This window comes from Loxodonta africana, chromosome 11 (assembly GCF_030014295.1).
Source record: "Loxodonta africana isolate mLoxAfr1 chromosome 11, mLoxAfr1.hap2, whole genome shotgun sequence".
NCBI classification, from domain to species: domain Eukaryota; kingdom Metazoa; phylum Chordata; class Mammalia; order Proboscidea; family Elephantidae; genus Loxodonta; species Loxodonta africana.
In genome coordinates, this window is record NC_087352.1 from 4,652,091 (window position 1) to 4,724,179 (window position 72,089).

General features: G+C 43.2%; 1 protein-coding gene, 1 long non-coding RNA gene and 1 pseudogene across 3 annotated transcripts; 2 read left to right on the forward strand and 1 right to left on the reverse strand.

Moving 5' to 3' along the window:
* Nucleotides 1-5,931: 5,931 nt before the first annotated feature.
* LOC111748053 (uncharacterized) lies at nucleotides 5,932-18,860 on the forward strand. Its single transcript, XR_002783984.2, has 3 exons — nucleotides 5,932-6,135; nucleotides 8,410-8,599; nucleotides 12,053-18,860. It is a non-coding gene; the product is annotated as an uncharacterized LOC111748053 (long non-coding RNA).
* Nucleotides 18,861-22,394: 3,534 nt separating this feature from the next.
* LOC100672089 (galectin-10-like) lies at nucleotides 22,395-23,619 on the reverse strand (annotated as a pseudogene).
* Nucleotides 23,620-34,753: 11,134 nt separating this feature from the next.
* On the forward strand, nucleotides 34,754-42,069 carry LOC100672377 (galectin-10-like). 2 transcript variants are annotated; one of them, XM_023539817.2, is made up of 4 exons: nucleotides 34,754-35,347; nucleotides 37,382-37,458; nucleotides 37,960-38,170; nucleotides 41,804-42,069. In XM_023539817.2, the coding sequence occupies exons 1-4, from the start codon at nucleotides 35,333-35,335 to the stop codon at nucleotides 41,915-41,917; spliced, it is 417 nt and encodes a 138-aa protein (XP_023395585.1). In that variant the 5' UTR covers nucleotides 34,754-35,332; the 3' UTR covers nucleotides 41,918-42,069. The 2 variants fall into 2 exon arrangements, with proteins under 2 accessions (XP_023395585.1, XP_064149713.1); XM_064293643.1 differs by lacking the exon at nucleotides 37,382-37,458 and having other exon boundaries at nucleotides 35,287-35,347.
* Nucleotides 42,070-72,089: the final 30,020 nt, after the last annotated feature.

Below are 72,089 nucleotides of genomic sequence, written 5' to 3' on the forward strand. Positions count from 1 at the left end.
TGACAGGGATCACAATAAAAGATCCTGGACAGACTGGGAGAAAAATGTAGAACAAAATTTAAATTCACACACAAAAAAGACCAGACTTACTGGTCTGACAGAGACTGGAGGTATCCCTGAGGCTATGGCCCCGGACACCCTGCTAACTCAGAACTGAAGCCACTCCCGAAGCCCACCTTTCAGCCAAAGATTAGACAGCCTATAAAACAATAACACACATGAGGAATGTGCTTCTTAGGTCAATCAAGTATATGAGACAAAATGGACAGCACCTGCCCAAAGGCAAAGGTGAGAAAGCAGGAGGGGACAGGAAAACTGGATGAATGGACATGGAGAGCCCAGGAGGAGAAGTGAAAGGGGGAGAGTGCTGACACATTGTGGGGATTGTAAACAATGTCACAAAACAATTGGTGTATAAGTTTTTAAATGAAAAACTAATTTGTGCTGTAAACATTCACCTAAAACACAATGAAATTAAAAAAAAGAAGTTCAAATCACAGTTGTAGAAATCAGTGTTGTAGAAATTTGAAGACGGGATTTCATAAAAACATTTGTGGTACTAGGATTTTTTTCACAGAATATTATTTAAATTGAGTGGGTGGCTCACTGGCTTAAAACTGGTTTTACAAAAAATTTCCCTTATAAGGGTACATATATACTGCTGGGTTTGAAGGTGAAAGCTGCCATGTATGGGAGGGTTGTGTGGCTATGACCTGAGGGTGGTCTCCAGGAGCTAAGAGTTTGAGTCCTGGCCAACATCCAACAACTAAATGGGGATCTCAGTCCTACAACTGCAAGAACTGAATTCTGCCAACAATTTGAGTGAACTTGGAAACCTCAAATGAGATTGCAGCCCTGGCTGACATCTTAATTTCAGCATGGGAAGATCTTGAGCAGAGACAAGGTAACCCCTGTCTCGGTTCTTGACCCACAGAAACTGAGATAATAGATTTGTGTGGTTTTAAGCTGCCAAGTTTATGATAATTTGTTACATAGCAATTTTGACTAAAGATATTTGGCTATGATATTATATCTAATTAATCGTCACTGTAAAAATAATAACGGCTAACATTTTGAAAGGCTTACAACATGCCGTTACAAAATTTTACATGGGTTAGTTCAGATGTTCCCAAACTTTTTGGTCTTTTTTCTTAATACTTTTTGAAAATTATTGGGAACCACGAAGTACTTTTGTTTATGTGGGCTCTACTGATTCATATTTACTGTATTAGAAACCGACAACTTAAAAAATTTCTATTTGTAAACATTCTGCATCCCACTTTGAAGAGTGGCGTCTGGAGTCTTAAACGCTAGCAAGCAGCCATCTAAGATGCATCAATTGGTCTCAACCCACCTGGATCAAAGGAGAATGAAGAACACCAAGGACACAAGGCGATTACGAGCCCAAGAGACAGAAAGGGCCACATGAACCAGAGACTACATCATCCTGAGACCAGAAGAACTAGATGGTGCCCAGCTACAACCGATGACTGCCCTGATAGGGAACAAAACAGAGAAGACCTGAGGGAGCAGGAGAGCAGTGGGATGCAGACCCCAAATTCTCATAAGACCAGACTTATGGTCTGACTGAGACTAGAAGGACCCCAGTGGTCATGACCCCCAGACCCTCTGTTGGCCCAGGACAGGAACCATTTCTGAAGCCAACTTTTCAGACATGGATTGGACTGGACAATGGGTTGGAGAGGGATGCTGGTGAGGAGTGAGCTTCTTGGATCAGGTGGACACTTGAGACTATGTTGGCATCTCCTGCCTGGAGGGGAGATGAGAGAGTGGAGGGGGTTAGAAGCTGGCGAATAGGACACAAAAGAGAGAGTGGAGGGAGAGAGCGGGCTGCCTTATTAGGGGGAGAGTAATTGGGAGTGTTTAGCAAGGTGTATATGGGTTTTTGTGTGAGAGACCGACTTGATTTGTAAACTTTCACTTAAAGCACAGTAAAAATTATAAAAAAAAAATTTCTATTTGTTAATTGATTTAAACAATTTGTTTCCTCAAAGAGAAGAGCCTTCCCAGAAGGCCTAGCAGATTTGCCCTTAAACATCTGATTGGCCGTACCTGGATCACATGCCTATCTCCAGGCCAATCAATCTTTAGCAAATGGGGACAGGATTGCCAAGTTTAGAGCAGTGGTTCTCAAACTGCTTGGTTTCCAGACCCTTCACACTTTTAAAAATTATTGTTGACCCCACACAGTTTTGATTCTTGTGAATTGTATCTACTGCTATTCACATTTTAGGAATTAAAACAGATAAAGTTAATTAAAAAAGCATTCACTTAAAAAGAACAACATTAAGATGTTAACATAAATAACACTTCTATAAAAATAACCATTTCCCAAAACAAAAAATAATGTAGTGAGAGAAGTGGCATTATTTTACAGTTTTGCAAATCTCTTCAATGTTTAGCTCAATGGAAGGCAGCTAGGTTCTCTTATCTGTGTCTCACCCACTGTGTTGTGGTGTTATTTGTCATGCAGGCTCTGGAAAATCCCACAGTATACTCACGAAAGAATGAAAGTAACAAGGTAAATAATCTTAGCATTATTATGAAAGTAGTAATAATAGGTCTTGGGGACCCCTTGGTTTCCCCACACTGCACTCAGAGAATTGCTGGGTTAGACGAAACTTGGTTCATCCCCTGGGCTGGCTATAATGACACCCAAACCTGACTAGTTCTAGAAACTAAGAAAGTGCAGAAAAATAAGAAGTATCTGTCCTCAGCTGACCTATTCTTTTGATCTCCATGGTGTTTTAAATCTTTTTGAATTAGTTGCCAAAATTTGAAAATCAGGAGTTTTCACACAAAATATCAAAATCCCTTGAAAAAACAGAAGCCATAGGAGCACTGAAATCATATTTCCATATGACATAATTGACTCAAGTTGAGTAGCAGTTGATTCCTTTGCAGTAACAGTTTGTCAGAGTCTCTACCTCTCCCTCTTGTCCCACATCCAAGTGCACTTAACTCCTGTAGAAATTTGAGTTGGCGACCACTGATTATGAGGGTCACTTTTCAGTACCCTACCCATTTCCTTCTCAGAATGGAAGCCACTGCATACATCTCCCCTCTCCATATAATCAATATCTTAAAAACCAAAAGCCAAACCCATTGCCGTTGAGTTGATTCCAACCCATAGTGACCCTATAGGATACAGTAGAACCGCCCCATAGGGCTCCCAGGGCTGTAATCTTTACAGAAGCAGACTTCCACATCTTTCTCCCATGGAGAAGCTGGTGGGTTCACACCTGAAAGGGAAACAGGCTTTGCAAAGCCAAACACCAGCATCCTCATGTGGTCCACTAGTTCACTACAGTTTGCTAAGTCATCCTTACTTAAGTCCCTGGCATGTAGCCACTATTGTCTACCACCCCTATAAAACCTCTAACCTCCCACTGCAGGGTGTGGAGATCTGCTTTGGTCCTGTGGCCACCCAGGATTTAGCCTTGTATGTAAGTCTTCCTAATAGACATCTTCGCTGCCACACCAGAATTGTCTGCCTCTTTCTTCGGTCTCTTGGCACCCTCCGTTTTTTGGAGGCAAGTTTCACATTACTCGTCCATGCCTGGACAATTGGTGAGCCAACCAGGAGACCAAAGAAATGGCAAGTGGGAACGAGGCATCTATCGGTGAACTCCTGGGTTGGCCAGCGACCTTCATGTGGGAAGGTCTGGCCTATATGCTTGATCCATGTGGACCACTGTGTGAATATGGGGATGCCCCGAATATGCCAAGTGGCATAACCCAGTTATGGGCAGACACACGCCTTCATAAGTGTGAAAAAGAAGCTAGGAGAGCAGTAGCGGCCGTGGGATGGCTGCTGCTGTAGACTGTTTCGCTGGCCATTGAAGCCCAGCTAGCTGCTAAGCGTGCAAAAGAGCTTTGCAGAAACAGTTACAGTTGGAAAGAGGTGTGCAGCAGTCATGTGTGCCACGACTGATGTATTGAGCAGCTGCATCTGTGAACAGGATGAGCAACTAGAAATGCTCGCCTGCAGGTTTGTAAAGATGGGGGATTCAGGGGTGTCGTGGGTTGAATTGCGTCCCTCCAAAATATCTGTCAACGCAGCTGGGGCATGATTCTCAGTATTGTGTGATTGTCCACCATTTTATGTGATTTTCCTATATGTTGTCAATCCTATCACTATGATGTCATACGATAGATTAGCAGCAATTATACTAATGAGATCTATAAGATTAGGTAGTGTCTTAAGCCAATCTCTTTTGAGATATGAAAGAGAGAAGCGAGCAGAGAGACATGGGGACCTCATACCACCAAGAAAGCAGCTCTGGGAGCAGAGCACGTCTTTTGGACCTGAGGTTCCTGCGCTGAGATGCTCCAAGACCAAGGGAAGACTGATGAGAAGGACCTTTCTCCAGAGCTGACAGAAAGAGAAAGGCTTCCCCTGGAGCCAGCACCCTGATTTCAGACTTCTAGCCTACTGGACTGTGAGAGAATAAACTTCTCTTTGTTAAAACCATCCCCTTGTGGTATTTCTGTTATAGCAGCACTAAATGACTACAACAAGGAGTTAGGGGAACAACCCCTAGCCATTGCTCAAACCCCTTTAAAAATGGGACCAGAGATAGTTGGAGGGGCTAGGCAGGTCCCTAGAGCTGAGAAAATCCTGTAACACCCAGCAAAAGCAAGAGTTAAAACAGCAAAGAAAAAAAAAAAAAAAGGAGTAGAAAGTCCTTCAAGACAGCTTGTGCTGAGCAGCCTTGAAGAGACCTTGGAGGTCCCCTCTGGAATTCTAATAACTGCCCCCGCCAAGATAAGCAAGCAGCAACATAGCTGCAGCTGTAATAGTAAGGGGAAAACTAAAGTAGGAGGGAGCCGCATCCATGTTACCAGGCAGCTTGCATTTGGTGTGGTGGAGGCGTGGTCTCACAAATGTCTGAGGGCCCTGACAACTTTGCCCAGACCTTCTGACTTTCAGAAATAATTAAGTCTGAGGATTAAGCCCAGGTCATTCTGTCACCAGGGAGAGCCAAAGGCCTTACGTTACAATGAAAGTTCAACGAGGAAATGAAAAGAATGGTATGCCTTGGGTTTCTTAGACCATTGCACAGGTGACCGTGTTCCCTGTAACACCTGGCACCAAAATGAGGAAACTTTTTGTGTCTGAGGTCACCATCATCGAGAACCTTGTCCAAGCCTGACAATGGATAAGTTCCTTCAGAGCCCCTACAAATCCCTATTATATGTATTGATGGTGTTGATGTATTAATGTACACCTTTGTAACCTTTTGCCTCCAAGTCCTGATGGGAGTTGCTGCGGTTAGGGTCAAGTCATCTCCCCGCGTTGTTCCAGCTGATCTGTCAACAAGGAGGACACCTCGTGGACCAAATGAATGTGTAACCTGGTGTACTGAGGAAATCATGTGGTAAATGAATATGGCCGATTCCACCACTCGTGGAAAACATCTTTTGAGGTATGAAAACTCCCCATGGAGAGTGCTCCAATTTTAGAAGTAAATTCCTCTCTGTGTGTTAGAAATGTAAATAAAGGGCACTGAACTGGATGGGTTGACCCTGAGAACAGTAATTTTAAGACTGAGTTTGAAGTTACTCTGGACAAGGAGAACTTGCAGACTGTGACAAGGAGTTCATCGGGTGGAGCCTGAGAACCTTTCCTCAGGTGCTGAAGAGAAGTGGGCGTGGCTGGGAAGCGCCCATGGGTGTGGTCCGTGACCAGACAAAAGGCTGGGGGCCGGTGCTGGCACGTGGGCACAGGTTTCCCCCGCTACACACCTGCATCCCTGCCTGCTACCAGAGAGGGCGCTAGGGCGCCAGGCCGTGCAGGAAGAAGGACGCCCTTCCCGGAAGTGGGCGGGGCCATCTCAGCCCCGTGGCTCTGACTGGCTGGTGCACCGCAGGGGCGGGTCCTGTGGGGCGCCCGGCCCCGCCCCCCGAGGCGGCGGTTGGAGCTGTCGCCGTTATTTGCAAACCGGGGCGTTGGTGGCGGCTGCAGCTTTTCAGACATGTCGACTGTGGTGAGCGGCCTGCCCGGCTGTTTTTGTGCAGATAGCCGCGTTAGGAGGAACAGACGCTTCTCGGAACTTCTGATCCTTTCATCCAGTGTCGGCGCCCCGCGTCTCCCGGGGAGCAGGGTGTGGGGTGCGTCCGGGGTGGGCCCTGAGGGGACCCCAGGGATGAGCCGGGGGTCAGGAGCGCAGGGATGGAGGGCGGTGGAGTGACCCCTGGAGCCCCAGGGACGCGACGTGTTTGGAGTTCTTTGACTTGAGACTTTGACAAAAACCAAGTGAAAATAGGGCGACTGTTGAGAAGTTCATTGGTTCAGTATTCAAATTATAAGACGTGCAGCCTTGGGTGATATTAGTGATTGATACGTTTAAAAAAAAACCCAAAATCAAAACCAAAAAACCCAAACCCGTTGCCGGCCAGTCGATTCTGACTCACAGCGACCCTATAGGACGGGGTGGAACTGCCCCATGGAGTTTCCAAGGAGCCGCTGGTGGATTTGAACTGCCGACCTTTGGGTTAGCAGCTGAGCTCTTAAGCACTATGCCACCAGGCCTCTGATGGTGTAAGTGGTCAGGAATGGTTTTGTGATCGCATTTGTGTGTGAAAGTTTTGGCTAGTTTGAAAGATTGAAACAAACCATACATGTAGTTGTTTAAAAGAGCATTGAAAATGGAAAGTCCCTGTTTTTTGAGCTTGGCTTCTACTCACCACACTCCTTCCTACTGTCCTGTTTTCGTTTTAGCCATGGAGTCAAGTAGGACTGGAGATCCTAAAGCACTGAGCCCTCGTTGTGCGTGTTTTGGACAACCACGTGGAGTCTGGAGTCTGAAATGACCCCTGAGGAGGCCCAGGGATGCCAGCTCTGTGTCATTTCCCCTCCCCAGACCCCCTGGCTTACTAGGGAGGTGGCTGTGGTGCTGGTTCAACATGAAAACCCGATCTAACTTTTTTCTCCTCCAGAACAGCCTGTGACTTTGTCCTTTCCTCTGTCCCATTCCTGCCACCATAATCACTCCAAGTCTTTCCTGGGTCTGGTTTTATGCTCACAGCTTCTTATCCCAGCACCAGTCTTCTAGCTTCTTCCTGTCTAATCCACGCAGTGTGCACTGCCAGAATTATCATCATCCTGCACTCTGCTTTCATCACATTATTTTCTGTTTAAATACTTGTTACTATTTTCCAAATCCATCAACTCCTTTAGCCCAGATGGATTTTACCTGTGTCTGCCCTTGTAGTACACGGTACAGAGTTACCGTGAATATTATGTCTCGATGACAAGGACAGTTGCTTGTGTCTCTCGAATTTGTCACGACACGTAGTTGGTTTTGTGGAAACACTGTGGTGAGCAGGGACAGTTCTGAGACAGCAGAGTGCTCATGTCTGGGAAAAATGCTTCAAAAATGAAAACCGTCATGGATTGAATTGTGTCCCCAAAATATGTATCATCTTGGCTAGGCCATGATCCCCAGTATTGTGTGGCTGTCCCCCATTTTGTGATCTGATGTAATTGTCCTATGTGTTGTAAATCCTAATGTCTCCCTGTGGTTAATGAGGCAAGAGTAGGTTATGTTAAAGAGGATTAGGGTGGGATGCCACATCCTAACTCAGGTCACAGCCCTGATCTGTAAGGGGTGTTTCCTTAGGGTGTGGCTTACATCACTTTTTATCTTACAAGAGAGGAGAGAGGATCAAGAAGAGGAATAGGGACCTCATACCACCAAGAAAGAGCATGTCCTTTGGACTTGGGTTCCGTATACTGAGAAACTCCTAGACCAGTGGAAGATAGAGGATAAGAACCTTCCGCCAGAGTGGACAGAGAGAGAAAGCCTTCCCCTGCAGCTGGTACCCTGAGTTTGGACTTCTAGCCTCTTAGACTGTGAGGGAATGAATTTCTGTTTGTTAAAGCCATCCACTTGTGGTATTTCTGTTATAGCAGCAGTAAATAACTAAGACACTAACCTTGGCAGGCAGGGGAAAAACCCAAACTGGTAACTTTGTTTTGTTCAGCTTCAATTCTACTAGGGAACTTAACTTCATCATTATTTATCTTTAAAAGGAGTGGAGGGATTTGAGTAAATTATCTTTAAGTTCCCACTGAGCCCTAAAATTCCAATTTTTTGTTCTCTCTTCCCTTGATCTTTCTCCTGAAATTAAAACTGAGATGTTTCTGGATCCTGAATCAGGAATATATTTAATTCTTCTAATTTTTTCCCTGATGTATTATGATTTTTTTTTTCTGGGTATGACTGCTTTTAGAGAAAAATTGGATTACGACTTTGGCTACTTTTTAGAAGAGTAGAGTAGATGTCATACCATTCTGTTTTCCCTACTTGCAGCTTTTCATTTGTGAAGGTGATGCTTTCATTTTGGTGTAGTCCTAACATAATTCCTGCTCTTCTTTTGCAGACCTGACAAGGCCGTGGGCACAACAGAGCAAGTTTCAGCCTGTGTTTGGGCAAGCAGTGAAAAATGACCAGTGTTACGATGACACCTGAGTTTGTCATGTGGCCGGCCATAATTCCTTTTGCGCTGTCAGTCATGCATAAGCAGAAAAGGGAGTATCAGAGGAGTGTTCCTTGTGCTTTCTTTGCATAAGGTAAGTAATTGGACCCTCCATTCTGTTAGAAACCATCTCGCAATCTCCATATTATTGCCATGATAGATTGACTCTGGAGATTGATTGCTCACTAAGAATAGCATAATTTCTTGGGACCATTAAAAAAAACCTATCACGTCGAGTCAATTCAGACTCATTACAACCCTATAGGACAGGGCAGAACTGCCCCAAGGGGCTTCCAAGGAGCAGCTGGTGCATTTGAACTGCCGACATTTTGGTTAGCAGCCGAACTCTTAACCACTCTACCACCAGGGCTCCACTGGGACCATCGTTGTTGTTGTTAGGTGCCCTCATGTTGATTTTGACTCATAGTGACCCCATGTACAACAGAACAAAACGCTGCCCGGTCATGTGCAGTCCTCCCAATCATGGCTATGCTTGAGGCCATTGTTGCAGCCACTGCGTCAGTCCATCTCACTGCGAGTCTTCCTCTCCTTCGCTGACCCTCTACCCTGCCAAGCATGATGTCCAGTAGACTCTGGTAACTGAGGTTGAGTTCTCCAAGCCTTGCTAACCACATCAGATTTTCTCTAACAGAGGCTCAGCCAACAGAATGATGACCTCTGCATGGAATGCCTTCTGTGGATGAAAAAGATAACTCCAAGGATGCTGTGAGCGTGGGCAGGCAATGAATTTTACGATTTGGTTAGCGATCATTGGTTTTCGCAAAGGCTTTTCTTTTAGAGCACAGTTATTAAAACAACCATTTTCAAGTTGGGTAGAAATTTGTAAGAAAATGTTTCTGTGAGGTCATGAGGACTGAAAATTATTGGTTCTTTGAAAAGGTGCATGGTAACAGGAGCTCAGGAAAAAGCCCTAGAAGCATACAAGTGGAAACTTTGGGCAATAGTAAGTTTGAGCAGAGGATTTAAATAGTGAATTGTTGTTGCTGTTGGGTGCCGTCATAGCGACCACATATGACAGTAGAACTGCCCCACAGGGTGTTCTTGGCCATCACCTCTTAGGAAGCAGATCCCCCGCAGGTTTTCCTCTGCGGGGCCACTGGGTGGGTTAGAACCTCCAACCTTTTGGTTAGCAGCCGAGTGCTTAACCACTGCCCCACCAGGGCTCCTTAAACAGTAAATGAATGATAGAAATAAAGGCTCTTTGCTGAAAATGGGTCTGCATGTACTTGAATTTGAGTGGGCTTCCAAGCCCTCCTTTCTCCTGACTTGGAGAGCCCCCTCCAAGGTGGGAGATAAGTTAGAAGTTTGTTCATTTGCTGACTGTTCTTGCATAATGCAAATAACGATCTGTACTCCATCAGGAAATCCCAGAATTGCAGATAATGGGGGTGGTTGAAAGACTGCGAAGACAGATTGGAAATAGTTGTTGAACATAATAGTTTTTAGGGGGAAGATGAGTTTGCCGAATCTTCTTGCGGTCCAACGCGAAGGGCTCAGAGCTAAGGATGCAGATGTTGAGTTACAGTACAGCTGTTTCCACTCTGCTAGAAGCCGTGGGGAAAGTGCAGCCCCTGCTGTGTCTGAGCCATGCGTACTGGAGGTATAGTGGTCACGATAACCGGAAGTTTTCCCAAGTACTGCTTTCAGTTAAATTTGATTTCCCCCCCTTGGGAAGTCTTCCAGTTCTCTTGTATTTTCTCTCACAGGTGCTCATAGTAACGTTTTTTTCCCCTAATATCTGATTTTTATTTTAGTTGTTGGATTGATGTAATATTACACAATAGAACCATCTCACTAAAGACATGGGGAGATGGAGGTTTTCAGGGAATAAATTTGATATTTATGTTCCAATGCACCTTTTTATCGGCAGAGTTGTTGAAAAACTCCTAAGCAGTATCTTTCTATTATATTGCAAATTAATTTTCTTCTCGGATTCTTAAATATTACTGCTGAGATAATTGCTTTTGAGTGGCAAATAAGTAAATGACGATAGGTTTCCTGAATGATAATTCTGGAGTGGGGGTTTGACCTTAACGACAGCGGCACTCTATCACTTTGTAGTTCATTCCTTCACCAAGAGCAAGGAGAATTTAGAAACCTGACTTTTTAGTGGTGGGTTTCGTGGGGGGCAGCTGAGAAGACAACTACAGCTTGTCATTAAAGATGGAACACAAGTACACCATGATCTTCTTTGGATTTAAATGTTTTTATTCTCCCTTTTGCAGATAAATTTAAGGCATTTTTTTCTTTCAAGAAATGGAGCTAGGTAGTTCTGAAACCCCAAATAGGCTTTTGAGTGGCTCATCTTTCTGTGAGGTCAGACAGTTCACTTCAACCCTCCTATCCACAAAAGATTCTGGGAGTCCCTCTTTGATGTAACAAATCTTGGGGAATCTTTGAGTCCATTTATGCCATTAGAGAGACTCATATGCAGTTTCTAAGCTAGCTGGATCTTATGATTTGGTTTTTACTTGCATTAAGTGGGTAACACATAATGTATTTTACTGTTTTGCTCTTAGCCTTATGGAAATTAGGATAGAATAACTTGCTTTAAAAATCATCATGATTGGATGAAGCCTAACTTTTTGGAGATGGCTTGAGGGTCTTTCCAGGCTGAAATACTATTTGTGTGGTTCTGCTCATTTAATAAGAGTTCGTTTTGGAGGAGGTGGCATTGGGGTAAACTAAGCCCAGTGACAGCCATTGGAAATAAGGTCAATATTTGGGGTCATTATCTTTTATAATTGACAGTTGAACATGTCCTTTGTGAGATATTCTTGTATTAAATTTAAAGGGTGTGTATGAAATGATGGAAACCCTGGGGGCATAGCAGTTAAGTGCTACGGCTGCTAACCAAAAGATCAGCAGTTCAAATCTACCAGGCGCCCCTTGGAAACTCTATGGGGCAGTTCTACTCTGTCCTATAGGGTCGGTGTGAGTCGGAATTGACTCGACGGCAATGGGTTTGGTTTGTATGAAATGATCTTTCACAAAAGCTGAAGTGTTTAGCCTTAAAGTCAATATGGTATAGTGGAAAGCAGTCAGGTCAGAGATTTGGGGAGTCGAGTTTAGTCCTGACTTGACCCCTAAGTTGTACTAGGACTTGGATATGTCCTGCTGTCCCTCTGCTTCTCTGATTCTCTACCTGTAGCATGAAGGATTGTATATCATGCTGATTTTCTGCCTTGATATTATAGATGACCTCAGCAGTGCCTCTAATTTCCCATGGTTCTCTGTTATAATGTGATTCCTAATGAAGCTAGTTTGGTACTGAAATTTCAGCAAAAAAAGCTCATTATTTTTCCACCCACACCCTTTATTAGTGCCAAAGCATAACTGGAAAGTAAAAGCTTTTTACTTGTGGCTGCTTTTCAACTCAGGTGAAGGCTGATCCTAGCAAAGGTGAGTGGTCATGCATCCCTTCTAGAGAGCTCTGCGCCTGGGGAGCTCTCAGAAGGATCCTCTGTGATGGCAGGGCTGATCCTCCATGCAGGCCACTCCAGCCTCCTCAATCTTCTCTTTCAAGGTCATGATAAAGTCATTGGAGCTGATGGATTAAGGCTTGCTCTGGCTGCGGGAATGCTTCCAGAAGAGCTGGATCCTAGGAGGGAGGGTTTCCAGCACCCGGATGCCCGCATGAAGAAGATGCCCTTATCTGCCGTGTCTGCTGGCTGCTGAGCAGTTACCACTTCCCACCTGGCTCCTGCAAGGAGAGACGCTGTCGCCCACTGAAGCCACATGTCCTCCAGGTCTCCATGTTCAGCTTCCAAATGGGACTGTAGGGGTTCACTGAGAGTGCCCAGGTTCCTCCTTGATCTGTTTTACTGTCAACTGGATGTCTCTTGCTGGCTGAAAGGAAGGCAGGGCAGGCGAGGGTCTCTGCGTGGTCATGGCCATCTGTTTTCTCCAAGCCTCCCCATTCTGGTGATTGGCCATGTAATTTACCGCCTTACAGAGACACTTTCAAAAGTAAAAGGCGGTGCTATCTGTAATTATGTGAGAAACAGCTATGAATAGGGCTGTCCAAGGCAAAGTGGGACATTTGGTTGACCAAGGCTTATAGAACCCTTGGGTCATCCTCTGTCTTCCAGTTCACCCCTATCACAGCAACAATGGGCAGCAGTTCTCCAAATGACCACTCCTCCTCTTGGGAAATATTCAGAGTCCTCATCTGTCTCATGGGGATAATATTAGTACTTACTACATAGGTACATGGTTCAGCTCTTGTGAGGCTGATTTCACCTATGCCAGACACTGGTAACCGTGCACAAAGGGATATATTTAAGTATATCCATTGTAATAGCCAAAGCCCGAAAGATCCTAAAAATTTGTCAATAGGACACTGGTTCTTTCCTGCTCGGATTATGATGCAGCTGTTAGAAACAGTGATTAGATTGAGAATGACTGCCTGTCATGGGAGGGCAGGGTTGTGTCCATGGGGTGACCCCAAAGTCAGAAGCAGGAGGGGAGGTCAAGCCTGCAGACACAGTGGTTGAGTGGGTAAGACAGTGCAGAAACAGCGATTGGGAGGCCAGGTTTGGCTTCTGCATGAGATGATATTGAAAGCTTTCAGGGACAATCTTCACAAAATATTCCATGTGAATGGCACCCTATGAAGTTATTCACATGGCCACTCTACCACCCTCCTCTCCAAATTATGGCAGCCATTGGACAGCTTAGCCTTAGGGCCGAAGCCCTCACCACCCCTAGGGCCTTCTATGGAATGGGCATCCCTTCCACGTGGAAGTGTTCTTCAGATACTCTTCACTTGCCTAAACTCATTTTTATAATGTATCCTCTTCCATGTACTTGTATCCTACCTAGAACCTTGGTATTCTTGGTTGCGTTGCTTTCCCTGAAGTGCCAAAATGAAAGTTAGGGAAGCAGCAGTGCACATGGGAATGTATTTGCTGATAGAGAGAGGGGCACTAGGTCCCTGGTTGGAACTGGGAGCTTTGAGGAGGAGACTGGAGAATCTACTGTCGTGGGTGTATGTGACTGCATTCAGCAGGTGCTGGGAGCAGCGGGGAGGACAGAAGCAGCATCTGCTGTAGCCGTGACTAAGGTCCTGGGGTGCAAAGGGCCTCCTTCCTCCCTCTTCAGAGGAGCTCACAGTGGGCTTGAACATGAAGGGGGAAGGAACTGAGCAGCAGCTGGAGAAGTGGGTCAGTCAGGAGTTGGGCCCCTCATCTCCCATCCACACCTGGTGTGAGGGAGGGATCAGAAAGGACAGTATACCTATCAGACGTTTCAGCCATGTCCATGCCTGACAGAGGGAGGAAGGAGGGGACAGCAAGGTGAAAGGGGCTGTGACAGTAAGCATGAAGGGTGCCTGGAAGGTACGCTGTCAGTGAGGAGAGGAGGGAAGCTGTCAGTGAGGAGAGGAGTGGGTCTGGTGAGCTGGGCTTATCCAATAAGAAGGTTCTATAGGGATGGCCACTCCAGCAGGTTCTGGGACACCCTGGGCCCAGGGAATCTCACTTCTTCCTGTGTCTCAGCTGTGCATTAATGCTGGGACCAGAGATGTAGCTTTAGGAGAAGTCCCTGCCACAGGCAGGGGGAAGGATCAAATATTTGTGAGTCCTCATGCCCTTTCCCCAGGCACACTGGGGACACCTACCCCACGAATTCACCCCAACTGAGCACTGCATTATGGAAACCCTGGTGGCGTAGTGGTTAAGTGCCGTGGCTGCTAACCGAAGGGTCGGCAGTTCGAATCCGCAAGGTGCTCCTTGGAAAGTCTATGGGGCAGTTCTACTCTGTCCTATAGGGTTGCTATGGGTCGGAATCGACTGGACGGCACTGGGTTTGGTTTTTTGGTTTGGAGCACTGTGTTGAATTTTCTTCAGCTTTTTGTGTGTGCATGTGTGTGTGTGTTTAAATTTTACATACACACAAAAAATCTATAGAACCTTAGCTTGAGAAACAGTGTCATGAGGTGACCAAGCCCTTGACAGGGCTCCCCAGAAGCTGAGGGCCCCGAGGGCTTGGACAACTCCCAGTCAGGCTGGAATCCTACAGGGTTCCCTACTTGATGGCAGGGGTGTCCACGCGCCCACAGGGAGGCAGAGCAGAGCCAGGTGAGCTATGTTGCTTGCATCTGACATGCCTCTGGATCTCCTACCCCCTTTCCTACGTGTCTGGAGCAGAGGCGATCAGGGTGCTACGCTGGGTCTCACCACCGGCAGTGCTTAACTGGGTGCCCCCCTTAGGACCCTAAGGGGGTTGGAAGGCCAAGGTTGGCTTCTGTATGAGGTGATGTTGAAAGCTTTCAGGGACAATCTTCACAAAATATTCCATTTGAATGGCACCCCTTGAAGTTATTGACATAGCCACTCTGCCACCCTCCTCTCCAAATTACGCCAGCCATTGGACAGCTTAGCCTTCAGGCCGAAGCCCTCACCACCCCTAGGGCCTTCTATGGAATGGGGCATCCCTTCCACATGGAACTGTTCTTCAGATACTCTTCACTTACCTAAACTCATTTTTATAATGTCTCCTCTTCCATATACTTGCATACAACCTAGAACCTTGGTATTCTTGGTTGCGTTGCTTTCCCTGAAGTGCCAAAATGAAAGTTAGGGAAGCAGCAGTGCACATGAGAACCTATTTGCCTTCCGCTCCTCATCCTACCACCTCCACACTTACATTTCCTCTTCCTCTCCTTTCATATTTCTATTGGAATGAGGAGGAACAGGGTTTCTGCCCCCACACTCCTTGTGGGACGCTCCTGACGGCTGGAGGAAAGAGAACAGTTGTGCATGTCCAGGGCCACTAAGCACAGTACAGCACCTGTGTGGGGGTGCCCAGGCCAGAACCCCACTTCACAGTGCCCCCTCCGCAGGGTATATCCCAGCGCTTCTGACTCCCAGCCCAGCTCCCTGCCTGGGCCATCAAGGGTCATCTAGCGTGATTCAGTGGTGCAGGCTGGGGTTCAGAAACCAGGGCAATGCTAAGAAAGTGGGTATGGAGGGCTGGAGAGAGATTTTATAGGCACTGAAGATCCAAGGACCTCCATTGCCTAAATGAGATCAGCTACAAAGGAGAGCTTATGAATAAGAGACAGAGGCAGACAGAGCGGGAGCGAGAATAAAAATCAAACAGAAAGAGAAAATAAAAGACATGCAGATTGCTAGTCTCTTCTTCAGAATCTCTGAAGTAGTTCTTTGGGTGGATCACAGAAATGATGACAATGGTTTGGCCTTAGGGCAGCCTGTCTTCTCCCAAAGCCCATAGTTGTGCTGGGTAATATACAGCTGCAAAGCCAGAAGTAATGGCTTCACCAGAGACGAAAACAGCTGAGGTGCCAACAAGGCCAGCTGTGTGCTGACATGGGTGCCCAAGTTGGAAGTTGTGGGCAATGAATCCTCAAAAGCTGAGTGTGCTGGCCAAGGCTGGCCTGCCTGGAGTGGATCTTGGGGCTGGGCTGGGCTGCTAGGATTCCCAACCGGAGTGAGTTGTTAGAGGTCCGGTTCTGTGCTGCTGCCCATCCGGGGCCCTGATTGTGGGCTGGGTTGTACTCCAGGGTAAATGGAAAGGTTCAAAGTTAGGTTGGGACCACAGAACTTCAGTACAGGTGGGCTGGTTGTTTCTGGGTCTGATGCCGTACTGTCATGGGGGGCAGTATCTGAAGGGGCTGGTCAAATGGGAAGAAGCTCCCACTGTAGCTAGTGGGATGCCCCAAGAGAAGTGGCTGGGAAATTGGGGTGAAGTCTGTGGGGATGACTCCAAAGTCAGAAGCAGACTGGGAAACCAAGCTTGCAGACACAGTGGTTGAGAGGCTAGGACTGAATACAGAAGCAGCCATTGGCAGGCCAATGGAGAGAGGGTCACTAGATTCCTGGTTGAAACTGGGAACTGTGAGGTGGCGACTAGAGAATCTACACTCATGGGTGTATGTGACTGCTTTCAGCAGGTGCTGGGAGCAACAGGGAGGGCAGAACCAGCATCTGCTGCAGCCGTGACTGAGGTCCTGAGATGCAAAGGGCCTCCTTCCTTCCCCTTCAGAGGAGCTCACAGTAGGCTTGAACATGAAGGGGGAAGGAACTGAGCAGCAGCTGGAGGAGCGAGTCAGTCAGGAGTTGGGCCCCTCATCTCCCATCCACACCTGGTGTGAGGAAGGGATCAGGAAGGACAGGAGACCTATCAGAATGGCTGACAGAGGGAGGAAGGAGGGGACAGCAAGGTGAAAGGGGCTATGACAGTGAGGAAGGAGCAGGCTTGTTGGGCCGGACTTCTCACTACACAAAGGCTCTATGGGTGGATACTCCAGCAGGTTCCAGGCCTAGGGGGTCCTGATTCGTGCATCTCTTCAACCATAGATTAATGCTGGGGCTGGAGGGGCAGCTGGTGGAGGAGCAGTCCCTGCAGCAGGCAGTGGGGAGGACCGGGTGGTTCTGAGTCCTCATGCCCTTTCCCCTGGCCCATTGTGGAGACCTGCCCAGATCCTGCTGGGGTGGGGGCTGGGAGAGACATAGTTACCATGTGACCCAGCACTCCCACCCCTAGGTACTGAGCCAAGAGAAATGAATACTTTGGTTCACACAGAAACCTGCACGTGAATATGTGTGTGTGTATTGTTACATTTGCAGTTGTACCTGCTTTATGCATCTCCTAGATGAGAGACTATTGAGATTACCCAATTTTTCTTGAGTGGCTTTGGAACTGTCTTTAGTGATTGCTCTGGGGATAACAAATATATATACCGAACATTTCACAGTCTAATTAGAGTTCATATCTTACCAATTCTGGTAAATTGTAGAAGCCTTACACTCATATAAATTTCTGATACCCCCAGTCTTTTTATTACACTTGTCAGATGTATTAACACGTACATGAACTGAACCCCACGTATATGACTGAGACTGTAACGAACGAGAAAAAAGCTAATATAATAAACGTGCTTTTGTTGTTGGGTGCCACTGAGTCGATTCCGATTCGTAGTGACCCCATGTGACAGAGCCGAACTGCCCCACAGGACTTTCTTGGCTGTAATCTTTACGGGAGCAGATGGTCAGGTCTTTCTCCTGAGGAACCACTGGGTGGGATGGAACTACCAGGTTAAGCCAAGCACTTAACTGTTTTGCCACCAGAGCTCCTTAATAAAATCAGGAGCTGTAGCTAAAGCCATATGCCCATGAGAATAGAGAAATGTAAAATACATTGAAAATTCATTACTATAACAGTAAATGACCCAAATATAAATTTGGAAAAACAGAGAAAACCCATGATTGAAATCAACAACAAGAAATTTAAATTTAATAATTTTAAGAATAAAATATAAATTAAAATAAAGTAGGAGCCCTCCCTGGTGGCGCAGTGGTTAAGCGTTTGGTTGCTAACCAAAAGGTTTGCAGGTTGAATGCACCAGCGGCTCCTTGGAAACCCTATGGGGCAATTCTACTCTGTCTTATAGGGTCACTATGAGTCATGATCGACTTGATGTAATAAAAGTCACAACAGATAAACACTAGGACAGCTGCGGCTTCTTGGAGACAAGGCTGAAGCCTTCAGGTCCAAGCCTTCACTGGTCTCGAGACCAGAATATGTGACACAGACACAGGGGCCGGAATCACTGGGGAGGCATTGAGAGGGGCAGAGGAGGGGCGTGCTGGGTGGACTGCGAGACTCAGAAGGCCTTGGGACTCAGAAGGCCTTGGGACTCAGAAGGCCTTGGGACTCAGAAGGCCTTGGGACTCAGAAGGCCTTGGGACTCAGAAAGCCTTGGGACTCAGAAGGCCTTGGGACTCAGAAAGCCTTGGGACTCAGAAGGTCTTGGATTCCTTATTTTCAGGGGTCAGGAGAGTAGGGAACTGAGGCCTCTTTGCTGCATTCTGTTGACCGCAGAGGTGTCTATAACTGTTCCCCAAAATGTTTTCACCTGGGAGCTTGGCAGGGCAGACTTCAGTGAACATACTACAGCAGAAAGGGAAGGAGTCTGGGATCTAGGATAAGGAGGCAGAGCCCACCCACCTGGGGCATTTGGGTGGTCTGATGGAACAGGTGTGGAAGTGATGATCACACCCGCTCTGCCCTGACATCAATATAATTCAGTCTGGGGTTCTTCACATTACGCCCGGACAACTTTTTGGAGCTCTTCCCTTTCCCCCTAATGGTTATTTTTCTTTCTGACGCCACCACCACCAAACCTTGCCTATGCCTTTCAATTAATAAAAGCATTATGCTGTGGTAACGAAAACAACGTTTATGGATTTAGTGTAGTCCCGTGTGAAAAGGTTACAGAAGATACTGCTTTTTAATATGTACTAAAACCAGTTCTATTATTTACAAAATTGAAAAATAAAAGGGTCGTAAATAGGTACCTTGTAATCCTACCCCCTTAACTCATCCCGTGTGAGCACTGCTTGGACTTTTCTTCAGATTTTTGTGCTTTGCTTGAATTTATACAAAAACGTGCAGAAAATCTAAAGAATCTCAGTATGATAAATGGTGCCATGAGGTGACCCACATCCTTAACAGGGGTCCTCAGAAGCCAAGGGCCTCGAGCGCTTGGACAACTCTCAGTTGGGCTGGGATCCTACAGTGTCCCCTACTTAATGGCAGGGATGACCACACACTCACAGGGAGGCAGAGCGGAGCCAGGTGAGCTATGTATGTTGCTTGTACCTGACATGTCTCTGGATCGCCCACCCTTTTCCCAGATGCCTGGAGCCGAGGAGATCAGGGCGCCACACAGGGTCTCACCACCCTCAGTGGTTAACTGAGTGCTCCTGTGGACTCTAAGGGGGTTGGGAGGGCAGGGTTGTCTTCTGCATAGATGATGTTGAAAGGTTTCAGAGAGAGTCTTCGTAAATAATTCATTGTGAATGGCACTCCCTGCATTATGCACATTGTTATGGATTGAATTGTGTCCTCCAAAAATGTGCTTCAACTTGGCTAAGCCATGATTCCCAGTATTGTGTGACTGTTCACCATTTTGTAGTCTGATGTGATTAGCCTATGTGTTGTAAATCCTAACCTCTATGATGTTAATGAGGCAGGATTAGAGGCAGTTATGTTAATGAAGCAGGACTCAAATCTGCAGGGTTAGGTTGTATCTTGAGTATCTCTTGTATCTTGTATCTCTTTTGAGATATAAAGGAGAGAATTGAGGAGAGAGGAGGGGGACCTCATGACCACCCACCAAGAAAAGCCAGGAAGAGAGTGCGTCCTTTGGACCTGGGGTCCCTGCACTGAGAAGCTCATAGATTGGGGAAGACTGATGACAAGGACAGTCCCCAGAGCTGACAAAGAGAGAAAGCCTTCCCCTGGTGCTGGCACCCTGAATTCAGAGTTCTAGCTTCCTAAACTGTAAGAGAATAAATTTGTTAAAGTCATCAACTTGTGGCATTTCTGTTATAGCAGCACCAGATAACTAAGACACACATGGACAAAGTATAACCCTCTTCTCCAAAATACCCCAGTCATCGAACAGCTTAGCCTAGGGCCTAAGCCCTAAAATCTTCGGGCCTTGCTTAGAATGGGCATCCGTTCCCTGAGGACAGATGTTCTCAGGGCACTCTTCACTTACCTAAACTTACTTTTATAATGTTGTCTCCTCTTCCATATATTTATGCACCTCCCAGTGGTCTTGGTTGTGTTGCTTTCCCTAAAGTGCCTGGTTGGAGTGGTGGGTTCAGAGGGGAGCAGTGACCCCCAGCTCTGCTGCCCAGAGGCTCTGTCCTGGGCTTGGTCAGTTATTGTTTTTCGGTAATGCTTTGCTTATCCAGGGTCTCTTTCCCTTCCATATGAAGTTGGTGATTTGTTTCCCCATCTCATTAAAGAATGCCATTGGAATTTGGATCAGAACTGCGTTGTATCTATAGATGGCTTTTGGTAGAATAGAGATTTTTACAATGTTAAGTCTTCCGCTTAGTAAGTCTATTTTGGTTTCTTGCAGTAGTGTCTTGTAGCTTTCTTTGTATAAGTCTTTTACATGTCTGGTAAGATTTATTCCTAAGTATTTTATCTTCCTGGGGGCTACTGTAAATAGTGTTGATTTGGTGATTTCCTCTTCGATGTTCTTTTTGTTGGTGTAGAGGAATCCAACTGATTTTTGTATGTTTATCTTGTATCCTGATACTCTGCTGAACTCTTCTATTAGTTTCAGTAGTTTTCTTAAGGATTCTTTAGGGTTTTCAGTGTATAAGATCATGTCATTTACAAATAGAAATACTTTTACTTCTTCCTTGCCAATCTGGATGCCCTTTATTTCTTTGTCTAGCCCAATTGCTCTGGCTAGGACCTCCAGCACAATGTTGAATAAGAGCGGTGATAAAGGGCATCCTTGTCTGGTTCCCGATCTCAAGGGGAACACTTTCAGACACTCTCCATTTAGGATGGTGTTGGCTCTTGGCTTTGTATAAATGCCCTTTATTGTGTTGAGGAATTTTCCTTCTATTCCTATTTAGCTGAGAGTTTTTATCATGAATGGGTCTTGAAGTTTGTCAAATGCCTTTTCTGCATCAATTGATAAAATCATGTGATTCTTGTCTTTTGTTTTATTTATGTGATGGATTACGTTGATTGTTTTTCTAATGTTGAACCATCCCTGCATACCTGGTATGAATCCCACTTGGTCATGGTGAATTATTTTTTTTTTATATGTTGTTGAATTCTATTGGCTAGAATTTTGTTGAGGAATTTTGCGTCTAAGTTTATGAGGTATATAGGTCTGTAATTTTCTTTTTTTGTAGTGTCTTTACCTGGTTTTGATATCAGGGCTATGCTGGCTTCATAGAATGAGTTTGGGAGTACTCCATCCTTTTCTATGTTCTGAAATACCTTTAGTTGTAGTCGTGGTAACTCTTTTCTGAAAGATGTAACAGCGTTAGCCATTTATCATTACCCGCAAGAAGGAAAATGTTGCACAAAGAAAGACAGTATATCAATGAGCCAGCTTTCAGTCTTCCTTTCCGTGTCTGTCCCAGTACACGCACCGTTCACCTAGAAAGCTCCTAATCACACCTCAAAACCCAGAAAATGCGCTTATTTTTATAGGTTGCTTTTTGTGATGATTTCAGACAGCTATTCACTCTGCTTTCTGTGTTTCTCTAATTTCCGTGTGAGTCTCTCCTACTCTATACTGCACGGTCTGTGTTGGCTTAACCTCCTCTCCAGCCTGAAAGCCTCCCATGGCGGTGATGTTGTGTCACGAATCTCCAAATCCCTGTATCTTGGCCCGCTTCTGTCACAGAGTAAGTGTTCAATAAAGGTTTGTTGAATGCATTATTTTTCAGTTCCACAAGGCTTTACTGCCATCTACTGCTAATGGCCAAGTTTTGTCTTTTGAGTATCTCAGATACGGGGTCTTGAAGTCAAAGAATGATACTCAAACCTTCTTAAAGACAGAGACTAGAATGAATGGCTCAAAAGTGCAAAATTATTTTTAACAGCTTATAAACATATAAAAGGTCTCCTAACTGAATCTTAATAAAATGTTAATATTTTTACCTATCCAATTAAAAAGATCAGAAGTTTGGATATAGTCTTTATTGGCAAGGCTGTGGAGAAACAGTCACATTTTAGGGATTAACAAGTCAAATTTAAATGCACTCATCTTCTGAACCAGCTAGATGTATGTATGTATATGCTTGTTTGAGCACAGATTATCTCTGGAAAGAGAGTGAAGAACCTAGTAACAGTTGTTCTCCTCAGGCGCAGATTTGGGGTTCAGAAGTGAGAGATGAGGGGAAGACTTAATTTTGGACTAATTAAAATTATTTTATTCATATGTATTTGTTAACCATTTAGCTGTATAAAATTTAAACAACAGTGCAGGTAGAAATGATAGCTGGGGTGAAGACAGAAGAACTCTCCACCTTGGGGAAATGGCATGTAAGCCAACCCTCAAGCTTGGGCAGATCTGGGGAAAGGAGAGAGAATGGCAGAACAGGCCGAGGGGCTCTGTGACTGGGAACCAGGGAGCAGTAGTTATTGAGAGGGAACCCGAGGGCCTCCTGGGGCCAGACCAGGGGGCTGCATCCCCTCTAAGAGCCCTGAGAGGCCAGGTGGTGGAGTCGCGGGCACACCCACCTGGTACTCATTTTGCAGCACCAAGAAGCGCAGGTCAAAGTGTTGGCCATCTGAAAAGGACATGTGGGAGAGTCTCACACTTCCAGCCCCCGGCCTGAAGACTGTTCATCACCACCCGATGGCCAAAGTAGACTCGGAAGTGGAAGGCAATGTCTGACTTCTCGCTGGTCCCAGTGTGGAAATCCACCTGCATTTGCGGGTCCTTGCTGAAGGGCAAAACACATGGCACATTGGGCAGGTCCTTCATCACCCCCACACACACTCAGCACACACAGACACATCCTTCTCATCTCCTCCCCAGGTGGAAGAGAGGCCTTCCTGGGTGACACTGTGGCCCTGTTCTCTATGGGGCTGCTTCAGCTCATCCTGCCAGGGCAGCGAGCTGCTCTGTGCCTCATCCCAAGACTAACATTGAGCAGCACCCTCTGACCAGGGCTCTGACTGTTTGTCCCCTGAAAACTCTATGCCTCAAGATAAAACCCACAGCCCCCATCCCCTGAGTGGCCCCTGTGCCCGGACTCCAGCCCTGCCCACAGTCCAGCAGCTGCAGGGTTAATGCCTGGCGCAGTAGGGTCTTCAGCGCCAGAGCTGCACTGTGTCACCATCATGCTGACTAAACACTAACACCACTTATACTTGGGGTGATCCCCAAGCACTAATATTCTCACATCTCCTTTACCCCCACCCATGGGCTAGAGAATCCTCACCTGAAAGAAACAGCAGGTTTCCCCCTGATTGTCACCGAAGAACCAATAGACAAGGACAGATGCAGAGTGTATGGAACCTACAGTGAGGTACACAAGCGGGATGAGAGAAGCAACGGTGGGTGTGGTCCCTCCTAAATCGTGCCTAGGGGCACACCAGAATAGAGAGCCAGGACAAACTCTGAGGGACCCTCTCTCCTCTCCTCCACACTCAGGTCCCTGCATTTGTGAAGAGACATGGGAAGGGGGTGAAGAGTTCAGAGCAAGGATTTCAGAGCTACATTCCCTTGTTCAAGTCTACCTCTTCCTAGCCCTGAGACCCTAGATCCGTTACGTGAGTGCTCAGTATCCTCATGCTCTGGGAGATTTATGAGATTCCCACTTCACAGGGTGTTCTCAGGACCCGCTGAGCTGGTATAAGTAAAACCTTTGGCGTGATCATTGGCATGAACAGAGTCTACACAGGGGTTACCCATCAGGACCCTCCAGTCATTTTCTACACTCTGAGACTGTGAAAGCAAGACTTGAGAATTTAAAAGTATGAAAGTTCACTCCAATGAAAAACAACACATGTTTCAATAAAGAAAGGGGATAAAGAACAGCTAAAGACACCCCTGCGTGGGGAAATTATTGGCATCAAACTTTATCAAGGGCGACTATGTCCTTTCAAGAATGTGTGCAAGTTATTGATAACACAGCCCCCGAACCTGCCCGAGCAGAGGGTGTGGGACAGGACAGTGATGGGAAAGCAGCTACAAGTGGTTGACCAGTATCTGCTATAAGCTCTGTGTGCACCAGTCTAGCCTCAGTCATTGGCTTCAATTTCCTGAAATCACATCCCTCAACTGTCTTCCCCCCTGAGCCAGGATCTGCTCACCCTCCTTCTGAAGCATGAAGGGAAGGACAAGCCCAGGGCAGGTTATCATGGGCTGAATTGTCCCTGCAAAATAAGTGTTGAAATCTTAACTCCTGTACTTGTAAATACGGCCCTGTTTAAGAAATAGGGTTTTTCTTTTGTTAAGTTAATGAGGCCATATCAGAGTAGGGTGGGCCATAAACCTAATCACTTCTGAGTTATAAGAAGTGGGGAATGGACCCAGGTGGAAGACAGGCTCCGAGGAACACCCGGGACCACCAGCAGAGACCAGAAACAACTGGGACAGAGGCTCACTGACAGAATTGACACGGCCAAGATCCTCGTTTGGACTTTCATCCTCCAGGACTGTGAGAAAATACATTTCTGTTCTTTCAAACTATCCACTTGTGGTTATTTTTGTTACAGCAGCACCAGGTGACTAAGACAGGTGGGGAGGGACCTGAGGCAGTGGAGGGGAGGCAGAGGTCACTGTGCAGATGGGGGCCCCTCCGCAGTCTGGGTTCATCTCCCCCCACCTTTCTTGCACATCTGCCTCATTGGACTCTCACATCCTCTTCTCATCAATGGCCCCTCCACTGGGCGGGGAACTGTCTTGGTTGTTCTTGTAGGAGATCAACTCTAGAGTCATTATCAGCGTCCGAGACCCACCCTCGTCTTCCAACCTGAACCCACACTGCACACACATGGAAAATCCTAAGTCACTTCAACATTAGAGTCACCGCTATGCAGGCCAGAGCCCTCCCGTGCAGAGAAAGGCACCTGCATATTCACAGCCCCCCAGTCACAGAATACCACACGGGCACACAGTCACACTCAGCAGTCACTCAGAGACATGCAACTCACAGTGTCAGACACACCCCCACGCTCACATTCACCCAATGTGCTCGCGTGCACACACACAGCCAAGAGGACATTGTACAATCTCGCCGTCCTGCTCACCCTCACACTAGCTCACCACAGCCAGCTGTCCACACTTCACTCCACGCTGTCACATTCTCTCAGAAAAAGTCACTCTCAGGCAAGCACCATCAAACCCTGCCAGGATTACACAGGCCCAGGGTCAACACACACCTCCCCACAAGGATCTCACGCATCACGATCCCAGGGTCTCTCTCTTCTACACACTAGAAACACTCAGGAAACTAGGAACAACTCAGGTGCGCACATTATCATCCCACACAGCCCCCCTCTGTGTCCTGCTTCCTCTGTGTGACCTGAGTGGTTGAAGGCTGTGCCCTTTCTCCTCACCTGTTGGCCTGGCATTGTTGTGGCTTCACTGGGTGGCTCTTCCCAATGGTGTCCAGTCTCCTGTGAGTCTCTTGCAGTTGCAGAATATATATGATGCCTTGGAGCCCCACCTTCTGGTTTCCCTCCTCTTTCAAGTCCCTTCTAGCAAAGATCCCAGCAGGGTTCGGGGGTGGGGTGCAGGATCAGCACCCACAATCCAGCCTGTAGGTGCCTCACCAAACCTTCCCCCCACAGTGGAATCCCCCAGAAAACACACTATATTCTAATGAGCACAAAGGCAAAGAAGCGGTCAAGCCCTTAACCCTAGAAGGAAATTCTCCTCTTTTCTTTTCCAGGTGTTCTGGGAGAAATTGACCCTCAGCAGGACCCAGAGAGGTAGAGCCAGTCCCCCTCCACCCCACACTAGGCCCCTTGGCTCTGCCAAGGCCAACTGCGCCTGCCAGGGGGTTCAGGCTCTGTATTCTCACACACCTGGGCTCCAGTTGCACCTTCTAATTGCTCCCCATTAGTCCAGGTGCATGTGCATCCTCTGAGTCCCTGCTTCTCCGTCAGCTTCTGGGACAGATGTGAGGTCCTCAGGCTGCAGTCCATGACTTGTGTGTGCCTTGGCTCCAGGCCTGTCCTTAGTCACCTGTGCAGGTACAGGTGACAGGATGTCAGGCTTAATGCAGTCTTTACTCCCCTGTGAATTCTTCTCCCTGTCTCCCTCTCCACCCATTCCTGGTAACTACCAATGCATGTTGGTCTGTGTGTATATATCTATCTTTGTCTTCTTATAAAAGTGAGATCATAGAACATTCGTCCTTCTGTGATTGACTTATTTCACTCAGCGTAATGTCCTCCAGATTCATCCACATTGTTTCTACGACTCACCATTATTGTTTATGGCTACAAAGTATTCTATTGTATGTGTGCACCACATTGGTTTATCCATTCTTCCATTGTTGGGCACTTAGGGTGTTGCCACGTCTTTGCTGTTGTGAATAATGCTACAGTGAACATAGGTGTGATGTCTGTACGGGTCTCTTTTATTGTATCTCTAGAACCTAGGAGTGGGATTGCTGGATCTTGAGGTATTTCTATCTCTAGCTTTTTGAGGAGGTGCCATGCTGTTTTCCATAGTAGCTGTGCAATTTTACAAACCCACCAGCAAGAGTTCCAAATTCTGCACAGCCTCGCCAGCATTTGTTGTTTTATGTTTTTTTTTTTTTTTTTAAATCAGTGTCATTTTAGCAGGGGTGAGGGCTAATGACTGTGAACATCTTTTTATGTATTTGTTGGTCTCTTGAATGTCCTCTTTGGTGAAGTGTCTTCGCTTGTCCTTTGCCCCTTTTTTAATAGGATTTTTTGCCTTTTAGTTGTTGAGTCAAAGTTTTCTATATGTTTTAGAGATTAGACCCTTATCAGATATGTCGTCCCTAAAGATTTTTTCCCACTCTGTCCGTTGTCATTCTACCCTTTTGATAAAGTCTTTTCATTAAAACAGTGTTTTCTGAATCCCACATGAAAGTGTTCGTCAGGCTTGCTGAGGCTTCTCGCTGTGGCTCCTGCAGAGAGCAGAGCAGAAGTCTTTAAGCCAGTTTGGGTCGGGGAAATGGGATCATTTCCTGGAATTCAGGGATTCTCTGCAGAGTAGCTATTTCCAGGCATTCTCTGTGGGTTGTCCTCAATGACTGTCATCTCTCTGAAAATCCTCAAGAGGTTTTGGCATTTATGTGATAAATATAATACCTACTTTTATGTGTTTTCTTTGTTTATTTGCTTCAGTGAGGGGATAAGTGTCATGGGTTGAATTGTGTCCCCCCAAAATATCTGTCAGTTTTGTTAAGCCATGATTCCCAGTCTTGTGTGATTATCCACCATTTTCTCATCTGATGTGATTTGCCTAAGTGTTGTAAAACCTACTTCTATGATGTTAATGTGGCAGGATTAGAGGCTGTTATGTTAATGGGATAGGACTCAATCTACAGGATTAGGTTGTATCTTCAATCTCTTCTGAGATATAAAAGAGAGAAGCAAGCAAAGAGGAGAGGGACCTCATACCACCATGAAAGAAGAGCCAGAAGCCGAATGCATCCTTTGGATCCAGGGTCCCTGAGCTGAGAAGCTCCTGGTCCAGGAGAGGATTGATGACAACGACCTTTCCCCAGAGCTGAAAGAGAGAGAGAAAGCCTTTCCTGGGAGTTGGCACCCTGAGTTCAGATTTCTAGACTCCTAGACTGTGAGAGAATAAATTTCTGTTTGTTAAAGCCATCCACCTGTGGTATTTCTGTTACAGCAGCACTAGATAACTAAGACAATAAGTGTATGGAAGCAACATAAGATACTAACCCTAGAAAGACACTGTATTTCTTAGTCTTCATCTGAAAAATGTGGCCTCATCTGGCATTTGTGGGAGTTTTGGGAACTGAAAGAGATAACTACTGTAAATAGCTGTGGTCTCCAGGTCATTGCCAGGAAGTTTATTCTTAGTCTGCGTGATTGATAGTTCCTTGTTTGGCCAATGTGGGATCTGATGATCCACTTATAGGCTCCCATGAAGAAATTCTGGCAGTTAGGAGTAGGAAAGATTCCTCCTACTTTTAGAATCTTGAGCTCACAACTGGACAACATCAGATAGGGTTTCACCTAAAACTTTCCCCACAAGAGATCACAGTCTGCCTGGAAAAGCAACGACATTTCTCCTCCTCTCCTCACTCTTGCCAGAGCAAAGCAAACACACAGCCTGTAGGACAAGATGAAAGAGCCTTGCATCAAGACTGAAGGAAATTCAACCAAATATAAAACGCAAATATGCTTTGGAAAAACAGTTTCAAACCTGGGGATCTCATCACCTGGACATACTTACAACATCCATCAGGACGGCAGTGAAAATGAATTATTATTTGTAATAGTAGAAGTTGACTGACTTTCTATTTAACCACAGCAGACTGTTCTGCAAACAATAGCAGATCCAATTGATGACAAGTTTTAGAGACACTGAAAGCAGTTGGGTCAGAAAGTTTTCAGCAACTCCGTAAATTTCCATATCGTATAATATGGCTTATAAAAAACAACAGGAGGTTGTAAAAATATGTAGAATATAATCCTTTATTATAACCTCTTGTCTTTAAGTAATGTTACTTTGGCTTTGAGACAATAAATGTAAAATTATCAACATGGCTCCTTTTGGCAAAAGAAGCTTTAGATTTAAAAACTTCTAAAGTTTTGACATAAATATTTACCAATTTAATTCTGTAAGCTTTGTTTCTAACATGGAGGAAACAAGTCAGATTTCTCTTTGTCTCTTTCTCTCTTTTCTTCCTCCAATCCCTCCCTTCCTTCATTTCTCCTTAATTTCTAAAGAAGTCTGTCATAGTTGTAAAACTAATGTATATTATGGTGAATGATTATTAAACTAGCCCTCATGTACCAAACCCCAACCAAATCTGTTGCTGTTGAGTTGATTCTGACTCATAGAGACCCTATAGGACAGAGTGGAACTGCCCCATAGGGTTTCCAAGGAGCAGCTGGTAGATTCGAACTGCCAACCTTTTGGTTAGCAGCCAAGCTCTTAACCATTGCACCATCAGGGCTCCAGGTAACCACCCTAAATTCAAAATATGGAATACTGTCAACAGCCACTTGCCCCTTGCATGTTTGTTCACCACTTGGCCTCCTTCCCCACACAGACTACCGCCTTCCTGCTTTTTCTCTTTGCTTTCCTTATAGTTGTACCACTTTGCTTAATTTTGCTTGAATGTGAATGGTATTGGAGCTCTTCTTTGTGTCATGCATCATCTGTTCAAATTCCTCTTTTTATGATTCATCCATTTTTTGTGTGTGTAGCTTAATTCCTTTATTTTCCATTCTCTTTGCTATCCCATTTTATGGAAATGCGAACACCTATTTATTCCGCTTACTCTTGATGGACATTGTGTAGTTTTCAGTTTGGGGTTAATATAGACATTGCTGTCTGAAAAAAACTATAACTTTTTTTAAGGGAAAGTTTCTGTCTTAGTCATCTAGTGCTGCTGTAACAGAAATACCACTAGTGGATGGCTTTAACAAACGAATTTATTCTCTCACAGCCTAGGAGGCTAGAAGTTCAAATTCAGGGCACCAGCTCCCGAGAAAGGCTTCCTTTCTCTGCCATCTCTAGGGAGGGTCCTTGTCATCAGTCTTCCACTGGCCTAGGAGCTTCTCAGCACAGGGACCCCAGGTTCAAAGGACAGGCTGTGCTCCTGGCACTTCTTTCTTGGTAGTATGAGATCCCTCTCCTCTCTGCTTGATTCTGTCTTTTTTATCTCAAAAGAGATTGACTCAAGATACAACCTAATCCTATAGATTGAGTCCTGTTTCATTAGCATAATGTCCTCTAATCCTGCTTCATTAATTGTCATACCCCATTGCCATCGAGTCAATTCTGACTCATAGTGACCTATAGGACAGAGTATAACTGTCCTATAGAGTTTCCAAGGAGCATTTGAACTTTGACCTTTTTGTTGGCAGCCAAGCTCTTAACCACTTCACCACCAGGGCTCCATTAATGTCATAGAGGTTAGGATTAACAAAACTTAGTGTCTTAGTCATCTAATACTGCTATAACAGAAATACCACAAGTGGATGGCTTTAACAAAGAGAAATTTATTTTCTTACAGTCCAATAGGCTAGAAGTCCAAATTCAGGGCATCGGCTCCAGAGGAAGGCTTTCTTTCTCTGTTGGCTCTGGAGGAAGGTCCTTGTTATCCATCTTCCCTTGGTCTGGGAGCATCTCAGCACAGAAACTTCAGGTACAGAGGACATGCTGTGCTCCCAGCACTGCTCTCTCAGTGGTATGAGGTTCCTATTCTCTGTTTGCTTCTCTTTCCTTCTATTTCTTGAGAGATGAAAGGTGGTGCAGGGCACACCCCATGGAAATTCCTTTTACCTTGGATCAGGGACATGACCTGGGCAAGGGTGGTGTTACAATCCCACCTTGATCCTCTTTAACATAAAATTACAATCACAAAATGGAGGACAACCACATAACACAACACGGGGAATTATGACCTAGCCAAGTTGACACGCATTTTTAAGGGATGCAATTCAATCCATAATGGTTTCTAACAAGGCCCTCACTCTCACTGAATGTAAAGCAGTGTTTTCCCTGTTGGCTCGTGAATATGAGTGTCTTAGGCTGCATTCTCTAGAGAAGTAAAACCGGTAAAGTGTATAAATACATAAATAAAGAGATTTATATCAAGGAAATGGCTCACACATTTGTAGGGGCTGGAAAGTCCCAAAACTGTGGGTCAAGATAGAGGGTTCTCCTGACGCACGTAGCCACAGGGGCTGGTGAACCCAAGATCAGCAGGTCAGAGAGCAGAGCTCTTACTCATAGGCTGTGAAGATAGATGAATCCCAAAGATTGGCAGGCAAGACCACAGGTAAGTTGCTAGCTCAAGTCCCAAGAACTGGAGGTCAGGTGAACAAGAGCCAGCTGCAGGATCCAGAATGTGCAAAAGCCCACAAGACTTGCCAGCATATCCACTTACATTCAATGCAGGCCACACCCCCAAGAAAACTCCCTTTCCACTGATTGGCTACTCACAATAGATCCCATCATGGAGGTGATCACATAACATCAAATCTCATCATGGAAGCAATCACACCATTGGATGACTATCAAGCGATTGAGAATCATGGCCAAGTTGACATACAACCTTAACCATCACAATGAGCAAGTGTGCACAATGGATGCAGAGACTAACTGGGAAGGCAGGGATCAAGAATATTTGAGGTTTAAAGTCTTTAGAACATCTTTGATGGACTGGGTTGGGTAAGAATTCTGCTGGAAGAGACCACTTCAGGAGAAAAGTCACCATTAAGAGAGGGGACAGGAGTCAGGACAGGTCTCCTGAGGTCAATTCCAGGTTCCTGAAGCAGGAAGGAGGCAGTGATCGGCACCGCAGGGGGTGGCAGTGGAGGGTCACATTACCTAGTGACTTTGGAAACAAAGGAATGAGCTCTGCAGGAAGCCATAAGTGAGAGCTGATGCTGTGTGTACTGATCAATGGGTGTGCCTTGAATCTGTGGTTGACTGAGATTTATTCTACAAGATAGAATCTGTCCTGTCCAGTATTTGAGCCTAAAGTTCCTCATCCTTAAACTGGGTTTCCCCTTTTTTTGCTGAATGTTGGATGAGGCACGCAGTCACTCATTAGGACTTTTAAAATAAACAAATTAACTTTTGCTAAATCTGGGCCTCAATCTTTCCAGGAGTGAAATGGCACTACCCCTCCTTACTGGAGTCATGAGTGACAAGCTATTATTTTTCTTTCTGGTTTTCTTGGTTGAGGAAAATGTGAGCATTGGGGTTTAGGCATACAGGAAGGCAGCCCCCCTGGTTTTCTCTCTGTTCTCATTGTTGAGAGCACAGGTTCACACTCAGGCTTCCTTCAGTTCAGACACAGCCCTGTTCCCACACTGCTACTCTTTCAGTTGTTCAGGCCAAAGCCCTATTGCTCAATCCGGGCACCTCAGTGTCAACCCTAACCCTTTCTTTCTATCACGCACAGCATGGGTCCTATTGGAAAATCATTTGGTTCTACCTTCATAAAATAACTGCTACGTATTGAAATGTGTTCGCCAAAAATACGTATTGTAAATCCTAACCTCTATGTCTGTGGTTTGTCGGAAACCCTGGTGGTGTAGTGGTTAAGTGCTACGGCTGCTAACCAAAGGGTCCACAGTTCAGATCCTCCAGGTGCTCCTTGGAAATTCTATGGGGCAGCTCCACTCTGCCCTATAGGGTCACTATGACTCGGAATCGACTCAATGGTACTGGGTTTGGTTTTGGTTTGGTTATGTCTGTGGTTATAATCCCATTTGGGAATAAGCTGCCTTTGTTATGTTAATAAGACAGAATTAGTGTAGGGTGTATCTTGAGGTAATCTCTTTACTGATGTAAAAGTGATTAAATGCAAGCTAGAAGCAGAGATGGGGGAAGAGAGATGCCAAGCCACATGAAGATCATCCAGGAATAGAAACTCAAAGAGACAAGAACCTTCCTTCAGAGATGACAGAGAGAAAAAGCCTTCCCTAGAGCTGGCTTCCTGAATTCAGAATTCTAACCTCCAAAACTGTGAGGAAATAAATTTCTGTTTGTTAAAGCCATCCACTTGTGATATTTCTGTTATAGCAGCACTAGGTGACTAAGACAATAACCGTAAATTGACATCATCTCATCTTCTGCCAGTTCATTGAGGGTAGGCAATTGTCTTTTGTGTTTACTACCAAGTGCTTCGCTTATAGTAGGTGCTTACTTTTTCTTTGTTTAATTCATAAATGTCTTTTCCTATAACTTCTTTCAACATACAAACAGCATTTCTCGGAAATCAGCAGTGGATTGAGAAGTCAAATATGTCTAAGCTATGCGTTTCTTCAGAATCAATTTTCAGTTTTGAGTAAGAGTCAAGATGAAACAGAAAAAAATTCTCTGTTGGATTCCAAAGTTTAGTCAGCGTATGAAGGAAGTGAAAGTTCTGTTGTGAAAAGATTGAGCAGGAGAAGGCTGTTGTTATGGGTACAGACAGGGTTCAGCAGCTCAGTCAGCCTTTATTCCGAGGACAAACTAGGGGAAAATTTTACAGCCCATATTCCCAACATTAATTATAATATCTGTGACATATAAAAAGCACCATTAAATAATGAAAGGACAATGTAGGAAAAAAATGGAAATAATGTATGAAGAAACCAAATCACAGATGAAATAAAAATTTTAAGCGGTTGAAAGCATGAGCTACCTCACCAGAAACAAGGAAACTACAAAGAATATCAAGATTAATGATACTTTCATTACCAGGTGGGCAAAGGATAAAAAGTTGAATCATTGGCTATGGTGGTGATGAAGTGTAAGTTGGCCACCAACTTATATTATTGGTTGGAGTAAAATTTGCACACATGTTTTGGAGGGCCTTTTGAAGAATCAGTCAACACTTATAATGCTCTAGAATTCCATGAAAGTAGGGCAAGTGTATTGGTGTAGAAGGAAAATAGGGAAGCAACTCCATAAAAGCTAGAGATGATGCTTGCTAATTCCTTAGTGCTAGGCCCAGACTCAGGAAATGCTGGTGGTGTAGTTGTTAAGAGCTGCGGCTGCTAATCAAAAGGTCAGCAGTTCGAATCCACCAGCCGCTCCTTGGAAACCCTCTGGGGCAGTTCTACTCTGTCCTGTAGGGTTGCTATGAGTCGGAATCGACTCGACGGCAATGGACGATGATCTCTTAGAAATACATCACCAGACATTCCTTCTAAGGCTCCTCAGGATGGATTCAAACTGCCAACCTTTTGGTTTGTAGCCCAGTGTTTAATCGTTTGTATCACCGGGAGACTCCTTCCTATTATGGAACAGGTGTTAATGCTCTCTTCAGTGTTATCCTTCTATTCTTTGGGCATCAACTCAGGCCATGTCTTAGTTGTCTAATGCTGCTATAACAAAAATACCACAAGTGGATAGCTTTAACAAAGAGAAATTTATTCTTTCACAGTCTAGTAAGCTAGAAGTCCAAATTCAGGGTGCCAGCTCCAGGGGAAGGCTTTCTCTGTCTGTCAGCTCTGGAGGAAGGTCCTTGCCATCAATATTCTCTTTGTCTAGGAGCTTCTATGTGCAGGAACCCCAGGTCCAAAGGACATGCTCTGCTCCTGGCGTTGCTTTCTTGGTGGTATGATGTGCCCATGTCTTTCTGCTCATTTCTGTCTTTTATATCTCAAATGAGATTGGCTCAAGACACAACTTAATCTTGTAGATCGAGTCCTGTGTCATTTCTATAACTGCTGCTAATCCCATCTAATCAGCATCAGAGAGATAGGATTCACAACACATAGGAAACTCATATCAGATGGCAAAATGGCAGACAATCACATAATACTGGAAATCATGGCCCAGCCAAGTTGACAGATATTTTGGGGGGACACAAATCAATCCACGTACCGGTTAAGATACTTTATATACCTTGTATCTGCTGTTGTTGTTAACCCCAGCTCACAGCAACCCCAAAGTGTTACAGAGTAGAACTACTCCATAGGGGTTTTTGGCTGCAATCTTTACAGAAGGAGTTTGCCAGGTCTTTTTTTCTGAGGAACTGGATGGGTTTGAACCACCAACCTTTAGGTTAGCAGCCAATCACAAACCACTTGCACCAACCAGGCTCCTTATGAAATCTTTACCTTGCCTCCACAGGGCTCCACTTACCAACACATACCTCAGCCATCCCCTCACTCCCAAGAGGAGAACTTGAGAAGGGTCCTCTCTCCTCCACCCCAGGTAAAGACTGCATTAAGCCTAACTTGTACCTGTACCTGTACTTGCACAGGTGATTGAGAACTGGAGCTAAGCTGCATATGAGTCATGGACTAGAGCATGAAGATTTCACATTTGTCCGAGAATCTGATGGAGAAGCAGGGACTCAGAGGTCTCACATGCACCTGGAGTAATGGTGAAGTAGGAGGTGCAACTGGAGCCCAGGTGTGTGAGAATACAGAATCTGAATCCTTCAGCAGGTGCATTTGGCCTTGGCAGAGCCAAGGGGCCTAGTGTGGGGTGGAGGGGGACTTGCTCTACCTCTTTGGGTCCTGCTGAGGGTCAATTTCTCCCAGAACATCTGGAAAAGAAAAGAGGAGAATTTCCTTCTACGGTTAAGGGCTTGACTGCTTCTTTGTCTTTGTGCTCATTAGAATATAGTGTGTTTTCTGGGGTATTCCACCCTGGGGTGAAGGCTTGGTGAGACACCTACAGGCTGGATTGTGGGTTCTGACCCTGCACCCCATCCCTTAACTCTGCTGAGATCTTTGCTGGGAGGGACTTAAAAGAGGAGGGAAACCAGAAGGTGGGGCTCCAAGGCATCATATATATTCTGCAACTGCAAGAGACTCACAGGAGACTGGACACCATTGGGAAGAGCCACCCAGTGAAGCCACAACAATGCCAGGCCAACAGGTGAGGAGAAAGGGCACAGCCTTCAACCACCCAGGTCACACAGAGAAAGGAGGACACAGAGGGGGGCTGTGTGGGATGATAATGTGTGCAGCTGAGTTGTTCCTGGTTTCCTGAGTGTTTCTAATGTGTAGAAGAGAGAGACCTTGGGATTGTGACGTGTGAGATCCTTGTGGGGAGGTGTGTGTTGACCCTGGGCCAGTGTAATCCTGGCAGGGTTTGATGGTGCTTGCCTGAGAGTGACTTCTTCTGAGAGAATGTGACAGTGTGGAGTGAAGTGTGGACAGCTGGCTGTGGTGAGCTAGTGTGAGGGTGAGCAGGACGGCGAGATTGTGCGATGTCCTCATGGCTGTGTGTGTGCAGGTGAGCACATTGGGTGAGTGTGAGCGTGGGGGTGTGTCTGACACTGTGAGTTGCATGTTTCTGAGTGACTGCTGAGTGTGACCGTGTGCCCGTGTGGTATTCTGTGACTGGGGGGCTGTGAATATGCAGGTGCCTTTCTCTGCACCGGAGGGCTCTGGCCTGCATAGCGGTGACTCTAATGTTGAAGTGACTTAGGATTTTCCATGTGTGTGCAGTGTGGGTTCAGGTTGGAAGACGAGGGTGGGTCTCGGATGCTGATAGTGACTCTAGAGTTGATCTCCTACAAGAACAACCAAGACAGTTCCCTGCCCAGTGGAGAGGCCATTGATGAGAAGAGGATGTGAGAGTCCAATGAGGAAGCTGTGCAAGAAAGGTGGGGGGAGATGAACCCAGACTAGAGATTGGCCCCCATCTGCACAGTGACCTCTGCCTCCCCTCCACTGCCTCAGGTCCCTCCCCACCTGTCTTAGTCACCTGGTGCTGCTGTAACAAAAATAACCACAAGTGGATAGTTTGAAAGAACAGAAATATATTTTCTCACAGTCCTGGAGGATGAAAGTCCAAACGAGAATCTTGGCCATGTCAATTCTGTCAGTGAGCCTCTGTCCCAGTTGTTTCTGGTCTCTGCTGGTGGTCTTCGGAGCCTGTCTTCCACCTGGGTCCATTCCCCACTTCTTATAACTCAGAAGTGATTAGGTTTATGGCCCACCCTACTCTGATATGGCCTCATTAACTTAACAAAAGAAAAACCCTATTTCTAAACAGGGCCATATTTACAGGTACAGGGGTTAAGATTTCAACACTTATTTTGCGGGGACAATTCAGCCCATGATAACCTGCCCTGGGCTTGTCCTTCCCTTCATGCTTCAGAAAGAGGGTGAGCAGATCCTGGCTCCGGGGGAAGACAGTTGAGGAATGTGATTTCAGGAAATTGAAGCCAATGACTGAGGCTAGACTGGTGCACACAGAGCTTATAGCAGATACTGGTCAACCACTTGTAGCTGCTTTCGCATCACTGTCCTGTCCCACACCCTCTGCTCGGGCAGGTTCGGGGGCTGTGTTATCAATAACTTGCACACATTCTCGAAAGGACATAGTCGCCCTTGAAAATGTTTGATGCCAATACATTTCCCCACGCAGGGGTGTCTTTAGCTGTTCTTTATCCCCTTTCTTTATTGAAACATGTGTTGTTTTTCATTGGAGTGAACTTTCATACTTTTAAATTCTCAAGTCTTGCTTTCACAGTCTCAGAGTGTAGAAAATGACTGGAGGGTCCTGATGGGTAACCCCTGTGTAGACTCTGTTCATGCCAATGATCACGCCAAAGGTTTTACTTATACCAGCTCAGCGGGTCCTGAGAACACTCTGTGAAGTGGGAATCTCATAAATCTCCCAGAGCATGAGGATACTGAGCACTCACGTAATGGATCTAGGGTCTCAGGGCTAGGAAGAGGTAGACTTGAACAAGGGAATGTAGCTCTGAAATCCTTGCTCTGAACTCTTCACCCCCTTCCCATGTCTCTTCACAAATGCAGGGACCTGAGTGTAGAGGAGAGAAGAGAGTGTCCCTCAGAGTTTGTCCTGGCTCTCTATTCTGGTGTGCCCCTAGGCAAGATTTAGGGGGGACCACACCCGCCCTTGCTTCTCTCATCCCGCTTGTGTACCTCACTGTAGGTTCCATACACTCTGCATCTGTCTTTGTCTATTGGTTCTTCGGTGACAATCAGGGGGAAACCTGCCGTCTCTTTCAGGTGAGGATTCTCTAGCCCATGGGTGGGGGTAAAGGAGATGTGAGAAAATTAGTGCTTGGGGATCACCCCAAGTATAAGTGATGTTAGTGTTTAGTCGGCATGACGGTGGCACATTGCAGCACTGGCGCTGAAGACCCTACAGTGCCAGGCATTAACCCTGCAGCTGCTGGACTGTGGGCAGGGCTGGAGTCCGGGCACAGGGGCCACTCAGGGGATGGGGGCTGTGGGTTTTATCTTGAGGCATAGAGTTTTCAGGGGACAAACAGTCAGAGCCCTGGTCAGAGGGTGCTGCTCAATGTTAGTCTTGGGATGAGGCACAGAGCAGCTCGCTGCCCTGGCAGGATGAGCTGAAGCAGCCCCATAGAGAACAGGGCCACAGTGTCACCCAGGAAGGCCTCTCTTCCACCTGGGGAGGAGATGAGAAGGATGTGTCTGTGTGTGCTGAGTGTGTGTGGGGGTGATGAAGGACCTGCCCAATGTGCCATGTGTTTTGCCCTTCAGCAAGGACCCGCAAATGCAGGTGGATTTCCACACTGGGACCAGCGAGAAGTCAGACATTGCCTTCCACTTCCGAGTCTACTTTGGCCATCGGGTGGTGATGAACAGTCTTCAGGCCGGGGGCTGGAAGCGTGAGGTGGCGGTCTCCCACATGCTCTTTTCAGATGGCCAACACTTTGACCTGCGCTTCTTGGTGCTGCAAAATGAGTACCAGGTGGGTGTGCCCGCGACTCCACTACCTGGCCTCTCAGGGCTCTTAGAGGGGATGCAGCCCCCTGATCTGGCCCCAGGAGGCCGTCGGGTTCCCTCTCAATAACTACTGCTCCCTGGTTCCCAGTCACAGAGCCCCTCGGCCTGTTCTGCCACCCTGTCTCCTTTCCCCAGATCTGCCCAGGTTTGAGGGTTGGCTTACATGCCATTTCCCCAAGGTGGAGAATTCCTCTGTCTTCACCCACAGCTATCATTTCTACCTACACTGTTGTTTAAATTTTATACAGCTAAATGGTTAACATGTGTATATGAATAAAATAATGTTAATTAGTCCAAAATTAAGTCTTCCCCTTGCCACTCATTCCTGAACCCCAAATCTCCTCCCCTGGACAACAACTGTTACTAGTTTCTTCACTCTCTTTCCAGAAATAATCTATGTTTATGCATACGCACACACAAATACATATACACACACACACATACACACATGTACATATATATCCATACATATAGGTTGTAGTTGTTGCTAGGTGTCATCGAGTTAGTTCCGACTCATAGTGACCATATGCACAGCAGAACGAAACACTGCTGGTCCTGCACCATCCTCACAGTTGTTGTTATGCTTGAACCTATTTTTGCAGCCACTGTGTCAATCCATCTCGTTGAGGGTCTTCCTCTTTTTTGTTGACCCTGTACTTTACCAAGTATGATGACCTTCTCCAGGGACTGATCCCTCCTGATAATGTGTCTGTCTTAGTTATCTAGTGCTGCTATAACAGAAATACCTCAAGTGGATGGCCTTAACAAAAAGACATTTTTTATCTCACTGTTTAGTAGGCTAGAAGTCCAACTTCAGGGCTTCAGCTCCAGGGGAAGGCTTTTTCTCTCTGTCGGCTTTGGAGGAAGGTCCCTGTCATCAATTTTCCCCTGGTCGAGGAGCTTCTCAGGCACAGGGACCCCGGGTCCAAAGGATGTACTCTGCTCCCCGTGCTGCTTTCTTAGTGGTATGAAGTTCTCATGTCTCTCTCTGCTCCCTTCCCTCTTTTATATCTCAAAAGGGATTGGCTTAAGACACCACCTAATCTTGTAGACCTCATCAGTATAACTGCCGCTAATCCATCTTATTACATCAGAGTGATAGGATTTACAACGTATAGGAAAATCACATGGGAAGATAAAATGGTAGACAATCATACAAGGGAATCAGGACATAGCCAAGTTGCCAGATATTTTGAGGGGACACAATTCAATCCATGACAATGTCCAAAGTATGTGAGATGTAGTCTTGCCATTCTTGCTTCTAGGGAGCATTCTGGTTGTACTTCTTCCAAGACAGATTTGTTCGTTCTTTTGGCTGTCCATGGTATAATCAATATTCTTCTCCAACACCACAATTCAAAGGTGTCAATTCTTCTTCAGTCTTCATTATTCGTTGTCCAGCTTTCACAAGCATATGATGTAATTGAAAACACCGTGGATTGGGTCAGGCGCACCTTAGTCCTCAAGGTGACATCTGTATATATATAAAAAAAAAAAAATTTTTATATATACACACATACACATACACACACACATATATACATCCATACACATACACACACATACACACGCATATACATATACACACACATATATACACCCATACACATATACATACACACACACACACCATACACATATACACACACACACCCATACACATATACACACACACACCCATACACATATACACACACACATATACACACATATACATACACACACATACACCCATACACATATACACACACATATATACACATATATACACCCATGCACATATACACACATACGCTCATACACATGCACACATATATACACATACACACAACATACATATGTATGTGTGTGTGTATATATATATGTATATACGAAAACCAAACCCATTGTCTTCAAGTCAATTCTGACTCATAGCCACCCTATAGGACAGAGTAGAGCCGCCCCATAGGGTTTCCAAGGAGCAGCTGGTAGATTTGAACAGGTGACCTTTTGGTTGACAGCCAAGTTCTTAACCACTGTGCCACCAGGGATATATATATATAAAACGTGTTGCATATATATGTATATATATGCTTAAAAAAGCCCTGATAAATGTATCTCTGTGCATTACACCTTAGGGATTGTGCTCATTTGCTGTCAAACAGTATGTTGCGATGGAGATCAAGCTATGGTGTTGCCTAATTTTTCAATCATGACTTGATACACCACTAGAAAGATGTACCAAAAATAATTTAACTTGTTCTTATTTATGGGTATTTAGACTGTTTTCAACAGTTTGCTGTTACAAATGATGCTGGAATAACTTGTTACACAACATTATTGTCATCATTAACCTGGCAATTTCTTACACTGGAGAATAATTTCGCAGAAATGGAGTAACTGGTTGGAAAGTGGAAGTGGACATAACCGAGATGGGCATGGGGTACTTGTCTCAGTCATCTAGTGCTGCTGTAACAGAAATACGACAAGTGGACGGCTTTAACAAACAGAAACACTCCCTCACAGTCTAGGAGGCCAGAAGTCCAAATGCAGGGTACCAGCTCCAGGGGAAGGCTTTCTCCCTCTGTCACCTCTGGAGGAAGGTCCTTGTCATCAATCTTCCCTCGTAATTATAATTGTGAGACATAATGGCAAATCGACCCCTAAAAAATGACTTTTTCTCCATAGTCCCACATAGAAAGCATATTTACAAACTTGGATCTGTTTAAAAGGATGATTGTTTTGGTAAGAGTGAGGTGGGGCGTTTTTCACATGGTTATAAGCTGTTTAAAATAATTTCCTTGTTTTCAACCATCTGTAGTATTCTACCTCTTTGGCAATACTTGGGTTTCATGCTTTCCCACCACCACCCAAATTAACTCAGAAGAAAAACCAAGGTCTTCCACGGTATGTAGCAGTAAAGCTCTGTAAACGGAGACCAAAGCATTCAATGGACATTTACTGAGCACTTAGCCTATGACAGGACCTGTGGAAGATTCAGGCGTTCAGAGATTCAAGAGACACAGTCCCTGGTCATGTAGAACTTCCAGGCTGGAGGGGAGGCTGAGGAAATACAGACTGTGCAGTACTGTATAGAGTGTAGAACCTCACTGGAGGAATGAGTGAGACACAGAACACAGGCTGAGAAACTGTCTGCAATAGTCTGAAAAGGCCGTCTGTAAAAAAAGACCATGTTTGCTGGGCTTTGAAATGTGATTAGGAGTTTTCCAGGTGGAAAGTCTGTGGACTAGGGCAGATGTGGAAAGGAGGACTGAAAGCCAGCTCGGCGGTATACAGTTAGTCCCTAACTTACCACATTCGAATTACAACAAACCACATGTACCGCCATTCTCTTTTCTCTTTGTGCGTCTTATCGTTAGTGATATGTACTACATACAGTGTTGCAGCAGGTAATTTGCTGATGTTATCATTCTCAGGCCAATCCCCAAAGGCAAAGATCAGATTTATAGAGATACTGATAATGAAAGGCAATAATAATGAAAAATTTTAAAAAAAGGTATTTAACACAACTGATTTACGATGGAGTCGTCGGAATGAAACCCCATTGTAAGTTGGGGACGACCTGTAATGTCTTTCTGCAACATTTTCCTTCTTGCAGGTAATCGTAAATGGCCAACACTATTGCAGCTTTGCCCACCGACTGCCGCCAGGGTCTGTGAAGATGGTGCAGGTGTGGAGAGATATCTCCCTGTCTTCGGTGGATATCTCCTAGAGAGGAAGTGGCAGCATTCCCCACTGTCCAGGAGCTCCCTCGATCTACATGATTATTGCGTTCCCAGAGCTCGCTAATGAAAAGATTCTTCCTGATGCCTCCTCCACAATTGGTCATTAAAACCTCTGCAAACTTAACAGGATGTGGTTCTTGCTTAAGTGGGAAAAGAGGAAGTGGACATAACCGAGATGGGCACGGGATACTGTCTTAGTCATCTAGTGCTGCTGTAACAGAAATACCACAAGTGGATGGCTTTAACAAACAGAAACTTATTCCCTCACAGCCTAGGAGGCTAGAAGTCCAAATTCAGGGTGCCAGCTCCAGGGGAAGGCTTTCTCCCTCTGTCAGCTCTGGAGGAAGGTCCTTGTCATCAATCTTCCCTGGTTACGGAGCTTCTTGGTGCAGGGACACCAGGTCCAAAGGACACACTATGCTCCTGGCACTACTTTTTTTTGGTGCCAAGAGGTCCGTCATGTCTCTCTGCTCTCTTCTCTCTTTTATATCTTAAAAGAGATAGGCTTAAGACCAACCTCATCTTGTTAGATTGAGTCCTGCCTCATTAACATAACTGCTGCTAATCCCATCCCATTAACATCGTAGAGATAGGATTTACAACACATAGGAAAATCACATCAGGTGACAAAATGATGGACAATTGCACAATACTGGGAACCACGGCCTACCCAAGCTGACACACATTTTTCAGGGACATAATTCAATCAATGATAGGTACCGTGGGAGGGAATCAGGGAATGAAAGGGGATATTTCTGTCGCTAACACAAGGAGTGAGTGCAGGATCTCTGGAATGTCTGAGAAGACATTAACAACAAAATCTTTAGACAGTATTTACTATATGCCACTCTGAATCAGCACTCCTTCCCTAATTTCAGATGACTACACAGAAAAAGGCCCCCACGTGTCTGTCAGTTTGTCATACTGTGGTGGCCTGTGTGTTGCTGTGACACTGGAAGCTATGCTACTGGTATTCAAATATCAGCAGGGTCACCCATGGTGGACAGGTCTCAGCTAGCTTCCAGACCGAGACAGACTAAGAAGAAGGACCCAGCAGTCTACTTCTAAATGGAATTAGCCAGTAAAAACCTTATGAATAACAGCAGAGCATTGTCGGACATAGTGTTGGAAGAGGAGTCCCTCAGGTTGGAAGGCGCTCAAAAGATGACTGGGAAGAAGCTGCCTCCTCAAAGTAGAGTCAACCTTAATGACATGGTTGGAATCAAGCCTTTGGGACCTTCATTTGCTGATGTGACATGACTCAAAATGAGAAGAAACAGCTGCAAACTTCCATTAATAATTGGAAAGTGGAATGTACGATGTGTGACTCTAGAAAAATTGGAAATCATAAAAAATGAAATGGAATGCATAATATTGATATTCTAGGCAGTAGTGAGCTGAAATGGACTGGTATTAGGCATTCTGAATTGGACAATCATACGATCTACTATGTGGGGAATGACAAACTGAAGAGAAATGGCGTTGCATTCATCCTCAAAAAGAACATTTCAAGATCTATCCTGAAGTACAATGCTGTCAGTGATAGGGTAATATCCATACACCTACAAGAAAGACCAGTTAATAAGACTATTATTCAAATTTATGCACCAACCACTGAGGCCAAAGATGAAGAAATTGAAGTTTTTACAAACTTCTATTGTCTGAAATTGATTGAACATGGAATCAAGATGCATTGATAATTACCGGTGGTTGAAATGTGGAAGTTGGAAACAAAGAAGAAGGATCGGTAGTTGGAAAATATGGCCTTGATGATAGAAATAGTGCCTGAGAACATGTGATAGAATTTTGCAAGAATTTTGCCTTCATTGCAAATATCCTTTTTCAACAACATAAATGGTGACTATACACATGGACCTCGCCAGATGGAATGCACAGGAATCAAATCAACTACATCTGGAAAGAGATGATGGAGAAGCTCAATATCATCAATCACAAAAAGGACAGGGGCCGACTTTGGAACAGACCATCAATTGCTCATTTGCAAGTTAAAGCTGAGGCTGAAGAAAATTAGAACAAGTTCACGAGAGCCAAAGTACTACCTTGAGTATATCCCATCTGAATTTAGAGACCATCTCAAAAGTAGATTTGATGTGCTGAACACCAACGACCGAAGACCAGACGAATTGTGTAATGACATCAAGGACATCACACATGAAGAAAGCAAAAGGTCATTAAAAAGACAAGACGAAAATGGATGTCGGAAGAGACCCTGAAACTTGCTCTTGAATGTCGAGTAGCTAAAGTGAAAGGAAGAAATGACGAAGTAAAAGAGCTGAACAGAAGATTTCAAAGGGCGTTTGGGAAGACAAAGTAAAATAATGACATGTGCAAAGACCTCAGTTATAAAAACCAAAAGGGAAGAACACTTTTGGCATTTCTCAAGCTGAAAGAACTGAAGGGAAAATTCAAGCCTCGAGTTGCAATAGTGAAGGATTCTACAGGGAAAATATTAAATGACACAGAAAACATCAAAAGTAGAAAGAGGAATACAAAGAGTCACTACACCAAGAAAATTGGTCAACTTACATACATTTCAGGAGGTAGCATACGATCAGGAACCTACGGTACTGAAGGAAGAAGTCTAAGCTGCATTGAAGGCATTGACAAAAAACAAGGCTCCAGGAATTGACAAAACATCATTTGGGATTTTTCAACAAATGGAAGCAACGCTAGAAGTGCTCATTCATCTATGCCAAGAAAATTGGAAGACAGCTACCTGGCTAACAGACTGGAAGAGATCCGTATTTATGCCTATTCCAAAGAAAGGCGATCGAACTGAATGCGGAAATCACGGAACAATATCATGAGTATCACACACAAGTAAAATTTTGCTGAAGATCATTCAGAAGTGGCTGCAGCAGTACTTTGAAAGGGAACTGCCAGAATTTCAAGCCTAATTCAGAAGAGGATGAGGAACAAGGGATATCATTGCTGATGTCAGGTGGATCCTGGTTAACAGCAGAGAATACCAGAAAGATGTTTGTTGTTGTTAGGTGCTGTTGAGTCACTTCTGACTCATAGCGACCCTACGCACAACAGAACGAAACACTGCCCAGTTCTGCGCCATCCTTACAGTCGTTATTATGCTTGAGCTCATTGTTGCGGCCACTGTGTGAGGGTCTTTCTCTTTTCCGCTGACTCTGTACTTTGCCAAGCATGATGTCTTCTCCAGGTACTGATCCTTCCTGACAACATGTCCAAAGTATGTAAGACGCAGCCTCACCATCCTTGCTTCTAAGGAGCATTCCAGTTGTACTTCTTCTAAGACAGATTTGTTCGTTCTTCTGGCAGTCCATGGTATATTCAATATTCTCCGCCAACACCACAATTCAAAGGCATCAATTCTTCTTCACTCTTATTCATTGTCCAGCTTTCACATGCATATGATGGGATTGAAAATACCATGGCTTGGGTCAGGTTCACCTTTAGTCTTCAAGGTGACATCTTTGCTCTTCAACACGTTAAAGGGATCCTTTGCAACAGATTTACCAATGCAATGCGTTTTTTGATTTCTTGATTGCTGCTTCCATGGCTGTAGATTCTGGATCCAAATAAAATGAAATCCTTGACAACTTCCATCTTTTCTCCATTTATCATGATGTTGCTCATTGGTCCAGTCGTGAGGATTTTTGTTTTCTTTATGTTGAGGTGTTATCCATGCTAAAGGCTGTGGTCTTTGATCTTCATTAGTAAGTGCTTCAAGTCCTTTTCACTTTCAGCAAGCAAGGTTGTGTCATCTGCATAACACAGATTGTTAACGAGTCTTCCTCCAATCCTGATGCCCCATTCTTCATAAAGTCCAGCTTCTCATATTTATTTGCTCAGCATACAGATTGAAAAGGTATAGTGAAAGAATACAATCCTGACGCACACCTTTCCTGACTTTAAACGAATCAGTATCCCCTTGTTCTGTCCAAACAACTGCCTCTTCATCTATGTAAAATTTCCTCAAGAGCACAATTAAGAGTTCTGAAATTCTCATTCTTCGCAATGTTATCCATAATTTGTTATGATCCACACAGTCGAATACATTTGCATAGTAAATAAAACACACAGGTAAACATCCTCCTGGTATTCTCTGCTTTCAGCCAGGTTCCATCTGACGTCAGCAATGATACCCCTTGTTCCACGTCCTCTTCTGAAACCAACCTGAATTTCTGCCAACTCCCTGTGGATATACTGCTGCAGCCGTTTTTGAATGATCTTCAGCAAAATATTGCTTGCATGTGATATTAATGATATTGTTCTAGAATTTATACATTTGGTTGGATCACCTTTCTTGGGAATAGGCATAAATATGGATCTCTTCTAGTCAGTTGGCCAGGAGGCTGTCTTCCATATTTCTTGGCAGAGATGAGTGAGCACCTCCAGCACTGCATCCGTTTATTGAAATTCCATCAATTCAATACCAATTCAATTGATATTTCATCAATTCCTGGAGCCTGGTTTTTTGCCAGTGCCTTCAAAACAGCTTTGACTTCTTTCTTCAATACCATTGGTTCCTGATCATATGCTACCTCTTGAAATGGTTGAATCCTGACTAGTTCTTTTTGGTATAATGACTCTGTGTATTCCTTCCATCTTCTTTTGATGCTTCCTGCATCATTTAATATTTTTCCCATAGGATCTTTCAGTATTGCAACTCGAAGCTTGAATTTTTTCTTCAGTTCTTTCAGCTTGAGAAACGCTGAGTGTGTTCTTCCCTTTTGATTTTCCATCTCCAGCTCTTTGCACATGTCATTATAATACTTTGCCTTCTCGAGATGCCCTTTGAAATCTCCCGTTCAGTTCTTTTACTTCATCAATTCTTCCTTTTGCTTTAGCTGCTCAACTTTTGAGAGCAAGTTTCTGAGTCTCCTCTGACATCCATCTTGGTCTTTTCTTTCTTTCCTGTCTTTTCAAGGACCTTTTGCTTTCTTCATGTATGATGCTTTTGATGTCATTCCACAATATGTCTGGTCTTCAGTTGCTAGAGTTCAGTATGTCAAATCTATTCTTCAGATGGTCTCTAAATTCAAATGGGATACACTCAAGGTCATTTTTTGAAAAATAATTTTTATTGTGCTTTAAGTGAATGTTTACAAATCAAATCAGTCTCTCACACAAAAACCCATATACACCTTGTTACACACTCCCAATTATTCTCCCCCTAATGAGACAGCCCGCTCTCTCCCTCTACTCTCTCTTTTCGTGTCCATTTCACCAGCTTCAGACCCCCTCCAGGCAGGAGATGCCAATATAGTCTCAAGTGTCCACCTGATCCAAGAAGCTCACTCCTTACCAGCATCCCTCTCCAACCCATTGTCCGGTCCAATCCATGTCTGAAGAGTTGGCTTTGGGAATGGTTCTTGACCTGGGCCAACAGAAGGTCTGGGGGCCATGACCACCGGGGTCCTTCCAGTCTCAGTTAAACTATTAAGCCTGGCCTTTTGAGAGTTTGAGTCTGCATCCCACTGCTCTCCTGCTCCCTGAGGGGTTCTCTCTTGTGTTCCCTGTCAGGGCAGTCATTGGTTGTAGCCGGGCACCATCTAGTTCTTCTGGTCTCAGGATGATGTAGTCTCTGGTTCCTGTGGCCCTTTCTGTCTTTTGGGCTCGTAATCCCTTGTGTCCTTGGTGTTCTTCATTCTCCTTTGTTCCAGGTGGGTTGAGACCAATTGATGCATCTTAGATGGCTGCTTGCTAGCATTTAAGACCTCAGACGCCACTCTTCAAAGTGGAATGCAGAATGATTTCTTAATAGATTTTATTATGCCAATTGACTTAGATGTCCCCTGAAACCATGGTCCCGAAACCCCTAGCTTTTTAAGGAAGCACCAAATCAATTTCCAAACTGGTTGTACCATTTGACATTCCCACCAGCAGTGTATAAGTGTTCCAATCTCTCCACAGCCTCTCCAACATTTATTATTTTGTGTTTTTTGGATTAATGCCAGCCTTAAAAAAAAAAATTTTTTTTTTTTTAGGAGTGAGATGAAATCTCATTGTAGTTTTTATCTGCATTTCTCTAATGGCTAATGATCGTGAACTTTTCCTCATGTATCTGTCAGCTACCTGAATGTCTCCTTTAGTGAAGTGTCTATTCATATCTTTTGCTCATTTTTTAATTGGGTTATTTGTCTTTTTGTAGTTGCCTTTTTGCAGTATGATGTAGATTTCAGAGATCAGGTGCTGATCAGAAATGTCATAGCTAAAAACTTTTTCCCAGTCTGTAGGTAGTTCAAGGTCATATTTTGGCTCTCATGGACTTGCTCTGATTTTCTTCAGTCTCAGCTTGCATTTGCATATGAGCAATTGATGGTCTGTTCCATAGTCGGCCCCTGGCCTTTTTCTGACTGATGATATTGAGCTTTTCCATTATCTCTTTCCATAGATGTAGTCAATCTGATTTTTGCGTGTTCCATCTGGTGAGGTCCATGTGTATAGTCACCGTTTATGTTGGTGAAAGAAGGTATTTGCAATGAAGAAGTCTTCGGTCTTGCAAAATTCTATCAATCAATCTCCAGCATTGTTTCTATGACCAAGGTCATATTTTCCAACTACTGATCCTTCTTCTTTGTTTCCAACTTTTGCATTCCAATCACCAGTAATTATCAATGCATTTTGATTGCATGTTCGATCAATGTTTACCTGCATTTTATGGACAATGAAAAGGCATTCAACTATGTGGATCATAACAAACTATGGATAACATTGTAAAGAATGGGAATTCCAGAACACTTAGTTGTGCTCATGAGGAATCTGTACATAGATCAAGAGGCAGTTGTTCGAACAGAATACAAGGATACTGAGTGGTTTAAGGTGGGGAAAGGTATGTGTCAGGGTTTTATCCTTTTACCATACTTTTTGAATCTGTATGCTGAGCGAATAATCCAAGAAGTTGAACTGTATCAAGAAGGACACAGCATTAGGATTGGAGGAAAACTCATTAACAATCTGCCATATGCAAATGACACAACCTTGCTTGCTAAAAGTGAAGAAGACTTGAAGCACTTAGTGATGAAGATCGAAGACCACAGCCTTCGGTATGGATTGCACCTCAACATAAAGCAAACAAAAATCATTGCAACTGGATCAATGAGCAACATAATGATAAACAGAGAAAATATTGAAGTTGTGAAGGATTTCATTTCACTTGGATCTGCAATCAACACCCATGGAAGCAGTCAAGAAATCAAATGACGCATTGTATTGGGCAAATCTGCTGCAAAAGACCTCTTTAAGGTGTTAAAAAGCAAAGATGTCACCTTGAAGACTAAGGTGCTCCTGGCTGAAGCCATGGTGTTTTCAATCACCTGATGTGCATGTGAAAGCTGGACAATGAATAAGAAAGACCGAAGAAGAATTGACTCCTTTGAATTATGGTGCTGGTGAAGAATATTGAATATACCAGGGTCTGCCAGAAGAATGAACAAATCTGTTTTGGAAGAAGTACAGCCAGAATGCTCCTTAGAAGGAAAGATGGTGAGACTTTGTCTCACATACTTTGAACATGTTATCAGGAGGGATCAGTCCCTGGAGAAGGACATCATGCTTGGTAAAGCAGAGAGTCAGGAAGAAAGAGGCAGACCCTCATGGAGATGGGTTAGCACAGTGGCTGGAACGATAGGCTCAAGTATAACAAAGATTGTGAGAAAGGCTGAGGATCGGGCAGTGTTTCATTCCGGGGTACATAGGTTCACTATGAGTTGGAACCAACTTGACAGCACCTGACAACAACAACTGATGTACCGAAAGATTATGCCATTTTTTTTTTAATGGCCACAGACCTATTGCTTGGGGTCTTAGTTATCTAGTGCTGCTATAACAGAAATACCACAAGTGGAAGTCTTTAACAAACAGAAATTTGTTCTCTTACAGTTTAGGAAACTAGAAGTCTAAATTCAGTGTGCCAGCTCCAGGAGAGGGCTTTCTTTCTCTGTCAGCTCTGGTGGGAGGTCTTTGTCATCATTCTTCCCGTGGTCTAGAAGCTTCTCAGTGCAGGGAACCTAGGTCCAAAGGAAGTTTTCTGCTCCTGGCCCTTTATGCTTGGTGGTAATGAGGTGCCTCTCTGCTCTATTCTCTTATATCTGAAAAGAGATTGACTCAAGATACAACCTAATCCTATGGCTTCACTGCAGAGTTCTACCAAGCTTTCAGAGAATAGTTAACACCACTACTACTAAAGGTATTTCAGAGCATAGAGAAGGACAGAATACTCCCAAACTCGTTCTATGAAGCCACCATATCCTTGATACCAAAACCAGGTAAAGACACCACAAGAAAAGTAGATTATAGACCTATATCCCCCATGAATGTAGATGCAAAAATCCTCAACAAAATTCCAGCCAATAGAATTCAACAACATATCAATAAAATAATTCACCATGACCAAGGGGGATTCATACCAGGTATGCAGGGATGGTTCAACATTAGAGAAACAGTTAATGTAATCCACCACATAAATAAAACAAAAGACAAGAATCACAGGATTTCATCAATTGATGCAGAAAAGGCATTTGACAAACTTCAACACCCATCCATGATAAAAACTCTCAGCAAAATAGGAATAGAAGGAAAATTCCTCAACACAATAAAGGGCATTTATACAAAGCCAAGAGCCAACATCATCCTAAATGGAGAGTGTCTGAAAGCATTCCCCTTGATATTGGAAACCAGACAAGGATGCCCTTTATCACCACTCTTATTCAACATTGTGCTGGAGGCCCTAGCCTGAGCAATTAGGCTAGATAAAGAAATAAAGGGCATCCAGATTGGCAAGGAGGAAGTAAAAGTATCTCTATTTGCAGATGACATGATCTTATACACAGAAAACCCTAAAGAATCCTTAAGAAAACTACTGAAACTAATAGAAGAGTTCAGCAGGGTTTCGGGATACAAGATAAACATACAAAAATCAGTTGGATCCCTCTACACCAACAAAAAGAACATCGAAGAGGAAATCACCAAATCAATACCATTTACAGTAGCCCCCAAGAAGATAAAATACTTAGGAATAAATATTACCAGAGATGTAAAAGACTTATACAAAGAAAACTACAGTACACTTCTGCAAGAAACCAAAAGAGACTTACTTAAGTGGAAGAACATACCTTGCTCATGGATAGGAAGACTTAACATTATAAAAATGTCTATTCTACCAAAAGCGATCCATACATTTAATCCAATTCTGATCCAGATCCCAAAGACATTCTTTAATGAGATGGAGAAACAAATCACCAACTTCATATGGAAGAGAAAGAGGCCCCGGAGAAATGAGGCATTACTGAAAAAGAAGAACAAAGCGGGAGGCCTTACTTTACCTGATTTTAGAACCTATTATACTGCCACAGTAGTCAAAACAGCCTGGTACTGGTACAACAACAGATACATAGACCAATGGAACAGAATTGAGAATCCAGACATAAGTCCATCCACATATGAGCAGTTGATATTTGACAAAGGCCCCAACAGTTAAATGGGGAAAAGACAGCCTTTTAAACAAATGCTGCTGGCATAACTACATATCTATCTGCAAAAAAATGAAACAAGACCCAAACCTCACTCCATGCACAAAAACGAGCTCAAAATAGATCAAAGCCCTAAATATAAAATCTCAAACAATAAAGATCATGGAAGAAAAAATAGGGACAACGTTAGGAGCACTAATAAATGGCATAAACAGTTTACAAAGCATTATAAAGAATGCAGAAGAAAAACTAGGTAACTGGGAGCTCCTAAAAATCAAACACCTATGCTCATCCAAAGACCACCAAAAGAGTAAAAAGACTACCTACAGAGTGGGAAAAAGTTTTTGGCTATGACATTTCTGATCAGCGCCTGATCTCTAAAATCTACATCATACTGCAAAAAGGCAACTACAAAAAGACAAATAACCCAATTAAAAAATGGGCAAAAGATATGAATAGACACTTCACTAAAGGAGACATTCAGGTAGCTGACAGATACGTGAGGAAAAGTTCACGATCATTAGCCATTAGAGAAATGCAGATAAAAACTACAATGAGATTTCATCTCACTCCTAAAAAAAAAAAAATTTTTTTTTTTAAGGCTGGCATTAATCCAAAAAACACAAAATAATAAATGTTGGAGAGGCTGTGGAGAGATTGAAACACTTATACACTGCTGGTGGGAATGTCAAATGGTACAACCACTTTGGAAATGAATCTGGCTCTTCGAACTACCATACGATCCAGCAATCCCTCTCCTTGGAATATATCCTAGAGAAATAAGAGCCTTTACATGAACAGATATATGCACACTCATGTTTATTGCAGCACTGTTTACAATAGCAATAAGATGGAAGCAACCAAGGTGCCCATCAATGGATGAATGGGTAAATAAATTACGGTATATTCACACAATGGAATACTACACATCGATAAAGAACAGTGAGGAATCTGTGAAACATTTCATAACATGGAAAAACCTGGAAGGCATTATGCTGAGTGAAATTAGTCAGTTGTAAAAGGACAAATATTTTATAAGGCCACAATTATAAAAACTTGAGAAATAGTTTAAACTGAGAAGAAAACATTCTTTTGTGGTTACGAGAGGGGAGAGGGAGGGAGGGTGGGAGAGGGATATTTACTAATTAGATAGTAGATAAGAACTACTTTAGGTGAAGGGAAAGACAACACACAATACAGGGGAGGTCAGCACAACTGGACTAAACCAAAAGCAAAGAAGTTTCCTGAATAAACTGAATGCTTCAAAGGCCAGTGTAGCAAGGGCAGGGGTTTCGGGACCATGGTTTCAGGGGACATCTAAGTCAACTGGCATAATAAAATCTATTCAGAAAACACTCTGGATTCTACTTTGAAGGGTGGCGTCTGGGGTCTTTCTTAAATGCTAGCAAGCAGCCATCTAAGATGCATCAATTGGTCTCAACCCACCTGGAACAAAGGAGAATGAAGAACACCAAGGACGCAAGGCGATTATGAGCCCAAGAGACAGAAGGGGCCACATGAACCAGAGACTACATCATCCTGAGATCAGAAGAACTAGATGGGGACCGGGTACAACTGATGACTGCCCTTGACAGGGAACACAACAGAGAACCCCTCAGGGAGCAGGAGAGCAATGGGATGCAGACCCCAATTTCTTATAAAAAGACCAGACTTAATAGTCTGACTGAGACTAGAAGGACCCTGGTGGTCATGGCCCCCAGACCTTCTGTTGGCCCAGGACAGGAACCATTCCCAAAGCCAACTCTTCAGACATGGATTGGACTGGACAATGGGTTGGAGAGGGATGCTGGTGAGGAGTGAACTTCTTCGATCAGGTGGACACTTGAGACTATGTTGGCATCTCCTGCCTGGAGGGGAGATGAGAGGGTAGGGGGGGTTAGAAGCTGGGGAAATGGACATGAAAAGAGAGTGGAGGGAGAGGGCGGCCTGTCTCATTAGGTGGAGAGTAACTGGGAGTATGTAGCAAGGTGTATATGGGTTTTTGTGTGAGAGGCTGACTTGATTTGTAAACTTTCACTTAAAGCACAATAAAACTTATTAAAAAAAAAAAAAGATACAACCTAATCCTGTAGATTGAGTCCTGCATCATTATTATAAGTGCCTGTGATCCTGTTTCATTAATATCATAGAGGTTAGGATTTACAAAAAGTAGGATAATTACATCAGATCACAAAATGGAGAATAACAACACAATACTGAGAATCATGGCCTACCCAAGATGAAACATATTATTGTGGACACAATTCAGTCCATGACACTTAGCTTTGGGAAGGAAAGTTGTAGAAGGAGGGGACTACATAAGGTAGGAGGTTATTGTGAGTTGTGGTTTGTTGGGGGCCATTTTTGGAGATTAGTTACTGTTTTTCCTTCCCAGGCCCCAAAAGTCTTACATCCTTCCTGCATGCTAAACACAATTACCTCTCTCTCAAGAGCCCTCAAATTTCATACAAGTACAACTTCAGGCTCAGGACTGAAATCTAGCATCTCATCACCTAAGTCAGGACTAGATGCTTCAGAAGCGAGTTGGGTATAAATTATGAGGTGCAGTTCCACTCAATGGGTGTACTAAAAAGTGGCCCTGGTAGATGAACATACAGTAACTGCCCTGGCTAGGATGATATTTATCAACTTGGGCCCTTCACGGGGCCCATTATTTGCACTCATCTTTATCTTGGATACCTCCTTGAGGTCCAGGAGGCTGGTAGTGATGAACCAAATACAAATATATGACAGAGAGTCCAGGGGCCAAGGTTCAATTAAAATTATATTTTAAGTGCCTCTTTTTTTTTTTTTTTCTGGGGCCTTCTCAAGACCCCTCAACCCAAATTCCTGATTTCCTCTGAGCATTACATCATTTTTCCAGAAATACAAAGTAATTCCAGGTCCATATATGCCTTTTAGTTCTTCCCAGTATGTGCTACAAAAAAAAAAAAAAATAGAGCCTCCAAAAAAAAATTAGCTCTGCTCTGTGTTTCTTTCCTTGATACCAAACCAAAAACCTGCTGCAGTTGAGTTGAGTCCAACTCATAGCCACCCTATAGGGCAAAGTAACACTGCCCCTTAAGATTTACAAGGAGCGGCTGGTGGATTCAAACTGCTGGCCTTTTGGTTAGCAGGCGAGCTCTTTACCACTGTCCCACCAGGGCTCAGTCCACAAAAGGAGAGGAGCTAGTCAGTGATGCTGTCCATGGGGCTGACTGACGGTGGGTCTGCTGGCCCTTTGCTTCTGAATGAAGGAGAGGCAAGATAGAATCGCAGGTTTTTTATTGTTGTTTTTTTTTTTTTTTGCAATATAGTTTGAAATCTCTATGCTGGATGAAGCAGGAATTTACTTTATATTTTATAAACTAACATTTCTAAAGTCCCTCCCCGAAGGAATTCCGATAAAAAAATTCAAGACTAGAGAAACACTAAATCTTCACCAGCATTGCATATATGGATCATCTGATAATTTTAAAAACATTCTACCTCTTTTTCAACTGGAGAAACAAACTTACAAAATATCCTCCTTGTTATTTTTATTTACAGAAAACTATTATAGGAAATTGGTCCATTTCCTCATGCAATTTATGTGTACCTCCAGGGTCTGCTTGCGCTTGATCTAGCACATACCATTTCCACTTGATAATGGAGTGCTGCTGTGAGCACCCAACATTACGGCTTGGTGAATCTGAAAACATTCAGCCCATGATGGGCAGCTCAGGTTGCATAGTAAACTGGTAACTTGTAGATAAGCATCCAGTCTCTAGTAAGGCCTAGAAGCAACCCAAAAGTTGTTTCTCAAAAAGGAGAGTAGTTATCTGCAGAGGATGGCAGGACTTTGCTTCAAAATCCTAAGGGTCTGTGTGTTGTGATTCACCTGTAGATGCCTGCCAAAGCTTCCAGACAGCATCTCTATCTGCTACTAACACTTCAGGTACCATAGGATCTGCTGGAACTTATGGCCCAAGTGGCAGAGCATCTTGCATGACAGTCTGAACCTGTGGCAGCGCCTTTTCTTGTTCTGGTCCCCACACAAAACTCACAGCTTTTAAAATCATTTAGTAAATGGGCTGGAGCACCACGCCCAAGTGAGGAATATGCTGCTCCAAAATCCAAAGATGTTTAATAGTCATTCTCTCTCTCTCTCTCGGTGGTAGGAGAGTCCATGTGCAATAGATTATCCTTCGCCTTAGAAGGGATATCTTGAAATGCCCCAGACCACTGGATCCCTAGAAATTTAATTCATGTAGAAAGTCCCTGAATTTTTGTGGGATCTATTCCCCATCACCCATCATGTCAATGTCTTACCAATGTGTCTCGGGTTATTGCCACTTCCTGATTACAATCATAATCGATGTAATGGACCAGTGTGATGACCTGTGGAAGGAAGAGGTGATCAAGATCCCTATGAACAAAATTATGACACAGGGCAGAGTTGATACACTGCTGAGGTAGGACAGTGAAAGCACATTGCTGGTCTTGCCAGCTGAAATCAAACTACTTCTGATGGTCTTTATTAACAGGTATAGCAAAAAAAGTATTCATCAAATCAATAGCTGCGTACTAGGTACAAGGGAACGTGTTAATTTGTTCAAACAACAATACCACCTCTAGAACAGCAACTACAATTGGAGTTACTACCTTATTAAGTGTACAGTAATCTACTGTTATTATCCAATACCATCTGTGTCCTACACAGACTAAATAGGCAAGGTGAATTGGAATGTGGTAGAAATCATCACTCTGCATCTTTCATTTCTTCAATATTGGCAATCCTGCTAGGAATGAGGTCTTGCTTTTGGATTATTATCATTACTGAAGGTAGAGGCAGTCCCAGTGGCTTCCATTTGGCCTTTCCTACCATGATAGCCCTTACTCCATGGGTCAGGGAGCCAATGTGGAGATCTGCCTTTTGATGAGTTTGCCTAACCCAATTATGCAGTCTTTAACTGGAAAAATAACCACAGAGTTAGTCCCACTGTGAGCTGGACCTGAGTTAAAACTTCATTGCTCACATGGTACATAAACCTCTCTTCTGACTAGTGGAGAACAGTGATGTTTTGGGTCTCTAGGAATTGGTCTCAGTTCAGAGCCAATCTCCAGTCATCCCTGAAAAGTCAGATTATATCCTGTTTCTCAAACCACCTTTATCCTACGAGATAGTGGTAAATACCTTTAGGGAAGGCTGAGAAAAGAGTAATACTATTATTTTAGCAGTGTAGCATGGTCCTTCCTCAAGGGGATCATGGATACCCGTCATTCAAGGAGTTCTGGGTCTGTAAACACAAAAGATATTTAACATCACTAACCATTAGGGCAATGCAAGTTATAACCACAATGAAATAGCACTATACATCTATTAAAGTGGCTGAAATAAAAAATAGTGTAAATATCAAATGCTGGTGAGCATGTAGTAAAATGGGGCCTCTCATACACTGCTGGTGGGAATTTAAAATGGTACAACCACTCTGGAAAATAGTTTGGTAGTTCCCAAAATGCTAAACATGCATTTAGCCTATACCCTAGCAATCATACTCTTGGGCACTTATTCTAGAGAAATGAAAACTTATGTTTACTCGAAAGCCTGTACATGAATGATTATAGCAGCTCTATTCATAACCCTCGGAAACTGAAAACGACCCAAATTTCATTCAGTGAGTAAATGGTTAGACTAACACTGGTACAGTCGTACAATGGGATACTGCTCAGTAACAAAAAGTAATAACACTCAGTAATAAACTACTCTTACCTTCAACTCTTTGCATGGATCTCAAGGTTATTATGCTTACTGAAAAAAGCCAATATAAAAGGTTATATACTATATGATTCCATTTATATAACATTCTCAAAATGATAAACTATAGAGATGAAGAAGAGATAAATTATGGTTGCCAGGGGACAGACAAGTGTGTGGATATGACTACAAAGCTGTAGCAGATAGTGTTTATTCGTGGTGAGGGATCAGCTCTGTATGCTGATTGTGGTGGTAATTAAATAAGTCCATATGTGGGATCAAATTACATAGAATCACACACACACACACACACACACACACGGTAAGAACTGCTGAAAACTGACTAAGATCTGTAGTGTAAGTAACAGTATTGTACCAATGTCATTTTCCTGGTTTGGATATTGTGTTACAGTTATATATCACCATTGGAGGAAGCTGGGTCGTATTTTTGCAATTTTCTGTGAGTTTATAATTATTTCAAAATAAAAAGTTGAGAAACTGTGCTTGCAGAAATCATTTTTATAGTTTGTTATTTCTTGTGAGTTGCCCTCGAGTTGGCTGTGACTCATGGGGCCCCCGAGTACAACAGAACAAAACATTGCCCCATCCTGGACCGTCTTCACAATTATTGATATGTTTAAGTCCATTGTTGTAGCCACTGTGTACTCTGAATGCCTTCCAAACTAGGGGCCTCATCTTCCACGACTGTATTGGACAATGTTCTGTTGTGACCCATATAGTTTTCATTGGCTAGTTTTTTGGAAGTAGATCACCAGGCCTCTGTTTTAGTCCAGAAGCTAGTGACTCTGCTAGTATTTGAAATACCAGTGGCATAGTTTCTGGCATCATAGCAACAGGCAAATCACCACAGTATGACAAGCTGACAGACGGTGGTGGTGGATGATGGAAAGGGGTGGGTTTTCTGACTTGTGCACTGTGGATGGATGGTGCTGCCAGTCACTGAGATGGGAAACACCAGAGGAGATTAACTTGAAAGAACAAAATCAAGAGTTTGATTTTTTGAGGTGTAGAGATCCTTTGAGACATTAAAGATGAGATCAAGTGGGCAGTTTCTTATACAAGTCTGAAGCTAAGAGAAGAGGCTGTTAAGAAATGAGTCATTGCAGCTAAGACAGAAACCTTTGGAGTCAGGTTGGTTAGATTTAAATCCTGATTTTGCCACTTGCTAGCCCACAAGTAATAACGAGCTTCTTAAATTCTTTTTGCTTTAAGGTCTTCATCTGCAAAACGGAGGCAATAATGGGATCTGCATAACAAGGTTTTTGTGGAGGCTACTCTCCACGCACCTGTCAGTTTGTCCTACTGCGGTGGCTTGTGTGTTGCTGTGATGCTGGAAGCTATGCCACTGGTGTTTCAAATACCAGCACTATGACCATGGTGGACAGATTTCAGCCGACCTTCCAGACTAAGACAGACTAGGAAGAAGGACCTGGCAGTCTACTTCTGAAAAAAAAAAATTAACCAGTGAAAACCTTATGAATAACAGCTAAACATTGTCTGATAGTGCCGGAAGAGGAGCATCTTAGTTTGGAAGACACTCAAAATACGACTGGTGAAGAACTGCCTCCTCAAAGTAGAGTCAGCCTTAATGATATGGATGGGCTCAAGCTTTCGAGGCCTTCATTTGCTGAGGTACATGGCTCAAATGAGAAGAAATAGCTGCAAATATCCATTAATAATAGGAACATGGAATGTACAAGTCTGAATCTAGGCAAGTTGGAAATCATAAAAAATGTAAAGGAACACATAAAGATCGATATCCTAGGCATTTGTGAGCTGAGATGGACTGGTATTGAACATTTTCGATTCGACAATCATATGGTCTACTATGCCGGGAATGACAAATTGAAGAAGAATGGAGTTTCATTCGTGATCAAAAGAACATTTCGAGAAGTATGCTAAAGTACAAAGCTGTCAGTGATAGGATAATATCCATACGTCTAGAGGGAGACCAGTTAATATGACTATTATTCAAATTTATGCACCAACCACTAAGGCCAAAAAATGAAGAAATTGAAGATTTTTACCAACTTGTGCAGTCTGAAATTGTTCAAACATGCAACCAGGATGCATTGATAGTTACTGGTGATTGGAACTTGAAAGTTGGAAACAAAGATGGAACAGTAATTGGAAAACATGACCTTGTTGACACAGATGCTGTCAGAAGTTGCATGATAGAATTTTGCAAGACAAACGACTTCTTCATTGCAAATATCTTTTTCAACAACATAAATGGCAACTTTACACATGGACCTCACCAGTTGGAATACACAGGAATCAAATCCACTACATCTGAGGAAAGAGATGATGGAGAAGCTCAGTATCATCAGCCAGAACAATACCAGGGGCCGACTGCAGAACCATCTATTGCTAATATACAAGTACAAGATGACGCTGAAGAAAATTAGAACAAGTCCACGAAAGCCAATGTATGATCTTGAGTACATCCCATCTGAATCTAGAGACCACCTCAAGAATAAATTTGACACATCAAACACTAATAATCAAAAACCAGACGAGTCGTGGAATGACATCAAGGACATCATTCATGAAGAAAGCAAAAGTCATTAAAAAATAGAAAAGAAAGTAAAGATTAAAACGGATGTCATCAGAGACTCTGAAGCTTGCTCTTGAAAGTAGAATAGCTAAAGCGAATGGAAGAAACGATGAAGTAAAAGAGCTGAACAGAAGATTTCAAAGGGTGTCTCAAGAAGACAAAGTAAAGAATTATAATGACATGTACAAATACCTGGAGATAGAAAACCGAAAGAGAAGGACATGCTGGACATTTCTCAAGCTGAAAGAACTGAAGAAAAAATTCAACCCTCGAATTCCAATATTGAAAGATTCTGGGGGGAAAATATTAAATGATGCAGGAAGCATCAAAAGAAGATGGAAGGAATACACAGAGTCACTGTACCAAAAAGAATTGGTTGATGTTCAACCATTTCAGGAGGTAGTACATGATCAAGAACCAGTGATACTAAAGGAAGAAACCCAAGCTACACTTGAAGCATTGGCAAAAAACAAGGCTTCAGGAAATGACAGAATAAGGATTGAGATGTTTTAACAAATGGAAGCGGCACTGGAAGTGCTCACTTGTCTATGCCAAGAAATTTGGAAGGCAGCTACCTTACCAATTGACTGGAAGAGATCCACATTTGTGTCCGTTCCAAAGAAAGTTGATCCAACAGAATGAGGAAATTATCAAACAATATCATTAATATCACATGCAAGTAAAATTTTGCTGAAGATCATTTTGCAGCAGTACATCCACAGCAAACTGCCAGAAATTCAAGCCAGATTCAGAAGAGCATGTGGAATAAGGAATATCATTGCTGATGTCACATGGGTCTTGGCTGAAAGCAGAGAATACCAGAAAGATGTACACCTGTGTTTCATTGATTACGCAAAGACTGTGTAGATCATAACAAATTGTGGATAACATTATGAAGAACAGGCATTCTAGAACACTTAATTGTGATCATGCAGACCTGTACATAGACTAAGAGGCAGCCGTTCGAACAGAACAAGAGGATATTGCATGGTTTAAAATCAGAAAAAATGTGAGTCATGGTTGTATCCTTTCACCATGCTTATTCAATCTGTTTGCTGAGCAAATAATCTTGTAAAGTCGACTACTTGAAGAAGAACACAGCATCAGGATTGGAGGAAGACTCATTAACCACCTGAGACATGAAGATGACACATTCTTGCTTGCCAAAATTGAAGAGGACTTGAAGCACTTACTGATGAACATCGAGGACTACAGCCTGCAGTATGGATTATACCTCAACACAAAGAAAACAAAAATCCTCACAACTGGACCAAGAAGCAACATCTTGATAAGAAAATATTGAAGTTGTAAAGGATTTCATTTTACTGTGACCCACAATTAATGCCCGTGGAAGAAACAGCCAAGAAATCAAACAACACATTGCTTTGGGCAAATCTGTGGCAAAAGACATCTTTAAAGTGTTAAAAAAGCAAAAAGACGAATCTGTTGGGAAGAAGTACATCCAGAATGCTCATTAGAGGTAAGGGTGGTGAGATTTCATCTCACATACTTTGGACATGTTGTCAGGAGGGCTCAGTCCCTCGAGGAGGACACCATATTTGGGAGACTAGAGGGTCAGTAAAAAAGAGGAAGACATTCAACAAGATGGATTGAAACAGTGGCTGCAACAATGGGCTCAAGCATAACCACGGTCGTAAGGGTGGTGTAGGATTGGGCAGTGTTTCGTTCTGTTGTGCATAGTATTGCTATGAGTTGAAACCGACTAGATGGCACCTGACAACAGCAAAGGAGATATGAAAGAAAAGCATATTAAAATATTGCTTGGCACAAAATAAATGTCCAATAAATATTAACTCTTATTATGGAAAAAGGTCCCTAGGTGGCCCAAACATTTTGTGCTTAACTAACCCTGGTGGTGTAGTGGTTAAGTGCTACGGCTGCTAACCAAAGGGTCGGCAGTTCGAATCTGCCAGGTGGTCCTTGGAAACTCTATGCGGCAGTTCTACTCTGTCCTGTAGGGTCGCTATGAGTCGGAATTGACTCGACAGCAGTGTGTGGGTTTTTATTAACCTAGAGGCTGGGTTTGAACCCCCCAGCATTGCCTCAAAAAAAGCCCTGGTGGTCCAGTTTCATAAATATTACAGTCAATAAAACCCTATGGCTCAGCTCTACTCTTTTAACACGTGGTCACCATGAATCAGAATCGACTCGATACCACTGGAATTTCTTTTTTAATTTTTGTTCTAGAATGGTATATATGTCTTGTTTCCTCAACTAGATGAAATAGTCATAGCATGCTGGTTTCTTAGTTATCTAGTGCTGCTATAACAGGAATACCACAAGTGGATGGCTTTAACAAAGAGAAATTTATCCTCTCACAGTTTAGTAGGCTAGAAGTCCAAATTCAGGGCATCAGCTCCAGGGGAAGACTTTCTGTCTCTGTCGGCTCTGGAAGAAGGTCTTTGTCATCAGTCTTCACCTGGGCTAGGAGCTTGTCAGTGCAGGGACCCTGGGTCCAAAGGACACACTTTTTTTCTGGCACTACTTTCTTGATGGTATGAGGTCCCTAAGTTTCTCTGCTCACTTCTCTCTTTTATATCTCAAAAGAGATTGATTTAAGATGCGACTCTATCTTGTAAATTAAGTCTTGCCTCATTAACATAACTGCCATGAATCCAACCTCATTAACATCACAGAGGTAGGATTTACACCACAGAGGGAAAACAAACCAGATAATAAAATGGTAGACAATCACACAATACTGGGAATCACGGCCTGGCCAAGCTGACACGTATTTTTTGGGGACATGATTCAGTCAATAACAGCTGGTTTTAAAGCCTCTAATTCAATTGACTTGTGTAAATAGATGTTGTATCTGTTACCAGGAGCCTGCTCAGTTTTTACTGAAGGGAGTCATTATGCATTTTTATAATGCAAATATATTTAAAGCTCTAGGTGGTGTCTTTTCTCCTCGAGTGGATTACTCTTCCAGCAGTGAGAATGGGTGCAGAGTATCTTAACCTAATCAGGGACTGAGTTGATTATATTCAGTCTTTGATTGCTTTGAGAGTTGATTGACTTTCTATTCCTCTACCATGTACCCTTTTCAGAGCTCCAACTAAAAACTTCACGATGTTGTTGTGGTTGTTAGGCGCTGTCAAGTTGCTTCTGACTCATAGCAACCCTGTGCACAACAGAACGAAACACTGCCTGGTTCTGAGCCACCCTCACAATTGCTGTACTTGAGTCCATTGTTGCAGCCACTGTGTCAGTCCATTTCCTTGAAGGTCTTCCTCTTTTTCAATGATGCTCTACCAAGCATGATGTCCTTCTCCAGAGACAACATGTCCGAAGTATGTGAGACATAGTCTAGCCATCCTTGCTTCTAAGGTTATTCTGGCTGGACTTCTCCCAAGACAGATTTGTTCGTTCTTTTGGCAGTCCATGCTATAGTCAATATTCTTCGCCAGCACCACAGTTCAAAGGCGTCAATTCTTCTTCGGTCTTCCTTATTCATTGTCCTGCTTTCCGAAGCATATGAGGCGATTGCGAACACCATGGCTTGGGTCAGGCGCACAATAGTCCTCAAGGTGACATCTTTGCTTTCAACACTTTAAAGAGGTCTTTTGCAGCCGATTTGCCCAATGCAATACTTCCTTTGATTTCTTGACTGCAGTTTCCATGGGTGTTGATTGTGGATTCAAGTAAAATGAAATCTTTGGCAACCTCAATCTGTTCTCTGTTTATCATGATGTTGCTTATTGGTCCAGTTGTGAGGATTTTTGTTTTCTTTATGCTGATGTGTAATCCATACCGAAGGCTGAGGTGTTTGATCTTCGTCAGTAAGTGCTTCAAGTCTTCTTCAATTTCAGCAAGCAAGGTTGTGTCATCTGCAAAATGCAGGTTGTTAATGAGTCTTCCTCCAATCCTGATGCCTGGTTCTTCTTCTTATAGTCCAGTTTCTCGAATTACTTGCTCAGCATACAGGTTGAAGAGGTATGGTGAAAGGATACAACCCTGATGCACACCTTTCTTGACTTTAAACCACGCAGCATCCCCTTGTTCTGTTAGAACAACTGCCTCTTGATCCAGGTACAGATTCCTCATGACACAATTAAGTGTTCCGGAATTTCCATTCTCAGCAATGTTACCCATAATTTGTTATGATCCACACAGTCGAATGCCTTAGCATAGTCAATAAAACACAGGTAAACATCCTTCTGGTATTCTCTGCTTTCAGCCAGGCTCCATCTGACACCCGCAATGATATCCCTGGTTCCACGTCCCCTTTTGAATCCAGCTTGAATTTCTGGCAGTTCCCTGTTGATATGTTGCTGCTGCTGCTTTTGAATGATCTTCCGCAAAGTTTTGCTTGCATGTGATATATTTTTTAAATAATTTTTATTGAGCTTTAAGTGATCATTTACAAATCAAGTCAGTCTGTCACATATAAGCTTATATACACCTTACTCCGTACTCCCACTTGCTCTCCCCCTAATGAGTCAGCCCTTCCAGTCTCTCCTTTCGTGACAATTTTGCCAGTTTCTAGCCCTTTCTACCCTCCCATCTCCCCTCCAGACAGGAGATGCCAACACAGTCTCAAGTGTCCACCTGATACAGGTAGCTCACTCTTCATCAGCATCTCTCTCCAACCCACTGTCCAGTCCCTTCCATGTCTGATGAGTTGTCTTCGGGAATGGTTCCTGTCCTGGGCCAACAGAAGGTCTGGGGACCATGACCGCCGGGATTCTTCTAGTCTCAGTCAGACCATTAAGTCTGCTCTTTTTGTGTGAATTTGGGGTCTGCATCCCACTGATCTCCTGCTCCCTCAGGGGTTCTCTGTTGTGCTCCCTGTCAGGGCAGTCATCGGTTGTGGCCGGGCACCAACTAGTTCTTCTGGTCTCAGGATGATGTAGGTCTCTGGTTCATGTGGCCCTTTCTGTCTCTTGGGCTCATAGTTATTGTGTGACCTTGGTGTTCTTCATTCTCCTTTGATCCAGGTGGGTTGAGACCAATTGATGCATCTTAGATGGCCGCTTGTTAGCATTTAAAACCCCAGACACCTCATTTCAAAGTGGGATGCAGAATGTTTTCATAACAGAATTGTTTTGCCAATTGACTTAGAAGTCCCCTTAAGCCATAGTCCCCAAACCCCCACCCTTGCTCTGCTGACCTTTGAAGCATTCAGTTTATCCCGGAAACTTCTTTGCTTTTGGTCCAGTCCAGTTGATCTGACCTTCCATGTATTGAGTATTGTCCTTCCCTTCACCTAAAGTAGTTCTTATCTACTAAGTAGTTAGTAAATAACCCTCTCCCACCTTCCCTCCCTCCCTCCCCCCCATAGCCACAAAAGTATGTGTTCTTCTCAGTTCATACTATTTCTCAAGATCTTATAATAGTGGTCTTATACATTTGTCCTTTTTTTGGAATTTCACTCAGCGTAATGCCTTCCAGGTTCCTCCATGTTATAAAATGTTTCACAGATTCGTCACCGTTCTTTATCGATGAGTAGTATTCCACTGTGTGAATATACCACAATTTATTTAACCATTCATCCGTTGATGAACACCTTGGTTGCTTCCAGCTTTTTGCTATTATAAACAGAGCTGCAATAAACATGGGTGTGCATATATCTGTTTGTGTGAAGGCTCTTGTTTCTCTAGGGTATATTCCAAGGAGTGGGATTTCTGGTTTGTATGGTAGTTCTATTTCTAACTTTTTAAGAAAACGCCAGATAGATTTCCAAAGTGGTTGTACCATTTTACATTCCCACCAGCAGTGCATAAGAGTTCCAGTCTCTCCGCAGCCTCTCCAACATTTATGATTTTGTGTCTTTTGGATTAATGCCAGCCTTGTTAGAGTGAGATGGAATCTCATCGTAGTTTTAATTTGCATTTCTCTAATGGCTAATGATCGAGAGCATTTTCTCACGTATCTGTTAGCTGCCTGAATATCTTCTTTAGTGAAGTGCGTGTTCATATCCTTTGCCCACTTCTTGATTGGGTTGTTCGTCTTTTTGGGGTTGAGTTTTGACAGAATCATATAGATTTTAGAGATTAGGCGCTGGTCAGAGATGTCCTAGCTGAAAATTCTTTCCCAATCTGTAGGTGGTCTTTTTACTCTTTTGGTGAAGTCTTTAGATGAGCATAGGTGTTTGATTTTTAGGAGCTCCCAGTTATCTGGTTTCTCTTCGTCATTTCTGGTAATGTTTTTTTTTTTTTTTTAATTAATTTTTATTTAGCTTCAAGTGAACATTTACCATTCCAATCAGTCTGTCACATGTAGGTTTACATACATCTTACTCCCTTCTCCCACTTGCTCTCCCCCTATTGAGTCAGTCCTTTCAGTCTCTCGTTTTGTGCCGATTTTGCCATCTTCCCTCTCTCTCTATCTTCCCATCCCCCCTCCAGTCAAGAGTTGCCAACACACTCTCCCGTGTCCACCTGATTTAATTAGCTCACTCTTCATCAGCATCTCTCTCCCCCTCACTGACCAGTCCTTTTCATGCCTGATGAGTTGTCTTCGGGGATGGTTCCTGTTCTGTGCTATCAGAAGTTCTGGGGAGCATTGTCTCTGGGATTCCTCTAGTCGCAGTCATACCATTAGGTATGGTCTTTTTATGAGAATTTGGGGTCTGTATCCCATTGTTCTCCTGCCCTCTCAGGAGTTGTCTGTTGTGCTCCCTGACAGGGCAGACATCAATTGTGGCCGGGCACCAACTAGTTTCTCTGGTCTCAGGATAATGTAGGTCTCTGGTTCATGTGGCCCTTTCTGTCTCTTGGGTTCTTAGTTGTGTGACCTTGGTGTTCTTCCTTTGCCTTTGCTCCAGGTGGGTTGAGACCAATTGATGTATCTTAGATGGCCGCTTATTGGCATTTAGGACCCCAGGCGCCACAATTCAAAGTGGGATGCAGAATGTTTTCATAATAGAATTATTTTGCCCATTGACTTAGAAGTCCCCTCAAACCAAGTTCCCCAGACCCCAGCCCCTGCTCCGCTGACTTTGAAGCTTTCATTTTATCCCGGATACCTCTTTGCTTTTAGTCCAGTCCAATTAGGCTGACCTTCCTTGTATTGAGTGTTGTCTTTCCCTTCACCCAAAGCAGTTCTTATCTACTGATTGATCAATAAAAAGCCCTCTCCCTCACTCCCTCCCTCCCCCCTTTGTAACCACAAAAGTATGTGTTCTTCTCCGTTTTTTCTATTTCTCAAGATCTTATAATAGTGGTCTTATACAATATTTGTCCTTTTGCCTCTGACTCATTTCGCTCAGCATAATGCCTTCCAGATTCCTCCATGTTATGAAATGTTTCACAGATTCGTCACTGTTCTTTATCGATGCGTAGTATTCCATTGTGTGAATATACCACAATTTATTTAACCACTCATCCGTTGACGGACATCTTGGTTGCTTCCAGCTTTTTGCTATTGTAAACAGAGCTGCAATAAACATGGGTGTGCATATATCTGTTTGTGTGAAGGCTCTTGTATCTCTAGGGTATATTCCGAGGAGTGGGATTTCTGGGTTGTATGGTAGTTCTATTTCTAACTGTTTAAGATAACGCCAGATGGATTTCCAAAGTGGTTGTACCATTTTACAATCCCACCAGCAGTGTATGAGAGTTCCAATCTCTCCGCAGCCTCTTCAACATTTATTATTTTGTGTTTTTTGGATTAATGCCAGTCTAGTTGGTGTGAGATGGAATCTCATCGTAGTTTTAATTTGCATTTCTCTAATGGCTAATGATCGGGAGCATTTTCTCATGTATCTGTTGGCTGCCTGAATATCTTCTTTAGTGAAATGTGTGTTCATATCCTTTGCCCACTTCTTGATTGGGTTGTTTGTCTTTTTGTGGTTGAGTTTTGACAGAATCATGTAGATTTTAGAGATCAGGTGCTGGTCTGAGATGTCATAGCTGAATATTCTTTCCCAGTCTGTAGGTGGTCTTTTTACTCTTTTGGTGAAGTCTTTAGATGAGCATAGGTGTTTGATTTTTAGGAGCTCCCAGTTATCTGGTTTCTCTTCGTCATTTTTGGTAATGTTTTATATTCTGTTTATGCCTTGTATTAGGGCTCCTAGGGTTGTCCCTATTTTTTCTTCCATGATCTTTATCGTTTTAGTCTTTATGTTTAGGTCTTTGATCCACTTGGAGTTAGTTTTTGTGCATGGTGTGAGGTATGGGTCCTGTTTCATTTTTTTGCAAATGGATATCCAGTTATGCCAGCGCCATTTGTTAAAAAGACTATCTTTTCCCCAATTAACTGACACTGGGCCTTTGTCAAATACCAGCTGCTCATATGTGGATGGATTTATATCTGGGTTCTCAATTCTGTTCCTTTGGTCTATGTGCCTGTTGTTGTACCAGTACCAGGCTGTTTTGACTACTGTGGCTGTATAATAGGTTCTAAAATCAGATAGAGTGAGGCCTCCCACTTTCTTCTTCTTTTTCAGTAATGCTTTACTTATCCGAGGCTTCTTTCCCTTCCATATGAAGTTGGTGATTTGTTTCTCCATCACATTAAAAAATGTCATTGGAATTTGGATCGGAAGTGCATTGTATGTATAGATGGCTTTTGGTAGAATAGACATTTTTGCTATGTTAAGTCTTCCTATCCATGAGCAAGGTATGTTTTTCCACTTAAGTATGTCCTTTTTAGTTTCTTGCAGCAGTACTTTGTAGTTTTCTTTGTATAGGTCTTTTACATCTTTGGTAAGATTTATTCCTAGGTATTTTATCTTCTTGGGAGCTACTGTGAATGGTATTGATTTGGTTATTTCCTCTTCGATGTTCTTTTTGTTGATGTAGAGGAATCCAAGTGATTTTTGTATGTTTATCTTATAACCTGAGACTCTGCCAAACTCTTCTATTAGTTTCAGTAGTTTTCTGGAAGATTCCTTAGGGTTTTCTGTGTATAAGATGATGTCATCTGCAAATAGAGATAATTTTACTTCCTCCTTGCCAATCTGCATGCCCTTTATTTCTTTGTCTAGCCTAATTGCTCTGGCTAGGACCTCTAGCACAACGTTGAATAAGAGCGGTGATAAAGGGCATCCTTGTCTGGTTCCCATTCTCAAGGGAAATGCTTTCAGGCTCTCTCCATTTAGAGTGATGTTGGCTGTTGGCTTTGTATAGATGCCCTTTATTATGTTGAGGAATTTTCCTTCTATTCCTATTTTGCTGAGAGTTTTTCTCATAAATGGATGTTGGACTTTGTCAAATGGCTTTTCTGCATCAATTGATAAGATCATGTGGCTTTTGTCTTTTGTTTTATTTATATGGTGGATTACATTAATGGTTTTTCTAATATTAAACCAGCCTTGCATACCTGGTATAAATCCCACTTGGTCATGGTGGATTATTTTTTTGATATGGTGTTGAATTCTATTGGCTAGAATTTTGTTGAGGATTTTTGTATCTGTGTTCATGAGGGATATAGGTCTGTAATTTCCTTTTTTTTGATGTCTTTACCTGGTTTTGGTATCAGGGATATGGTGGCTTCATAGAATGAGTTAGGTAGTATTCCATCATTTTCTATGCTTTGAAATACCTTTAGTAGTAGTGGTATTAACTCTTCTCTGAAAGTTTGGTAGAACTCTGCAGTAAATCCATCCAGGCCCGGGCTTTTTTTTGTTGGGAGTTTTTTGATTACCGATTCAATCTCTTTTTTTGTTATGGGTCTATTTAGTTGTTCTACTTCTGATTGTGTTAGTTTAGGTAGGTAGTATTTTTCTAGGAATTCATCCATTTATTCTAGGTTTGCAAATTTGTTACACTACAATTTTTCATAATAATCTGATATGATTCTTTTAATTTCAGTTGGGTCTGTTGTGATGTGGCCCATCTCGTTTTTTATTCAGGTTATTTGTTTCCTTTCCTGTATTTCTTTAGTCAGTCTGACCAATGGTTTATCAATTTTGTTAATTTTTTCAAAGAACCAGCTTTTGGCTTTGTTGATTCTTTCAATTGTTTTTTTGTTCTCTATTTCATTTAGTTCAGCTCTAATTTTTATTATTTGTTTTCTCCTGGTGCCTGATGGATTCTTTTGTTGCTCACTTTCTATTTGTTCAAGTTGTAGGAACAGTTCTCTGCTTTTGGCTCTTTCTTCTTTTTGTATGTGTGCATTTATCGATATAAATTGGCCTCTGAGCACTGCTTTTGCTGTGTCCCAGAGGTTTTGATAGGAAGTGTTTTCATTCTCATTGCATCCTATGAATTTCTTTATTCCCTCCTTAATGTCTTCTACAACCCAGTCTTTTTTCAGCAGGGTATTGTTCAGTTTCCAAGTATTTGATTTCTTTTCCCTAATTTTTCTGTTATCGATTTCCACTTTTATTGCCTTATGGTCTGAGAAGATGCTTTGTAATATTTTGATGTTTTGGATTCTGCAAAGGTTTGTTTTATGACCCAATATGTGGTCTATTTTGGAGAATGTTCCATGTGCGCTAGAAAAAAACGTATACTTTGCAGCAGTTGGGTGGAGTGGTCAAGTTGGTTGATTGTAGCAATTAGGTCTTCCGTGTCTCTATTGAGCTTCTTACTGGATGTCCTGTCCTTCTCCAAAAGTGGTGTGTTGAAGTCTCCTGCTACAATTGTGGAGGTGTCTATCTCACTTTTCAGTTCTGTTAAAGTTTGTTTTATGTATCTTGCAGCCCTGTCATTGGGTGCATAAATATTTAATATGGTTATATATTCCTGGTGAATTGTTCCTTTAATCATTATGTAGTGTCCTTCTTTATCCTTTGTGGTGGATTTAACTTTAAAGTCTATTTTGTCAGAAATTAATATTGCTACTCCTGCTCTTTTTTGCTTATTGTTTGCTTGATATATTTTTTTTCCATCCTTTGAGTTTTAGTTTGTTTGTGTCTCTAAGTCTAAGGTGTGTCTCTTGTAGGCAGCATATAGATGGATCGTGTTTCTTTATCCAGTCTGAGACTCTCTGTCTCTTTATTGGTGCGTTTAGTCCATTTACATTCAGCGTAATTATAGATAAGAATGTGTTTAGTGCTGTCATTTTGATGCCTTTTTATGTGTATTGTTGACAATTTCGTTTTTCCACTTCCTTTTTCGCGCTGAGACATTTTTCTCTGTAAATTGTGTGTTCCTCATTTTCACAGTATTTGACTTTATGTTTGTTGAGTTGTCATGTTTTTCTTGGTTTTTATTTTGAGTTATGGAGTTGTTATACCTCTTTGTGGTTACCTTAATATTTACCCCTATTTTTCTAAGTAAAAACCTAACTTGTATTGTTCTATATAGCCTTGTATCACTCTCGATATGGCAGTTCTATGCCACCTGTAATTAGTCCCTCTTTTTGATTATTGTGATCTTTTACATATTGACTTCAATGATTCCCTGTTTTGAGTGTTTTTTTCTTTTTAAAATTAATCTTAATTTGTTTTTGTGATTTCCCTATTTGAGTTGATATCAGGACGTTCTGTTCTGTGACCTTGTGTTGTGCTGGTATCTGATATTATTGGTTTTCTGACCAAACAATTTCCTTTAGTATTTCTTGTAGCTTCGGTTTGGTTTTTGCAAATTCTCTAAGCTTGTGTTTATCTGGAACTGTTTTAATTTTGCCTTCATATTTTAGAGAGAGTTTTGCTGGATATATGATCCTTGGCTGGCAGTTTTTCTCCTTCAGTGCTCTATATATGTCATCCCATTGCCTTCTTGACTGCATGGTTTCTGCTGAGTAGTCTGAACTTATTCTTACTGATTCTCCTTTGTAGGAGACCTTTCTTTTATCCCTGGCTGCTTTTAAAATTTTCTCTTTATCTTTGGTTTTGGCAAGTTTGATGATAATATGTCTTGGTGATTTTCTTTTTGGATCAATCTTACATGGGGTTCGATGAGCATCTTGGATAGATATCCTTTCATCTTTCATGATGTCAGGGAAGTTTTCTGCCAACAGATTTTCAACTATTCTCTCTGTGTTTTCTGTTATCCCTCCGTGTTCTGGGACTCCAATCACATGCAAGTTATTTTTCTTGATAGAGTCCCACATGATTCTTAGGGTTTCTTCATTTTTTTTAATTCTTTTATCTGATTTTTTTTTCAGGTATATTGGTGTCAATTCCCTGGTCCTCCAGATCTCCCACTCTGCATTCCAATTGCTCGAGTCTGCTCCTCTGACTTCCTATTGCATTGTCTAATTCTGTAATTTTATTGTTAATCTTTTGGATTTCTGAATGCTGTCTCTCTATGGATTCTTGCAACTTATTAATTTTTCCACTATGTTCTTGAGGAATCTTTTTGAGTTCTTCAACTGCTTTATCAGTGTGTTCCTTGGCTTTTTCTGTAGTTTGCCTTATTTCATTTCTGAGGTAATCCCTGATGTCTTGAAGCATTCTGTAAATTAGTTTTTTATATTCTGCATCTGGCAATTCCAGGATTGTATCTTCATTTGGGAAAGAT

What these genes read in the sequence shown, in the direction of transcription:
- LOC100672377 (XM_023539817.2), top strand. An exon ending in AAACCTGCCGTCTCTTTCAG is followed by an intron (nt 37,459 to 37,959) that starts GTGAGGATTCTC and finishes TTTGCCCTTCAG; the next exon opens with CAAGGACCCGCAAATGCAGG. An exon ending in TGCTGCAAAATGAGTACCAG is followed by an intron (nt 38,171 to 41,803) that starts GTGGGTGTGCCC and finishes TCCTTCTTGCAG; the next exon opens with GTAATCGTAAATGGCCAACA.